The following is a 72,089-nucleotide window of genomic DNA, read 5'->3' on the forward strand; positions in this document are numbered from 1 at the left end:
GAAGTAAGTGGATACTTATCACTATCATTTTCTGCACTTAAGAATTGTGATGGTTTCTCCTGGTCATGGGATGATCACATGTTGAGTGATGTCATGTTTTTCTCCATACTCAGGCTTTATCTGCAGTTCTCACATTAATTTGCTCCAGTTTGATGGAGAGCTCCACACAAATCTTTTCCTACTATGATGGCTCTTGGCCTTTGACTGTTGTTGGTTCATGCAAAAATGTTCAAGTGTTTGCAATCCACTTCCTTTCTTCCTAGGGTTTTCTCTCCTCCAGTAAATTCAGCAAAGTAATCCAAATTATACTGTTTGAAAGAACCTGATGTTTTATGGTAGCTACTCCCATGTTTTCTTTGAGAAGAAAGAGAAGGAAATGTTTTTAAAGAGGAAGAAGGGAAATCAAAAACACAAGGAAGCAGAATTGGGCAGAAGCTCTGACTCACCACAGGTGGATCTGAAAGGCATGGCCACCCCCAGGTCTACTATATAGACATCACAGAGTGCGTCCCAATAGTCTCCCTGTTTCAGTAAGTTCTCAAGGTGATTCTGAGGGTTGAAGAAACAAGGAAACAAATTAACTTCCTCTTCAAACGTTAGAGTCTCCATGAGGTAAGACTTCCTGTTCCAGAATAAATGAATTCCACAATATACTCTACAACTGAAGATGTAAATTTCCAGCCCAAGGGAGACAAGGTGCACTGGAATTTTTTTACATTACAGGATTACTAGGTTTCACCAAAACAGTGGGGAAGAAACTGGAAGGATTCTCCGTACTCATGATACCTCAGGGGAACTCCCACACTCACTCATCCCGCTCCTCCCCAGGTCTCACAACTTGGGGCAGAGTCTGGGAGGGCCTGTGGAGCTGCAGAGCAGTGAGGAGCCAACAGGGGCAGTGGCATGAACACACTTTGCTCCTCTGCAGCTTGGCCCTGGGAGTCATGCACATAAAGCTCCACATCCTCATATTCTGCACCAAAGAAGGAAGTGGGGTGGGGCCTGTTCTCATTCCCCATGCCTCATGACCCATATTCCTGTACAGGACATGGTTCCTGCCTCTGTCCTCTCATGAGAAACCTGTGCTCACAGTGCTGAGGCTCCTGACTTTGCCTGCAGATCAGTGTGAAAGTACTCATTATGGCTGATGTGTGGATCTCTGTGAACTTCAGGTTTCACTCTGGAGGAGCTGGCCTGAGAGGTTCCACAAGAAAGAGCCCTTGGGACCACACCCAACCCCCTTAGGTGCATTCACTGTGGTCTTGCAGGCAAGGACAAATCCATCCTCTGCCAAGGGCACCCTCAAGTGCCTGAGGGTGGTATTGACCCTGACTGAAAGGAAGGGAGACCTGGGCATTAAGAGGAGCTCCAAGTCAAGAGTTGGTGAACTGAAACATCCAAGAATAATGTAAGGGATCTCCGTGGGAACACCAGATGGCTCTGCAGGAATAAAATGTGAGTGAAAAAAGTTCCAAAGACTATTTAGATAGGAATTCCCTCTGAGCAATGGGATTGCAGTTGGTTTTCTTTTCTCCTTTATAAATACTTAGATTTATTTGCCTTAAGGATACTATTGAATAATGAGAACAGCCCAGTTTCACATTGACTGCCATGCCAATGTGTATCATTTTAATCAAGTAAACAAGCCTATCATGCAATAGACAACTCATGAAAGGCAAGTAAGCAAAGAATATACTATTCAGATAATACATAAACATATGTTCTAGCTATGAATGATAGAAATTATAATCAGAGATTTCATTGGCACATTAAGTCAGGGCTTGGTTTTTGCATGCAAAAATAAAAATTTCAGTTCCAGTGATCTTGCCTTTGCACACACACATACACACACAATTGTTTTAAAATGCAAGGACTCAGTTACCAATTGACATGGATATTAGAAGATGCATATGCTATTGGCTATTAACACACATTTGAGTATGACTCAGGAAGTGTTTCTATGTTCTGAGACAACCACATATAGTTATGATATCTCCCATGTAATCCCTTCTCAGACTGTAGAAGCTGAAGACACTGTTGGAGTGTTTGGGGAGAAATAAGTAATTCTATGAGGAACTTACTACTGTGTTTGAGATGATGGGGACATTTAAGATGGCTCAATTAGGGAAATGGCTCTCCAAAGGTGGTTAGAATCAGCATGATCTGGTTCTTCTCTTCTTACCTTTTAAGAATAATGGAAATTGGAGCAGGGATGTGGTGTAGTATGTGAACTTTCCACCTTGAGTGCTGGCATCCCACATGTCGACGGCTCCGAGCCCTGGCTGCTCCACATCTGATCCAGTTCCCTCTAAGACCAAAAAGAACTCAACAACAACAAAATAAACATCCAGTGAAGAAGTGGGAAATGACTTCAACACGATTTTTCAAAAAGAAATTGAAATGGCCAACGGCACTTGAAAAATGTTCAAGATCACTAGCCTTCAGGGTAATGAAACCAAAACCACAATCAGGTTTCACCTCACCTGTCAGAATGGCTCTCATATAGAAATCAACTAACAGCTTGTTGTGGAGAGGATTTGGGGAAAAAGTACCCTAAGCCACAGGTGGTCGGAATGTAAACTGATGTAGTCAATGTGGAAGACAATATGGAAACCTTGAGAACTGAACATAAATCTTCCATATGTCCCGCAAACTGACTTCTTAGAATTTACCCAAACAAAATGAAATCAGCATGAAGAAGGGTCATCTGTATCCCCACGTTTATTGCAGCTCAATTCAAAATGGCTAAGATATGGAGTCAATCCAGATATCAACTAATGACTGCATAAAGAAACCATGGTATACATACTCTAATAATATTAATCAGCAGTAAAAAAAAAAAAAAGAAATCCTGTCTTTTGCAACAAAGTGTAATGAATTGGAGTGAAATTGATAATTTGCAAGTCCATGTTTACTTATAGCCTTTGTATCCATTTTTTGTGGAATAGTGTTGGTTTCTTCACACCATATGTAGAACATGTTACATACGGTAGGGTTAATCTCATGAGTATAAAGTAAACTAGAAAATAGTTCCTTGCAGGGCCAGCACCATGGCTCACTTGGTTAATCCTCTGCCTGCAGCAATGGCATCCCATATGGGTGCAAGGTTCTAGTCCCAGTTGCTCCTCTTCCAGTCTAGCTCTCTGCTGTGGCCCGGGAGTGCAGTGGAGGATGGCCCAAGTGCTTGGGCCTCTGCAACTGCATGGGAGACCAGGAAGAAGCACCTGGCCCCTGGCTGTGGATCGATGCAGTGCCAGCCATAGCAGTTATTTGGGGAGTGAGCCAATGGAAGGAAGATCTTTCTCTCTCTCTCTCTCACTGTCTATAACTCTACCTGTCAAACAAAAAAAAAAGAAAATAGTTCCTTGCAAAATTTAAGAGTGGGAAAAGAGAGGGGGGAGGAAGAAGCAAGAGATTGTGGACACAAGGGAGTGTTATGTGGGAGGCATCACTATGTTCCTACATCTGTACATATGTAATTCATGAGACTTGTACACCTCAACTAAAATTTGAAATATAAACATATTGAGTAACTTACAAACAATAAAATGTATTTTAAAATGCAAATGAACCAACAAAATATAAGTAATTTATGAACAATGCAGATAGGGTGAGGGGCATTTCTGCACAGATAAATATATGACCATAGGGCATTACAAAGAATGCTAATCAGCAATAAGCATGGACAAACTATTCCACACCAGAAGGAGCCACCACTTCACATTTACTCCATGGCTCAAATAAATTTCAAAATTTTCAAAGTGATAGAGAAGCCATAGGGAATTTGGAACCTTCAAACCATGATAGTGAGAAATTTACAACACATACGGTACGGAAGACAGTTGTCACCTCCTTAGCAAATTCAACATAAAATTCATTTATGACCAAAATGTTCCACACCTAGTAGTACATTCAAAAATTATAAAATACATAAAAATCTTTGTACATCAGTGCTTGTCTCCACACAGCCAAGGTTGGAAACAACATGCAAGTGAGTATATGGTTAATTGAAAACACAAAACACAATGAATTACTACAAGGAATTATCAGTTTGTCATGAAAAATGTAGATACCTGCAATAATGTGGATTCCCCTTGAAAACGCCATGCAAAATGAAAGGTCACCTAAAACCACAGAATCCAATACTTAATTTATAAAAAACCCACAGTACCATAAATCTATGGAAACAGAAATGGATTGGTGATTGGGTGAATGGCAAGAGAAGGAACTGAGAGTAACCGTAAATGGATAAGGAATTTGATTTGTAGTGACCAACATATTTTAAAATATGACATAGATGATTGTCGCACAAAAGAGTGAAATGTCTAAATGAAATTAGTTTAGTTTAAAACTGCTACTTTGTTGAATTCTTTTCTCCTCAAGATTAATAACTGTTTTCTTATGTTTGGTATTGGCAAAAGGAAATTTAAAGCCAAAATTAATAAGAAAAAGAAACGAACAGGTGAAAAGAAGTTTGCAGAATCCTTCTACCAACATATAATTAAAACTTGGTGTGTGATTATCACATCATTTTAAATCAATATGAAATGATATATAATTAAAATGATTTAACATGTCTAATGGTTGCACTGAAAATATGCATTCTATATTATGAAGCCCACTTTAATATAGACTCTAATGAAGGAAAACAGTAAACAAACATGTAACTCATTTTATTAAAATAAGAATATTACAGTGTTGACTAGCTGACAATGCAAATGTAGAAATAAAATTTTCAAGGAGAGCCTATGTCTGAGATAGGTTTGTGTTTGTGAACATAAAACCCAGGCTAAGAAATTTGTACACAGTGTTACTTTGAAGAAGAGAGGAGGAATGGGGCCAGCATGGGGGTGTAGTGGATATAACCATCACCTGTAACCCTGACATCCCATGTGGGTGCCAGTTCATGTCCTGGCAGCTCCACTTGCAATCCAGCTCCCTGTTGATGATCAAGATAAAGCAGTGTAAGATGGCCTACATCTTTCCAGCCCTGACACTCACATGGACACCTGAATTAAACTCCTTGCTTTGGCATGAACTATCACTAGGCCACTGTAGATACCTTTAGAATCTATCACCAGATGGAAGGTTTCTCCCACTCTCCCTTTCTTTTCTGTGAATTGGTCCTTCAGAACAAAAACATTTTAAGAGAAGTATAAATTGCTCATAAGGAGGTTATATTCTGCAAGTTATTTTATAACATCAGAATGCAAGATTGGTTTCATAAATCTTGGTTACTAACCATTGAAAACTGCGAGAGCCTTAAGAGCCACTCTTCAGAACATCTGTTTCCTTGGAAACTATTCTATCCCTGAATCCTTTCAAAGCATTCTTCTCAGGTCTGAAGAGAATAATGTAGCACTTGGGAACAAAGATGCAGCCCAGGAGTGCCACACTGGAGGCCAAGATAGAGAAGACCTCCACAGCCACCATGACCTTCCCCTTGGTGCTGTAGTAGACAGGCAGGAAGGTCACCCAGACATTGCAGAACACCAGCATGCTGAATGTCAGGAACTTGGCTTCATTGAAGGTGTCAGGCAGATTCCTGGCTAGGAAAGCCACAGTGAAGCTCAGCAGGGCCAAGGAACTCAGGTAGCCAAGGACACAGTAGAAAGCAGTGACCGAACCCTTGTTGCACACCAGGATGATGTGGCCATGCTCTGAGTGTGCATCTGTGTCAATAAAGGGAGGAGAAGTCCCAAGCCAGATGGCACAGAGAGCAAGTTGGATCAGGGAGCAGATGGGGATAATGGAGTTAGGTACCCCTGATAGCAGCCAGTGTCTCATCCTTCTCCCTGGGGCAGTGACCTTGAAGGCCAGAAGCACAGTGATAGTTTTGGCCAGGACAGTGGAAATAGCCACAGTGAATACCACTCCAAATGTGGTCTGCTGGAGGACACAGGTGGCTGTGTTGGGACGACCAATGAACAGTAAGGAGCAGAGGAAGCAGAAGACGAGGGCGATGAGCAGGATGTAGCTGAGGCAATGATTGTTGGCCTTGACTATGGGAGTGTCTTGGTGCTTCATGAAGACCCCAAGAACCACAGTGGTGAGGACAGAGAAGCACAGAGCTGTGAAGACCAGGGTCATTCCTAATGGTTCATCATAAGCCAGGAAGGCCACAGCTTTGTTTAGGCAGCGGTCTTGCTCTGTGCTGGCATATTGATGATCAAGACACTTCACACACTGGTGCATATCTGGTGAAAAATGTAGAATAATGTTATCCAAAGTTCAGCTATTTCTAATTTACAAGGTCCTTCTTGAACACCTGACTAGCTTGTTTATTTTTATTTTATTTTATTTTTTCGACTTTTGTTTAATATAAATTTCCAAAGTACAACTTTTGGATTATAGTGGCTTTTCCCCCATAACCTCCCTCCCACCCACAACGATCACATCTCCCACTCCCTCAGCCATCATATCCTTCTTTATTCATTTTCAAAGATCTTTATATACAGAAGACCAATGTAGTATAGTTTAGGCAGATAGTCCTTATTTGATTTTGAAGACAGCACACAAAAATGACATCTAGGACATTATTGGTCATCATTCATGCCCATCTCCCTCATGTTATCCAGAGTTATTACTTCACCTCCATAAGTCCTTTCCATACTGATGAGTACATGCTGTTTTTCTCCTTACAAAGTCCTAAGGCCTAGTCCCTGAGTCTACTCATGGTGATTTAAAAACATACCTTAACTTGTGTCTTGTTAGCACCAAAAAATTCCTTCTTCATGGTTTCTTCAGATTAGGAAGTGGTGATCAAGGTGCCAGAGGATTCCATGGTGTTGAGGGCTACTCTGCCCTTATACATGGTGCATACTTGCTGCATCCTTACTTTGAACAAGAGCAAGTAGCAGCCCTTGTTTTTTTAATTTTTTATTTAACAAATGCATTTTTTCATAGAAAGAACTTTAGGAACATAGTGGTTCTTTCCCCTAAGCCCACTCTCCCACCCCAACTCCCATCCCACCTTCCTCTCCCTCTCACAATCCTTGTCATTATGGTTCATTGTTAGTTTGATTTTATATGCAGAGGACCAACTCCATATTAAGCCAAGATTTCAACAATTTGTATCAATGCAGACACACAACATATACAGTTTGGGGGAAAATTTGCAGTCGATTCTCATAGTACACCTCATTAGGGATGGAGGTCCTACATGGGGAGTAAGTGCACAGTGACTTCTGTTGTTCCTTTAGCAATTAACACTCTTATGTATGACATCACTGATCACCTGAGGGTCTTGCCATGCATTGTAAAAGCTATGGAAGCCTTTTGTAAACATAGACTAAGTCAACATTTTGACATGGACATAAGCAAAGTGGATGCTCTCTCTGCCCTTCAGAGAAGAGAATATTTTTCTTAGATGACTGTTTCTTTCCATTAAGGACTCATAGAGATCCTCAGTGTGGGCTATTTTTTGCCAGATTCTTGGTTTTCCATGCCTGTAATGAGCCCTTGTTTTGATGGTGCTATTCACTCTGTACTCTCATGGCCTCATCAACCACCCAAGGGCTCAAGTCTGTTTTCAATAAGTATTTGTTTATTTATTTATTTATTTGTAATTTACTTGAAAGACTTAGTTCCAAAATAGGAGAAGTGGGAGGGAGGGAGAGGGAGAAGGACAGAGGACAGGTATAGAGAGGGAGAAAGGAAGAGATGGAAAAAGAGAAAGGGAGAGATCTACTACCTGGTGATTTAGACCCCAGATGGCAACAATAGCTGGAACTGAGCCACTCTGAAGCCAGAAACTGGGAACTTCTTCTGGGTCTCCTATGTGGGTGTGGGCTCAGAAACCTGGGCCATCTTATGCTGCTTTCCCAAGCATCAGCAGAGAGCTGGACTGGAAGTGAAGCAGCTGGGACTGGAAGTGGTGCCCAGTTGGGATGCTGGTATCACAGCCAGAGGCTTAACCTACTGTGCCACAGTGCCAGCCCCAGGTTCCTATTCTTAGTAACATGGACTGGGAGATTTACTTTGTGAATTTTGGGTGCACAGAAAGCACACAACCATCTCACTAAAGCACATCTCTCTTAGATAGCGTCTGTATTAAGTCATTCTAGATGCAAGCACTGATTGAGAGAACACCATCAGAAGGCAGGGTTTCAAGTTCCAGAGAAACACGGAAGAGATGTACACTTGATACCAGCTGGATTAGTTGCCACCCTTGAGCATGTTTCCATCAAGGAACACACTAGGATGCTGCCTGTAATCAAAGTCAGTCTGTAGTTCTCCTTGAACCCTACTGGCATATTTCTACTTTCTTGCCATTTTATCCTTGAACATGAATTTTCCCTCTAGGTCTGTCAGTATTCTCTTCTTTTCTATATATTAACCCATTGTTGTCTGATGTCTCAACTTGCAGATATCTGCCAATATTTAGTTAGTCATAACCTTTGGATATTTCATACTTTTGAGACATTACATGTGCCGTCTTTCATAGCTTCATTTTCCATAACTGGTCAGCAAAAATAACTGTTCTGTGTGTTTAATCTTGTATTCCAGCTCTACTTAACTCAATTATTGATTCACTAACCTCATTACAGCATCCCAGTATCAGCTGAAAACAATGCCACTTGTATATCTTCCTTTTTAGTAAGTTGCATGTCTTTCTTTTTCGATAATATGCACAGAGCAGTCTCCTGGTAATTTCCTGCAGAAGTTATTCTTTTTTCAACTTTGTATCCAATCTTCAGCCATAAGTTCCATGTTTTTTAGCATTCTAAAACACTCTTTAGGATTGAAAATTGATCCTACTTTTTGGTGTTTTTGAGTTTTTTCTTCTTTGTTTACAATTCTTAGATCCCTTAGATTTTATTAAATACCTTTCTTCAGTTATGCTAATTCTTCTTACTATTTTCTCAGGGATTATAAACTGAATTACATTGCATGCAATGCTTGGGGCATGATGTAACCTATTTAAAAATACTTTTGGATTTTCCATGTTCGATATTTCAAATGTGTGAATTTATTTCAACAACAGTGTCTTACAATTTCATTTTGCAAAACTATCTGGCAATATTTGATCAAACAAGTTAAGATGTTGCTGTAGAAGAAACAGAATTTTTGCACTTACCTGTTCTCTGCAGGAATTCAGACAAGATTTCCTTTCCTATGTGAATGTTTGGTAAAAGTCGTCTGATAATTTTTTATCACAATAAAAGTATTGGGAATTATTTTAATAACTGTGAGGATATTTGGATTTTTCAAATATTTCTCAATATATTTCATAATATTTTTACCTGGAAATTTCTGAATTCCTTTGATATTCTTCAATGTATCACCATTAAATAATTAATATGTTCTAATATTAGTATTTTTTATATCTGAAGAGACTGCCTCAGCTAATCTTGTTTTTTGTACCATTCCCTCTTACTGAGGTTAATAAAATTTGCTTGTTTCTGATTACCAACTTTAAATTCTTCCAATTTTTATTTACTTCAGTTTCCTATAATGTCCACATCCTATCTTCAAGGACTTGTGTTGAATTTGCTGTCACTGACCTTTCTTGCTATGCATACTTTTTACCATTGATGTCAGCCTGCGTTCTTTTGAAATAGATTTTATACATGTGTATATGTCTGTAAATATATGAATGTTGTTGAAGTTTCATATTTTGAGCAACAGTGATTTTTCTCAAAGGCTAAGGTTAGCCCCATTTATGATATTTTATGAGTATTATCCCTTGATGAAATAATGTCTGATTTGTAAGATTGTTTTTCATATAACACATATGCATTAGAGTTGTACTTTCTCACTCCAAGCATGCGACACTTCAATTTGGTGAAAGCACTTTTATCTATACATGAACAAGGAACACAGACATGAATTTACCTATACTGAATTAGTATATACACCACAGTACTCCCTCGGATTGTATTCTGTTGACAGAATCTGTTATTATCACCAATAAGTTTTAAAAAATTAGAATGATACTAAAAATATGGTGAAAATAACTACACATACAACATGAGCATAAATTGAAAATCTTCACAATACATGTGATGATAGCCTATTGCTGCTTCATGGAACAAATCTTAGAAATCCTACACTGCTTTATGGAGTGAATATTCTCCAATATTGGTTTCATTCATTTTTTACCACACATATAATCCTGAACTCCAACACAGTCTGCCTTCCAGTGACACTAAGTCTTTCATATGATTTCACAAACACTACATGAAGCAGAGTGTAGTGTGGGAATTTTTTTTTCTTTTGAGGATTATTACTGATTAAAGGGATTAATTTCTACTGAAGGATGGAAGAATTTTCTGAGCAGTCATGTTCCACATTTTATCTTTCCATGGAGAATTGGAAATTCTAAGAAACAGGTGTTAACTTCTCCATGAGGCTGGCACTGACTTACCTGTCTGATTGGAAATCTCATTCCCAGGACAAGGTGTGCAATCAAAACAGCAGGTAGGCTTTCCCTCCAGAGGGGCTTTCCTGAATCCAGGGCTGCAACTCACACTGCATACTGAGTGTGGAGTCTGAGCAAAATCAGATGAGCATTGGTCAGAGTTGGGATTATTACTTAAGTTCCAAGTAGAGGGTTTTCAAGTCCTGCAAACCTATTCACTGAAATGGTAAACACCTATTTCTGACATAATGACAGCATGCAATTTGATTTTCTAAAATAAATGGAATCAAAATGTGTGGAGGAATGAGGGTGTGTACTGTCCATCCTCAGACACTAAAAACATAACAAAGTATTTAGATTGGAAGAGGAGTTGTTAATGTCATTAAATGTCCTATTAATTAGCCATGTTGCACAAATTCCCATACCAGTTTGGGGGTAACAGTGTGCAGTGTGATCCTTATGAAGATTCCAACTTACCTCTGTAATTCCTGTGGCCCACTCTATCAAATTCTCAGAGAGAGACAACTGTTGGGCATGCGGAACATATGGGGAAAACTTTCCTACTTTAACCTTATGTCCAACACCATACGGAAAATTCCAAAAGTTGAGAATGTCGTATTCAGCTTCCAAATTTCTTTTGTGATTCAAATTCACTAGGGCACCAGCAGGATTGGTAAATTGGAGGTTCTTGAGAAATGGGTGCAACTGAAAAAATGCATCATATTCACATGAAGACTGCCCAAATGATAACACACCAAACCCAGGTTAGAGAAAGTCTCTTTTTCTCTGTGATCACAAATAAACAAAGGAATCTTTTTAGAGCCACCAAACCAAATACAATAAAAAAAAAACTGATGAGAACTACATCAAAGTAAGTACAACTTCACTCATTTTCATCCAAATACAATGGCAATCAAAAATATCTAGCTGTGATATTCAGAGCATTTCCAACTGTGGAGTCCAAGCTACCAACACTCACTTATTTTCTCAGTGTACCTAGGACAATCATCTGTAATGCAGCTACCAGAATAAACAAGTGTGTGCAAATTATATGAGATCTGTTCTATTCATTGTAGATGAACATCCTGAGCAACAATTGACAGTAAATATAATTATTATACTGCTGAGATTGAAAACAGAATGAAACAGTCTAAGTATTGCAAATCCAAAATTAAATTGACAGGATGAGTGAGTACTCTTTAAGACACAGCATTAATGCTTAGCCAAGTTACTTTCCCACTTGTCAGTGGAACCCTTTCTTTAATGACATATTAAAGGCACAGGCTCATTTATATCTTGTGACTGGAGAAAATATGCTACTCTACTTGGTTTGAACACCTGCAGAAGCTCTTAAGGGGATCACTTCAGGAGTACCTGTCAACAATGGAAACCAAGTTACCTGCCAGGGAGAAAATGCCACCTTTGACCGCTTGTTCCCTGGCTGCATTTCTAACTCTTGTAGAAGCATCTCATGTATGCTGTGGGCCACAGCATACACAGCATTGTATATGTTGTAACTCCCATCACTCATGCTCATATCAAAATGATGTGGAGGCAAGGATTCCAAGGAGGCATTCAGTGGACACTTCTGCAAGGTGTTGCAGGATGTCCCAGTGAATAAGCAACCAAAAGCCAGTGACCAGAATGTAGAGAGGTAAATGTCTTCTGGGTATTTGGAAGGGTTAGCTGTCCGAAGAAAGTTTTTGAAACCAGAGATCTCAGCATGGTGGTGTGAAAAAATGAGGGTCCCATGGAATGAGTGGAGCAGGAAAGGTTTCTCAGAACTGGCAAAATCCCACTGTGAGGTTGTGACCCAAACTTTCCATGTCATTACACATCTCCATGTTGCAAAGCTGACACCTATGAGTGAATCAGTGTCACAGAAAAGAATCACCACATTTGCTGATGATTTTATGATTTGGATGTGGTATGGCCAGTGGACTGAAGAATGTGAGTTCTCAGTGGCTGGGATCAGTTCCACGAAGTCCACACAGACGCCATTCTTCTGCAACTCTACTTTCAAATCAGTCATAAACTGAATACCTTTTGGGAGGTCTGAGATGGCCAAACCCACCCAGGTCCAGCTGAAATGAAGCAGCAAGGAGACCATGCCATGGGCCAGAGAAGTGTCTTTGGGTGCCATCTGATAGAGGGAAGGAAACTGACCACTGTCACTCAGAAGCGGTTCAAAAGACCCAAGAGTCAGCTAAGGGAAAATGCAAGAAATATGTGTAGGGTTATTGCCATAGTGTACAATCTTATTCCTGAAGAAATTAAGCAAATGATGGAAGTGTCAGAAGATTTTAGAATATTTCCTTTTTCTCATCTCCCACTACATGAGATTCCTAGTTCATGAGTCATTAGCCTCACAAGTTGATGAAAACATTTCTCATTTTCACTCACCCACATTTTTGCTTCAGAATAATTGTGGCTAATCCATCAATCCTCTGAATGCCTTCTCTTTAGATCACACACTGTGGCAAATGTAGAAGGTCTCTGTTGCTTAAATTTTTAGGTCTAAATAAGCCACCTAAGTTGATGTGCTTTTTCTCTTTCTTTCCCTTGCACACTCACCTGTGGAATTTTGTAGAGTTCCAGCAGTGTCCCCATTTGGATAGCAACACTTGTGCCTGATATTACAGCTACAGACTTGCTGTGTTTCCTACATGTGTAATTAGGAATGTCCTCTTCCAGTCCCGCAAGCCAGATGAAGGGATTCTCTATCACCATCATGTCACTGTGCATGACATTATAGAGATCAAATCCCAAGGTCACGTTGGGTAAAAGATAGGGGTTCTTGTTGATCTCCTCAATAGCGAAAACCAAGGCCAGAACATACTGGTAGTTTTTGGACTGAAACCTGCATGGAAGTCACAAGGATCTTTAAGGGAAAAGCTTCCAATCCATATTATCATCTATGCTACTGTAATTACTGTGACAGATGGATGACCAGGCCAAAAATTCATATGCTCTAACCCTTCTCTGCACATTTGCTAAGGACAGAGTGTGAAGACTGCCATATTTGCAGGACCCATGTCCTCACCAGAACCAAAGCTGCTACTACCTAGATCCTGGTCTCCCAGATTAAATGATTCTGAAATATAAGATCTGTTTTTACACCATAATCTTGGGCATGTTATCACATGGCTGCCCATGCATTTTGATTTAAATCATCTCTGGCAACAGCTATCTCTTTTAAGTTCTTTATTTGATTTCTAGTGTAAATTATAAATAGGCTCTGGAATGCCTTCTCTAAAGATCATGGACACCTATGAAGAACATTGCAGTTGTCAAAGAAAACATAAGGAAAGGCACATCATCTGGAGCATTGCTTCTATAAATATTTCCTATAATCACAAACTGCAATGATTCTTCATCTTATCACATCATTAAACACTTCTTGAAATAGGAGTCATATGACCATAAGGCTGCAAGTTGTAATGTGCAAAGAGAGTATCTCAACTGAAGGCTATGTGATCCGCAAGAGGATGATATCAGAGCACTGGATGGTAGATGGAAGTCTGGAATTAATCCTGAAAAATATCTTCCCCATCAAACTTACCCATCAACCACTATCACAAGCCAGGAGAATGAAACCAAATTCAGAGCTTGAAAGATGGAAAGCAGTGAAAAGGGAGGAGCACTTTAGAGAAGCCTGAAACACTCAGTAGGTGGACTTGAAACACTGGGCTGTGAGACCTGTGACTCTTTACAACTAAGACAGTTATGGATTTATTTAGAACACTAAGCATATGTTAAAGTAAATCATGACCAGTGGTATCAGTGTTTACTCCAAACAGGCCTTCTTCTCTCAATTTTTCCCTACAGAATTGAACATAAATAGCCTTCCATGCAATGAACATGATGCATTTCTCGTTTCTGGGATCTGACATTTGACAAAGAATGCAAATGTTCAGCCCTTTGTTTTTATTTCAGATGTCCTTTGTGTTGAGTCTTGATGAATAGACAAGGTCACGTACAATGCTTGTTAAGGGTCATTTTGTGCTCCAGAGGAAGTGACAGTTTTTTATTTCTTGGTTCATGGTGAAACATAATATGTATGTATGCATATTATACACCTATTCTCTCTCTCTATTTATATACAGGTGTTCTATAATCATGTTGCTTTATATATATTGTTTTATATATATATAGTTCCTATAAATATGTGCTATCAAATACTTCATTCATACTTTGTAGAATGAGGAAATTTGAAAGACCTTGCTAAATGAATCAAATAATATTCAGTTTTGTGTTTCATGTATGTCTGTTCCTCTCCTCATTCTTCTACACTTCCATCAATTCCTCATGCTCTCATTTTATTCACCAGCTCCTGCCAGCACCAAAATATCTAGAATGCTCTTAGACGCACTGGGCTTTTTGAGAGTTGCCCTTTTGATCTGTTTAATGCTCTGTTTCTTGTCTCTAAGAACAGTTTATCAGTAGTTATTTTATGTTCTAAAGTTCATGAATCTAACATTGCAGGGTATAGTGTCTATTGATAGTTCAGTATTGCTTTTTTTTCCAAGTATCATCAATACAGGTACTTTCTCCCGGGTTTGCTAAGATTTAATTTTGATCTCCCATTTGCATGGCATACATCTTGGAGGAACCTGGGCTCTATTCATAGTATCTTTTCCTGCTACTGGAAATTCACTACCTCCTGGTCTCTACCATTTCAGAGAACATTTAAATGATGTGCTGTATGCAAAAACATGGAGAATACTACTGCTAATATTGTATAAATATTTATAAATGAGATACAATGTGCAAATATCATATTAGGTGAATTCATAAATATCAATGTGAAGTGAATATTATAACAAGCTAGTATCCAAATTAAATATTTTCAGGAGAGATCTTTGGACAAATGCCTAAAATACTTCATCAGTTGCTTCACTTTGGTGGCACAAACTATACTTCTCAAATCCATTGGCTTTAATGATACTGCAGTGATCTATGTCCTGATATCTACTTTCTATCAATGATCTATGCAGTGTCAACATAATTCCTGTAGCATTAAAGTAGAAATCAATTAGAAAATTAGAAAAATATTTGTGAAGAAATAAGTACGCTGTCCTAAAAGATAGTATATTGTGTAGGAATGAAATTTAATATATATATATATATATATATACATTAGTATATATATAATGAAACATTTATATTTAGCTAAAAAAGAAAGTATCTGAAAGAGGATCAGAAGCAGATAAAACCCCATCTGAAATGTATTTTCCTGATAAAATGATAGACTCATGGACACATCGTCAATGTTGTGGATTACAATCATTAAAATTTTTGCAGGTATATTCCTCATTAAAATTTAATTATTATTTTATTTGTGCAAAGGTGTTGCCCTGAGATTACTTTTACCTAATAAAAAACTTACTTTCTTGAATATCTTTTCTCCTTTATGACTGCAGAAAAAATGAAGTGTTCTTATGATCCCAAATCTAGCACATATTAGAAAACATTGTGAGCACATGTGGAAGAGCTCATCTAACTCAGGTTTGTTCATTTCAATGCGTGGGTTCTCTAATAATCTGCTACTGAGGCACAATAGGCCCCTGAGCTGATGAACATGCATAGGGAATGACAGGAACATACCAACCAGACTCTCCTTCCTCTTATCAGGTAACATTTCCTGAATTATTCAAGGTGCCAGGCAAGAAGAACTGTCTTTCTCTTGACCCCACACTAACTATCAGCAATTTTTTAGGAGGGACAGAGGATGGACAGGGCAGGAACACAGAATGCATTTATCAATCATTAGCAGACCAAATAACAAGGAGCTATTATGCAAATCAAGGGAAAAGGATTATGGCAAAGAGAACTTACCCTCTGAATATTATATTATTTTTGAAATTATTCATGATTCTATCAACGAGGTATCTGTAAATGGGGAAAAAGGCAGCAATCTCAACATCTCCATCCTTGAAAAAACTCCGTTTCATCTGGAAAAAGCAGTTGTGATCATCATGACATGTCACAAGGAGATACAGCTGCAGAAAGAGCAACAGAAAAATCAAAGGAAACATCTTTGAAATCTGTGAAAAACTGTAAGACACAATTGCAGTGGAACATGCAGCGTTATGCAGGTGCATAACTAGAAAGTGTGTGTGTGTGTGTGTGTGTGTGTGTGTGATTGCTTGAGTCAGGCCACATTAATACTGCTCCATCTGACTTCTTTCCACCAGTTGTCCACCCGTCCATGGGGGAATCTGAAACCCTTTCTGCCCCAAGGCTTTGCAGCTCAGGTCTTCTGTCTTGGTGAAAAACACAACAAGAAAAACATGTTTGTGAATCATCCTCTTCACCCAGGTGCCAGGATTTCCTCCAAGTCCATGGATACAAAGACTCAAGGGAGAAACTCCTGCTAGCTACATTTGGTCCAAGGGCATTGTCAATAAACCACCCCATAAACAATTATGTACCTGGATTGCATCAGAGGGCATGAAGGGAGGCATCAGGTGAGGTTCTCATTAGTGTTTCAGACCAGAAATCTCTAGTGTCAAAGAATTCAAAGACCCAAATAGCAATGGGCAACCACACATTTTCTTGATGCCACACAGACCCCAAACCAATCCTGTTTACAGAGATACCCACTAGGACGTGTGGTTTTCAATAACTGTGGAACCAGTAATCACCCTGAATGCAGAAGTTCCCATTCAGGATGTCAAATCACTTCATCTTTATTTGTAAAACATGAAACCCTTCCAGGTTGCTGTTAACCACAGTAATCCCATGCTGATCTGTTTTTGCACTTACAACCTTGGTTGATGCACTCATGAGAACTTGGGACTTTTTGAGTACTTCTCACTTTTTACTATAAATCTGCAAATACCAGCCAGAATGTAGACTTCAGAATATTCATGGACAATGTGTGTTATGAACCAAACATGCATGAATTTCATCAATATATATTCATTAATTTTTTGCTTAACTATTTCCCTCATAGTCATCACTTTTTATCTTCTGCATTTTTTTTGGCAGGCAGAGTAAGACAGTGAGAGAAAGAGACAGAGAGAAAGGTCTTCCTTCTGTTTTTCACCCCCCCCCCCAGATGTCCACTACAGTCGGTGCACTGTGTAGATCTGAAGCTACGTGCCAGGTGCTTCCTCCTGGTCTCCCACGTGGGTGCAGGTGCCCAACCACTTGAGCCATCCTCCACTGCCTTCCCAGGCCACAGCAGAGAGCTGGACTGGAAGAGGAGCAACTGGGACAAAACTGGTCCCCCAACTGGGAGTAGAACCCCGAGTGCCAGGGCTGCAGGTGGAGGCTTAGCCTAGTGACTCACAGCACAGGCCTATCTTCTGAATTCTTAATGCTGAATTTGATGTTTTTTATAGATTGGGATGAATGCTTCAAATGCAGAATTTCAGTCTTATATGGAAATATATATGCTAACTGCATAAAAGTATAAAAATCTGAGATTGTACATTTCTGTCTAAATTTAATTTTAACAACACTACCTTAAAAGTTGGTAATATTTTTTCTATTTGAGATGTTTTATAATTTCTATTGAAGTCTAATAACGTTTAGCTCACTATACAGCAATTTACAAAAATGAAAGCAAGTGGACATTTGAGTTGGTAAGTACAGAGTTCTCTGTGTGTATAGGGAACACCCACGTGAACTTACACTCAGTCTGCATCGGGAACACTGTCTCCAATGGACTTTATCCTGAACTATCTTCTCAGGCTCAACACACTTCAAATCGAAAGTAGAAATCACTATAAGCCCACTGCAAGAATAATGTCATAGCAAGCAGAAAAAGAAATAAAGCAAATCCACAACACAGAAGTGCTCTAGCACATCAGCATTCACTGTGTCAGTTCTCAGTAGCTCCAAATTAGTTATGCTTGTATGTAAAGCCTACAATGGTGCATTTTTGTTAAATGTTCTGCATTATGTCCCAGCCAAGAATCCACACATAATGCATCTTCCAGCCCTACTTAATCTGATGCAACTCTTCTGAATATAACAATACCTAGTACTTTGCTAGTTTTGCCACATATGGTAATCTACCAAGAATCTGTTTCTACTATTATCCATCTTACCTAGGATTAACACTGTTGATTACTGGGGGAAGTCCAAGATGGCTGAAGAGGGAAGGGCATACTGTTCTAGGCTAGGAGTAGACAGTCAAAGTAAGAGTGGAAGAAATGCAGTTGGAATTCTATGGAAGGAAGAAGAATGTTGTGGATCAGTGTGGAAGGTGCAGATCTGTAGTACGATCAAGAACACACACATAATCCCAGCAGCTGAGAGCCGGAGAAAGCAACAGCTTAGGGAAGGTGGGGACATCAGACTGCAGTCAGTGGCCTGGGCCATGTTTACATAACTGGAGGGAGAGCTTTCAAGAGTCAAACACTTGATAGAAATTGGGAGAATATAGCCACACCTTCTTTCAGAAACATGTTTGCAACTTATATTTTAAAAAGCAGAAGGAACAACAACAATATCATCAACAATGGGTATAGCAATTGAACAGACATTCTGCAGAGATAAATGAGCAAAAGGCCTTATCAAGGATGCTAATCATCAGTAAACTTAGAAAACTTTTCAAAACCACAAAGAGTGACCACCTCACTATGTTCCATTGGCTACAACTATCAGAAATTTGTTGTCAAAGAAAAGAATAACCACGGTTGCTGATGATGTCCTGATCAGTATTTGATATGGCCAGGCTGTTGCTTAATGTCTCTTCTCAGTGACTGAGATTAATCCTACAGCACTTCACAGATGCTATCCTGTCTATCTCTAACTCTCAAACCTGACATAAATCAAATACCTTTCAGGTGATCAGAAATGGCCAGTCACACATGGGCTGAGCTGAAATGTAGCATCTAGGTGCAAGGGTCAGAGATGTGTTCTTTGAGAGAATGAAAAGTGACTATGGTCACAGAGGCTCAAAAGAACAAAAGGTCAGCTAAGGGGGGAGAAAAAATAGCATGCTACATAAGAGGACAGCCATAATATACAATCTCAACCCTGAAATTTGTCAACAATGATTGCAAGTGGTGGAAGACTAGAATATTCTAATTTTCCTGACAATCTACCATGGTTTGAGAGCTTTGTCAATCACAACTCTTCTGACACAGTCATCCATTAAAGTCCCTTTCTCCTTTTCCATTTCCTCTTCTCTACTTCAAACACCACAAATATGGCTACCCAATCTCTGAGTACTTCCTCTTTAAATCATACCTATGAACAAAGAAAATCTCCATTTTTCAGCTTTCGTGCACCTGAGAAGTTCACCCAAATGAATGTGGGTTTTCACAGTTTTCCTCTCTTGGAAGCCCCCCTCCATGCCACTCTGGCTGGAGGTCCTTGATTCTAATAAATACTTTTAAATTTCTTTGCCGTCCACTTGGAAATTCTTCTTCCACATGAGGCAAAGAACCAAAGTAACAATAATTTTTGTGCCACCATTTCCCATAATATTTTGGTGCCATTACTTGGAGAGCAACTCCAATGTGACTCAGATTGCAACTCCTATGTGGTGTGCATCCAAAGTTGTTTAATCTCACTGGACTGGTGAGCATGCAGACTGCTGTCACTTTTTTTCAGAGTGTCTCTTTCATAGTCACTCTCACTTTCCCTAAAACACTGGGTCCCTGTCAGCCATTTAAAAGTGATTAGTGCTGGCTGACTAAGGCCAGATCAATCCCCTGGAGCTGGGATTCTATCCTTTCAGCCTCCCTCCCTCCCTCTTGTGTGGATCAGCCCTTCATGTGGGGCTGGAAGAAGTCTTAGAGATGACTGATGGATTCTGGCTGGGGCTACACGCCAGTGTTTTCAGAAGGTCTCCTGGCCAGGTACCAGGCTCTGAATGCCAGAATAATGTTGATCCAAGAAATGCTGTTTCCAGTGGGCAGCCAATCTCCTGCCCCTTTGGACTCCTCACAAGCTAGAAAACAAGACACTCCACACTTCTTGCTTCTTGTCTCAGCTCTGGGAATGTTGGTTTGTCCCAACACATTTTCTTTTCATGAGGATTTGCCCAACATGTGACACTGGGAGAAAAGTTTGAAATAACCTTGAAATTCAGGCCAGGGACACTCTCTGGTGTTTTTCAAGGACTCCCTGACTGGACACCAGATCACAATGGCCCATTCAGATGTTGGCTGAAAATTGCATTCTGTTCTTCCTTCCTGGAGATTATCCATCAGTGAGACTGGGCACATCCTGAAGTGAGGCCATGGGCTCCCAGCTCCATGCCTCTATCAGTGTTTCTTTTACCCCAGATCTGAACAGATTTCTGTCTCTCTCTCTCTCTCTCTCTCTCTATCTATCTATATATATGTATATATCCTTCTCTAAATGTTTTCTATACCTCTTCAATCTCCACAATTTCTACAAACTCTTACCTTATTTAAAAATGTTATCTTAATTTAGATTTTAACAGGTTATTTTATTTTATTTTATTTTTTATACTTTTTTAAAATTTTTATTTAATGAATATAAATTTCCAAAGTACAGCTTATGGATTACAATGGCTTCCCCACCCCATAACTTCCCTCCCACCCACAACCCTCCCATTTCCCGCTCCCTCTCCCCTTCCATTCACATCAATATTCATTTTCAATTCTCTTTATATACAGAAGACCAGTTTAGTATATATTAAGTATAGATTTCAACACACACATATAGATTTGCACCCACATAGAAACACAAAATGAAAAATACTGTTTGAGTACTAGTTATAGCATTAAATCACAATGTACAGCACGTTAAGGACAGAGATCCTACATGAGGAGTAAGTGCACAGTGACTCCTGTTGCTGACTTTAAAAATTGACACTCTTGTTTATGGTATCAGTAATCATCCTAGGCTCTTGTCATGAGTCGCAAAGGCTATGGAAGCCTTTTTTTAACTTTTATTTAATGAATATAGATTTCCAAACTACAGCTTATGGATTACATTGGCTTACCCCACCCCAAGGAAGTCCCTCTCACCCACAACCCTCCCCTTTCCTGCTTCCTCTCCCATTCCATTAATATCACGATTCATTTTCAATTTTCTATATATACAGAAGACCAGTTTAGTATATATTCAGCAAAGATTTCAACAGTTTGCACCCACATAGAAACACAAAGTGAAAAATACTGTTTGAGTACTCGTTATAGCATTAAATCTCAATGTACAGCACATTAAGGACAGAGATCCTACATGAGGAGTAAGTGCACAGTGACTCCTGTTGTTGACTTTACAAATTGACATTCCTGTTTATGGCATCAGTAATCTCCCTATGCTCCAGTCGTGAGTTTCCAAGGCTATGGAAGCCTTTTGAGTTCTCCAACTCTTATCTTATTTAGACAAGGTCAAGTCAAAGTGGAAGTTCTCTCCTCCCTTCAGAGAAAGGTACCTCCTTCTTTGAAGACCTGTTCTTTTCACTGGGATCTCACTCACTGAGATCTTTCATTTATGTCCTTTTGTTTTTTTTTTGTTTGTTTGTTTGTTTTGTTTTGTTTCATTTCATTTTTCCAGAGTGTCTTGGCTTTCCATGCATGAAATACTCTCACGGGCTTTTCAGCCGCATTTGCATGCCTTTAGGGCTGATTCTGAGGCCAGAGTGCTGTTTAGGACATCTGCCATTCTATGAGGCTGCTGTGTATCTCGCTTCACATGTTCGATCGTTCTCCCCTTTATTTATTCTATCGGTTACTATTAGCATGCAGTAGTCTTGTTTATGTGATCCCTTTGACTCTTAGTCCTTTCATTATGATAAATTGTGAACAGAAATTGATCACTTGGAATAGTGAGATGGCATTGGTACATGCCACTCTGATGGGATTGAATTGGAGTCCCCTGGTATGTTTCTAACTCTACCATTTGGGGCAATTCAGCTTGAGCATGTTCCAAATTGTACATCTCTTCCCTCTCTTATTCCCACTCTTATATTTAACAGGGATCACATTTCAGTTAAATTTCAGCACTTAAGAATCACTGTGTATTAATTACCAAATTCAACCAGCAATATTAAGTAGAACAAACAAAACACTAAGAAGGATAACATATTAAGTTGTTCATTAACAGTCAGGGCTATGCTGATCAAGTCACCGTTTCTCATAGTGTCCATTTCACTTCAACAGGTTTCTTTTTGGTGTTCAGTCAGTTGTCACTGATCAGGGAGAACATATGATATTTGTCCCTTTAGGAATGGCTTATTTCACTCAGCATGATGTGTTCCAGATTCCTCCATTTTGTTGCAAATGACCGGGTTTCATTGTTTCCTACTGTGGTATAGTATTCTGAAGAGTGCATATTCCATAATTTCTTTATCCAGTCTACAGTTGATGGGTGTTTAGGTTGGTTCCAGGTCTTAGCTATTGTGAATTGAGCTGCAATAAACATTAGGCTGCAGACCGCTTTTTTGTTTGCCAATTTAAATTCCTTTGGGTAAATTCCAAGGAGTGGGATGGCTGGGTTGAACGGTAGGGTTATATTCAGGTTTCTGAGGAATCTCCAGACTGACTTCCATAGTGGCTTGACCAGTTTGCATTCCCACCAACATTGGGTTAGTGTCCCTTTTTCCCCACATCCTCACCAGCATCTGTTTTGGTAGATTTCTGATTGTGAGCCATTCTAACTGGGGTGAGGTGAAACCTCATTGTGCTTTTGATTTGCATTTCCCTGATTGCTAGTGATCTTGAACATTTTTTCATGTGCCTGTTGGCCATTTGGATTTCCTCTTTTGAAAAATGTCTATTGAGGTCCTTGGCCCATCTCTTAAGTGGTTGTTGATTTTGTTTTTGTGGAGTTTCTTGATCTCTTTGTAGATTCTGGTTATTAACCCTTTATCTGTTGCATAGTTTGCAAATATTTTTTCCCATTCTGTTGGTTGTCTCTTCACGTTCCTGACTGTTTCTTTGGCAGTACAGAAACTTCTCAATTTGATGCAATCCCAATAGTTAATATTGCCACTGAATGCCTGTGCTTCTGGGGTATTTTGCCGGTACCTATATCTTGCAGGGTTTTTCCAATGCTCTCTAGTAATTTGATGGAGTCAGGTCGTAGATTCATGTCTTTAATCCATGTTGAGTGGATTTTTGTGTAAGGTGTAAGTTAGGGGTCTTGCTTCATGATTCTGCATGTGGAAATCCAGTTTTCCAAGCACCATTTATTGAATAGGCTGTTCTTGCTCCAGAAATTGGTTTTAGATCCTTGATCAAATATAAGTTGGCTGTAGATGTTTGGGTTGATTTCTGGTGTTTCAATTCTGTTCCATTGGTCTATCCATCTGTTTCTGTACCAGTACCATGCTGTTTTGAATATAACAGCCCTGTAGTATGTCTTGAAATCTGGTATTGTGATGATTCCAGCTTTTGTTGTTGTTGTTGTTGTTGTACAGGATTGCTTTACCTATTCAAGGTCTCTTGTGCCTTCATATGAATTTCCACATCATTTTTTCTAGATCTGAGAAGAAGGTCTTTGGTATCTTGATTGGGATTGCATTGAATCTATAAATTGCTTTTGGGAGAATGGACATTTTGATGATGTTGATTCTTCCAATCCATGAACATGGAAGATTTTTCCATTTCTTGGTATCCTCTTCTATTTCTTTCTTTAAGATTTTGGAATTCTCATCGTAGAGATTTTTTAACAAATTGGTTAAGTTTATTCCAAGGTATTTGATTGTTTTTGTAGCTATTGTGAATGGGATTGATCTTAGCTGTTCTTTCTCAGCCGTGGCATTGCTTGTGTATACAAAGGCTGTTGATTTTTGTGCATTGATTTTATATCCTGCCACGTTGCCAAACTCCTCTATGAGTTCCAATAGTCTCTTAGTAGAGTTCTTTGGATCCTCTAAGTAAAAAATCGTATCATCTGCAAAGAGGGATAGTTTGACTTCTTCCTTCTCAATTTGTATTCCTTTAATTTCTTTTTCTTGTTTGATGGCTCTGGCTAAAACTTCCAGAACTATGTTAAATAGCAGTGGTGAGAGTGGGCATCCCTGTCTGGTGCCAGATATCAGTGGAAATGCTTCCAACTTTTCCCCATTCAGTAGGATGCTGGTTGTCGGTTTTTATAAATTGCTTTGATTATATTGAGGAATGTTCCTTCCATACCCAGTTTGTTTAGAGTTTTCACCATGAAAGGATGTTGAATTTTATCGAATGCTTTCTCTGCATCTATTTGGATAATCATATGGTTTTTCTTCTGCAGTCTGTTAATGTGGTGAATCACATTGATTGATTTGCGAATGCTGAACCATCCCTGCATACCAGGGATAAATCCCACTTGGTCTGGGTGGATGATTTTTCTGATGTGTTGCTATATTCTATTGGCGAGAATTTTTTGAGGATTTTTGCATCTATGTTCATCAGGGATATTGGTCTATAATTTTCTTTCAGTGCTGCGTCTTTCTCTGGCTTAGGGATTAAGGTGATGCTGGCTTCATAGAAAAAATTTGGGAGGATTCCCTCTTTTTCGATTGTTCTGAATAGTTTGAGAAGAATTGCCGTTAGTTCTTCTTTAAATGTCTGGTAGAATTCAGCAGTGAATCCATCTGGTCCTGGGCTTTTCTTTGTTGGGAGGGCCTTTATTACTGTTTCAATTTCTTTTTCAGTTATGGGTCTATTTAGGTTTTCAATGTCTACCTGGTTCAATTTAGGTAGGTTGCATGTGTCCAGGAATCTATCCATTTCTGATAGGTTTTCCTGTTTGCTGGCATACAAGTCCTTGTAGTAATTTCTGATGATTCTTTTTATTTTTGTGGTATCTATTGTTATGTTTCCTTTTTCATCTCTGATTTTATTGATTTGGGTCTTTTCTCTTCTTTTTTTTAGTTGGGCCGATGGGGTGTCAATTTTTTTTTTTAAACATGCTCTTTGCTTGGCTGATTTTTTGTAATGTTTTTTTGGATTCAATCCTGTTGATTTCTTCTCTGATTTTAATTATTTCTCTTCTCCTACTAGATTTGGGTCTGATTTGTTGCAGATTTTCTAGGTCCTACAGATGTGCTGAAAGCTCATTTATTTGGTACCTTTCTAATTTCTTGATATAGGCACCTATTGCTATAAACTTGCCTCTCAATACTGCTTTTGCCGTATCCCATAAGTTTTGATATGTTGTGTTGTTATCCTCATTTACTTCCAGAAATTTTTGATTTCTTGAATGACTCAGTGTTCATTCAGGAGCATGTTGTTCAATCTCCATGTGTTTGCATACTTTCTAGGGTTACCTGAGTTGCTTATTTCCACCTTCATTCTGCTGTGGTCTGAGAAGCTGCATGGTATGATTCTAATTCTTTTAAATTTGCTAAGACTTGCTTTATGGCCTAGTATGTGATCAATCCTAGAGAAGGTTCCATGCACTGCTGAGAGGAATGTAAAGTCTTTATATGTAGGATTGAAAGTTCTGTAGATATCTGTTAGATCCATTTGGGCTATAGTGTCATTTAAATCTACTGTGTCGATTAAATCTGCTGTTTCCTTGTTGATCTTCTGTCTGGATCATCTGTCTATTTCTGAGAGTGGAGTATTGAAGTCCCCCAGTACTATTGTATTGGAGTCTAAGTCTCCCTTTAAGTCCCTTAACATATCTTTTAAATAGACCAGTGGCCTGCAATTAGGTGCATATACATTTATAATAGTTACATCTTCCTGTTGAATTGAACCCTTAATCATTATATAGTGCCCCTCTTTGTCTCTCTTAACAGTTTTTGTATTAAAGTTTATTTTGTCTGATATTAATATGGCTACACCTGCTTTTTTTGGGTTTCTGTTGGCATGGAGTATCTTTTTCCAACCTTTCACTTTCAGATGCATGTATCTTTGTTAGAGAGATGTGTTTCTTGTAGGCAACAAATAGTTGGGTTTTGTTCCTTAATCCATGCAGCCAGTCTTTACCTTTTAAATGAATAGCTAAGTCAATTATTATTTAATGTGACTCTTGATACATAGTGACTTTGTCCTGCCTTTTTCCCAGAGATATTTTCTAGTATATGCTTTGAGCTTCCTATGCTCTTTTACTGGTAGGTTTTCTTCCTTTACCTTCTGTCACATTGATGGCCATGTTTCTGTGTTTCTGAGTGTAGCACATCTTTAAGTATCTTTTGCAGGGCTGGACAAATGTCGGCAAACTCTTTCAATTTCTATTTGCTATGAAAGGTATTTATTTCACCTTCATTCACAAATGAGAGCTCAGCAGGATATAATATTCTGGGCTGGCAGTTTTTCTCTCTTAGTACCTGGGCTATGTCTTGCCATTCTCTTCTAGCTTGTAGTGTTTCTGATGAGAAGTCTGCTGTGAGTCTAATTGGAGATCCTCTGAAAGTAATCTGACGTTTCTCTCTTGCACATTTTAGGATCTTTTCTTTATGTTTCACTGTGGTGAGATTAATTACAACATGTTGTGGTGAGGATCTCTTTTGGTCATGTTTACTAGGGGTTCTATGAGCTTCCTGTACTAGGATGTCTCTGTCCTTCTCCAAACCTGGAAATCTCTTTTCTAGTATCCCACTAAAAAGGCCTTCTAATCCTTTCTCTCTCTCCATGCCTTCAGGAACTCCTAGAACCCAAATGTTGGTTTTTTAAATAGTATCATGTAGATTCTCAACAATATATTTTAGAGTTCTAATTTCCTCTTCTTTTCTTTGGTTTGACTGTGTGTTTTCCTGTGCTCTGTCTTCTAAGTCCGATATTCTCTCCTCTGTTTTGCTGACTCCGTTTTTTAGACTTTCTAATGTGTTTGTCATTTGATCTATTGAGCTCTTCATTTCATTTTGATTTCTCTTCACTATCACACTTTCCTGTTCTACTAGTTTTTGAATTTCATTTTGATTCTTCCTTAAAATTTCATTTTCACGAGAGAGATTTTCAATCCTGTCCTATAAGGATTTCTGTAGTTCAAGGATTTGCTTTTGAAAACTTCTAAATGTTCTTATCATAAATTTTTTGAAATCTGTATCTTGCATTTCTTCTATCTCATCATCTTCATAATCTTGGCTTGGGGTGTTTTGTTTATTTGGAGGCGTCATAGTGTCATCATTGATCTTGTTCCCTCGATTTTTGTGTTTGCTGCTTGGCATTGTTAATTCCTCTTCCCTCACTGCGAGGTTTCTTTTTTACTATGTCTGTGTTAAGTGGACTGCCTGCTGTTGGAGGAGTCTTGGAGGCTTGAGATGGGTGTGGCCTGAGAGCTCTGCTTGGTTCTTCCAGGTTACAGGTGTGCAAAGGTGATACCCTCAGGTTATGAGTGGTAAACCTCTCTCTTATTTAATTATTTATTTACTTATTTCATTTTTTTTTATTCAGGAGGTAAGTAATACAGCATGGCTGAGCAGAATTGATGGTATTTAGCTTCTGATCTCTTGCTTCTACCCAAAGAGTCTGTGCAGGCTCAGTTTCTCTTGCGGACTCCCACTGGGTTGCCTAGGCTACTGAATTGTAGTGCCTCAGTTCCTTAGCTCTCCCCTTTTGTTATGTATATCCAGAGTGGGGCCTGCTCTTTGTCTCTTGCTCGCCTTTGCAAGGTTGGTGGAGAGAGAAACTCCTCTGTACCAGTACCCCCCCCACCTTTTTTTTTTCCTTCTCTCCTGTAGTCAGTCTGGTGAACTTTCCCGCCTCAAAGCCCGCTTCCCTTTAGATTCTGTCCACCGTTTCCCCACCAATGTCTCGGGTTACTGAGCTCACCTCCCCTTCCAGCGCTTATGTGTGGATTCAGAACCATGGGCGTCCCTGCTCTCCCCACTGGTCGTCTGTGTCACATCCACTCCCCTTCCAGCACTGGTGCGCAACCCTGCAGCTCCCGTGGCTCAGCTTCCACGCGGTGGGCAACCTTGCTCTCCCCGTAGGTCCTCCAAGTCACAGCCACTAGATCCGGAAGAGTTTCCTCTGCAATTTTTTCCTGATCCTTTTTCTGAGGCTACCGTAACTCCACTTTTATTAAACTAAATTTTCCCAGGACTATCAGTACGCACCCTCACTATTCCGCTATCTTGGCTCTGCCCCCAATAATGTCTTTAGGTCTGGAAGCCTTTTGAGTTCACCGACTCTGATCATATTTAGACAAGGTTGTAGTCAGAGTGGAAGTTCTCTCCTCCCTTCAGAGAAAGGTACCTCCTTCTTTGATGACCTAACAGGTGATTTTAAAAATGGAAATCAAGGAAATTGGAAATGGAAACATCACAAGTATAGAAATGTGTGCCTGGTAAGAAAGGTTAAGTAGGAATGACCTTTGTTATGAGAAAAAAAGAATGTATCCATCAGTATGTAATGTACTTAGGGAGGTGTAGTAATAACTTTGGCTAACATGAGGAAGTTGGGCATGAATAACAGCCAATAATTTCCTAGATGCCATTTTATATGCTGTCTTCAACATCAATTAAGAATATTCCTGAAATAGCTCAGTTGGGTATTCCAGAAGTACCTTGTGAATCAGAAATAACTGAAATTGGGATGATGTTATTGTACATTTCTCACTACATATGGACCATTGTATGAAGTGTCCAGAACATCAGATGCCAGCATGGAGCAAGACCAGTGCTTCTGTAAAAAAGTGACCTTTCTGTCTTTTGAAGATCCCCTGGGGATGACCCTGGTCTGCACAGCTCTGTGCTTCTCTGTCCTCACTGCTGTTGTTCTTGGGGTCTTTGTGAAGCACCAAGACACTCCCATAGTCATAGCTGTTTGTGGATGCCAGTTTTGATCAGCTGCAAAATGACCATCTTTATCCAATGTGAAAAAATTGAAAATGAATAAAGCATGTGAGAGCCATTTGTTAGGAGAATGGGCAGGAACCACAAACTCCCCCCCCCCTTTTTTTAAATATTGCTTTAAAGTATTATGTGTACATTTAACAATGCCTTAACCCTTAGGATTATAAGGAATGTCAGTAACATGAGATATAAAAAAGTTACACAAAAATTTTTAAAAGAGGCAGAAATATAAGCAGCTCCATTATCCATTTTAATCTGCTTTGGAGTTCCTAGGGAAGCAAAATCTTGTAACAACGGGCAATAACATGTCTTGTAGCTTCACCTGTATGTAAGGAAGCAAAAATACATCCAGAACAAGTATCAATAGACACATGTATATATTTTTGTTTACCCAATTCCATGAAGTGGGTGATATCCATTTGCCATAGTTGATTGGGGAATAAACCGCGAGGATGAATTTGAAAGTGAGGTACTGGTAACTGGATGGAGTAAGTTGAACAGAATTTTACAATTTGTCAAGCTTGTTTTCAAGTAATATTATGTTTTAAGCATAACGTATGAGCATTTAAATGATGTAAAATGTGATCTTTTGTTGCTGTATCAATAGAATATATGCATAGAGCAGAATCTGCCAAATGTTTGCCCTCTACCAAAGGTCCAGGAACATTGGAATGTGCTCTAATATGACCTGTAAAGAAAGGGCAGGTATGCTGTCGAATGACAGTGCAAATGCAAGAAAACAAAGGAGAAGCAGCAGAGGATTCAGGAAGGAATGAACAAGTTTCCAATTGAGTCACTGACAGGAACACATATTTGCTATCAGTGTATGTTAACCGCTACATCCAAAGTAGACTGCTATGCAAGTGCAACAGCAGCTAATTCAACTAGCTGTAGAGATGAAATAGGGTTTTAATAACTGTACGGTGATCATCACAAATTACTGAAGCTTGATCAATGTTGGAACCCTCTATAAATATCAAGCCAGCATTCTCTAAGGGTTCTCTTTTTACATGCTAGTCTCCCTTTAGCTATAATCTCAGCTATTGCATTATAATATGGTACAACATTCTTTTTAAGGGTAGCCTGTAAATATATCCAAAGTAAAGGGGCCTCTTGCCACAACAGAGCAGTGGATAAATAATCTGTAATCAAAATAATAAGAATTAAAGGTTGATTATAATCAATGCAAGAAACAAAGCTCTGAAATAAGGCTTGTTGTACCTTTTCCAAGGCTAGGCATGCTGCACGAGTAAGCACTCATTGGGAGGTAGGGGAACTATCTCCCTTTAGGATATCGAATAAAGGTTTAAGGTCTCCTGTTGTGAGGTGGAAATGTGGATGAAGCCAATTATTATCCCCTAGAAGTTTCTGAAAATCATTTCAAGTCTGTAAAGAATCCAATTGTAAGGTGACTTTCAGTGGAAGTATTTTTCATGGGTACAACTGGAAGCCTAGATATTGATAAGGATATTGAAGTTGCATTTTCTCAGAGGCTATGATAAGACTAAAAGCAGATAATTGCTCTTTCATTACTGTCAGACATTGCATCACCAAAAATTCCTCGGGTCCAGCTATCAAAATATCATCCATATAGTGTATAATATATAAATATAAATTGCCATATATTTTGGAAATTTTTTGAAGAGCAGCATCAATGAATTGTTGGCACAAAGTAGGGCTATTAGTCATACGTTGAGGTAAGATCCTCCATTGGATTCTTTGCATAGGTTCTTTAAAATTTACTGATGGGAGAGATCACATAATCAAGACTAGTGTCTGAAAATACTAACCTATAGAACAAAAAAGGGAGAGAACAATCCAACATGGGAAGTGGGATGCACAGCACACTCATAGAATGGTGGATGTCCTAAACAGCACTCTGGCCTCAGAATCCACCCTAAAGGCATTTGGATCTGGCTGAAAAGCCCATGAGAGTATTTCAGGTGTGGAAAGCCAAGACACTCTGGAAAAAAAATGACCTAAATGAAAGATCTCCGTGAGTGAGATCCCAGTGGAAAGAACAGGTCATCAAAGAAGGAGGTACATTTCTCTGAAGGGAGGAGAGAACTTCCACTTTGACTATGACCTTGTCTAAATAAGATAAGAGTCAGTGAACTCAAAAGGCTTCCATAGCCTTGGAAACTCATGACGGGAGCATAGGGAGATTACTGATGCCATAAACAAGAGTGTCAATTTGTAAAGTCAACAACAGGAGTCACTGTGCACTTACTCCTCATGTAGGACCTCTGTCCTTAACGTGCTGTACATTGTGATTTAATGATATAACTAGTACTCAAACAGTATTTTTGACTTTGTTTCTATGTGGGTGCAAACTGTTGAAATCTTTACTTAATATATACTAATCAGATTTTCTGTATATAAAGAGAATAGAAAATGAATCCTGATGTGAATGGAAGGGGAGAGGGAGTGGGAAAGGGGAGGGTTGTGGGTGGGAGGGAAGTTATGGGGAGGGCCATTGTAATCTATAAGCTGTACTTTGGACATTTATATTCATTAAATAAAAGTTAAAAATTTACTCATGGAACACTGAAAGCAAATCGGGGACAATCTTCTGGATGTAAAGGTATAATATAAAAATAATCTTTTAAATCTATTATTGCAGTATAATAGTCCTTTGGAATTGCAGTAGGCAATGGTTGTTAAGCCCCCATAATTTCCACAGTAGCATTAACAGCCCTAAGGCCTTGAAGCAATTGCTATCTCCCAGATTTCTTTCTGATAACAAAAATAGGACTATTCCAACGAGAATCAGAAGGAACTATATGTCCTGTTGTTAATTGTTCTTCCACCAATATCTGTGCAGCATTTATCTTTTCCTGCAGTAAAGGCCACCGATCCAACCCACACGCGATTATCTGATTTTTATTTTATTTTGTTTTATTTTATTTTATTTTATTTTATTTTATTTTATTTTGCATGGGGCACAGGCTGACCAGTAGCCATCAAGGGAAACCCAAGCCTCTCTGGTCATGATTGACAGTTAAAGTAACTGGAGATGTGATGCTTTGTTGTTGTTTGCCTAAACCCTTACCTGGCAAATGACCTTATTGAAGCATGTTAATGGTAACAATCTTATTTGGACTACGCATTAAGGCCCCCATTTGAGTTAGAATATCATGTCTCCATAGATGAACAAGTAATGCAGCCAAAATATAGGAGCGACAGGCTCCAGTATTACCTGCTTCATCCTCCCATTGCAGCAATTTGGAACTTTGTGCTAATCTCTGACTTTGACAAATACTTCGCAATTGAGTCATGGTAATTTCCTTTCTCCAATTTGTGGGCCAGCTTGCTACTGAAATAACAGAGACATCAGCTCCAGTATCTAAAAGACCACTGAATAACTTTTTATTTAATTTTAAGAAAAAATTGGGTCAGTCCTTAGTTATGGGTTGTATGCAATAAGCATCAGAAGATCCAAAACCTTTATTTCCTCTTTTATTTAAAAAAGACTTACCAATTGAAGAGAAGGGGAGCAGAATCAGTTGAGCAATGCGTTGTGCTGGTGTTAAAGTTACATTATTGGCTTGAGCCATAATTTTTATTTCACCAGTAAAGTCAGCGTCTGTAACTCCAGGAAAAACCTGTAACCCTTTCATAGTTGTACTACTTCTGCTCAGTAGGAGACCAAAAAACCCAGTTGGCAAAGGACCAAAAATCCCAGTAGGGAGGGCTTATTTGCTCATCTCAATGGTCAATACAGTATAGGAAATGGCACTGAGGTGCAGTCCTGCACTACCCTCTGAGGCTCTGTGGAGGGAATTGATGGATTTAGGGTATTCCGCTGAGGAACAAATGTCATGGCCCCAAAAAATTTGTTGGTTTTGTTGGGTTGGGGTCTAGGACCAGCCCTGCTTCTATTTTTTTGAACTTTATTCTTGTAATGAATTACCTTTTTTTTTTATATCAGTTTTGGAGTGACATTCATTGGCCAAATGCCTTCCTCTTTTGCACCGGGGGCAAATCCCAGGAGGAGTTTTATTTTGATCTTTAACTTTTGGACAATTTTTTTGCACAGGTCCTTGCTGCCCCCATTTGTAGCACCCTCATTTATCGGGCATAGCCCTCCTTGTTGATTCTTTTAATGACATACCAAGCAGAGTGGCAGGTCCTGAATATCTTGTTTTTAAATTGATCCATTTTGTTAATCACTCATCAAAGAGGCTGTCACAGAACACCTCAGCCACAATAGCCAATAGATCCATATCTGCATTGTACTTATGTTTTGTAGAATTTACAGTACTGTGGGCATTACTAGGCAGTTATCACACAGCACCAGAAAGGGATCCATACTGAGAATCAAACATCAACAGTAATCATTACGGGCATGTTTAAAGTTCAGCTTGACTGTGTGTTCCCCTGGGATGAAATAGCAGCAGCAGAGGCTTGCTCCAGCTCCCTCTTGAAGTGCCTAAAGACAAGGGTGGCTCATTGCCAAGATTTTAGGTGAGCAGTGCGTCCCATCCTGGATCTTGACCAGAGAGCCGAGACACAAAGCATGCCTACCTGTTTATCAAAAACATTCCTTTATCCTCCTCCCTGGGAACTGGCCAGGCTCCCAAGGAGCAGGAGAAGGTCATCTGGCAGACAAGTTACTTGTTTATCAGAGCCAAACCTAGATACAAGCCTCTCCATCCCAAAAATCTGTCCCTACATTTGGCCCTAGAGTTGCACCAAGGTATAGGAATAAGTAACATATCGTAAGAATACAATACAAATTTCTCATACAAGTATACATTCAGCAATCAAACACAATAATATTCAATGTGTTTTAAGGATAAATTGAAACATATCTGAGGGGGAATTAGCCTCTTATTATCTGTAATTGTTATATTTTTGCAGGTTTGTGGAATCTTAACTATTTGTGGCATATTTTGATTTACATTTTTTTGTGAAGCAAACCAAGCATAATCTGTCCAAGCATTCCTATCGATAATAGGGATAGAGTTAATACATAATACAAAAACAGAATGGGTAGTCTGGACACTTTGTCACCACAATTCCTCTTTTCACATAGTAATATTAACTTCACAACAGGTAACATTTACTTCAAATGAAATATTTAAATGCAGGGTGAGGGCTGTCCAGTGTACACTGATCTATATTTTTTACTCCCAGTGTTTCTTATCCACAACACCCTCTTCAGCTAACCAAGGACTAATTTTTTCAACAGCACTGATAAATCGCTCTACAGTTTGTTTCTTTAACCCTATTCTCTACATCTGCAATAAAGCTTTCACAGCCTTTGTCACAGCTTGCTTTGCTTCTTTAAATGCACATTTAAATCTTTTCCAAGCAAATCCCAATGTTGTTCATTCACAACTCCTTCTGCAAACCAAGGACTGACTATTCCTGTAGTATTAATGAACTGTTCTATGGCTCACCTTTTTAAACCCTTGCTCCTTGTGCCTTGAGTGAGGCTTTTAGCCCTTCTAAAACATTTCTTGCTTAGTGAGTGTTTGTCCCATAATTGTGTCGCTCTTCTTACCTTGTGGCCTGTGTCGTGGACGGGTCAGGACATGGTGGCCACTATGCAAGTCTTCACTTGCCTTCTTTGGGCCCGTATCACAGACGAATTGTCCATGGTGGCTGTTATGAGACAAGGCTGTGACCTAAATGAAATGGCCGGCTCTTCCAGCAACCTTCAGCTCAATTCCCATTCCTTGAGCCCCATGTTGGGTGCCACTTGCCTTGGCCCACAGGGTAATCAACTAGGACATGAGGAGGGCAGACCTGAATGGAGAGACAAACCAGACACAAGAAGGGAGACCAAGACAATATTCTGATCAAGGTCTCACTTTATTGGAGAAGGAGGTAGCTTATATAGTACAAGGCAAGGATTTTAACAGTCGAGGGTAAGCAGGGTCATCTTACAACATAGTTCAAAGGAATAATTTCACTGGAATCAGTATCAATTTGACAAAGGGAGTTACAGCAAGGTTTTACAGCTACCAGACATGCTTATCAAGGTACAAGAAAGAGAGCACTGAAGCTAGGTGGCCAAGCACTAACCATGTCAGTGAGCTATACAAATGGAATTTTCTAGTGAATCCTTATGGGAACACAGTTGAAGGTTAATCTAAACAAAGGCCTATACAGGGAAACAAGCACAGTGGCTCCCAACAGTATACCATGGCTGTTTCCACTGTCCTGGCCAAAACTATCACTGTGCTTCTGGCTTTCAAGGTCACTGCCCCAGGGAGAAGGATGAGACACTGGCTGCTATCAGGGGTACTTAACTCCATTATTCCCATCTGCTCCCTGATCCAACTGGCTCTCTGTTCTATCTGGGTTGGGTCTTCTCCTCCCTTTATTGACACAGATGCACACTCTGAGCATGGCCACACCATCCTGGTATGCAACAAGGGCTGAGTCACTGCTTTCTACTGTGTCCTGGGCTACCTGGGCTCCTTGGCCCTGCTGAGCTTCACTGTGGCTTTCCTAGCCAGGAACCTGCCTGACAGGTTCAATGAAGCCAAGTTCCTGATTTTCAGCATGCTGGTGTTCTGCAGTGTCCGGGTGACTTTCCTGCCTGTCTACCACAGCACCAAAGGGAAGGTCATAGTGGCCGTGCAGGTCTTCTCCATCTTGGCCTCTGGTGCAGGGTTCCTGGGCTGCATCTTTGCCCCCAAGTGCTACATTATTCTTTTCAGACCTGAGAAGAATGCTTTGAAAGGATTAAGGGATAGGATAGTTTCCAAGGAAACAGATGTTCTCAGTTGTAAGTCTTAAGTCAATCTCAGTTTTCAATGGTTAAAAACTAAGATTGAAAACTGATTTTGCACAACCACCAATCTGTTTATGTTTCTGTGGATTTCATGGTCCTGAGTGTTTTGTATAAATTAAATATTGGACTCTGTGGATTTAGGTGACCTTTCATTTTGCATGGTGTTTTCAAGGGGCATCCACACTATTGCCAGTATCTACATTTTTTATGACAAACTGATAATTCCTTGCTGTAATTTTTTGAGTTTTGTGTCTCCAATTAACTATAGACTGATTTGTGTGCTATTTGCAACTTTGGCTGTTTGGATACAAACACTGATTGGAAGAGATTTTTGCATATTTTCTAATTTTTGAGTGTACTCTCAGGTGTGGAATGTTTTGGTCATGAATTAATTTTGTGCTGAATTTGCTAAGGAGATGGCAACTGCCTTCCATACCATATGTGCTGTTGCTTTCTATCACATTTGAAGACTCCAAATTCCCTATGTTATCTACATCACTTGAAAAATTTCTCAATTTATTGTACCCATGTAGTGGATGTGAGGTGGAGGCTCCTTCTGGTGTAGAATGGTTTCTCCATACTTATTGTTGATTAGGATCCTTTGTAATGCCCTCTGGTCATATATTTAACTGTGCAGAAATATCCATCGTATCCTATTCTCATTGTGCATGAATTACTTGTATTTTGTTGTAACTTCTGCCTTTAAAATTTTTTTTATTGTTTGTAAGTTACTCGATGTGTTTATATTTCAAATTTTAGTTCAGGTATACAAGTTTCATGAATTTCATATATACAGATTAGGAATGTAGTGATACTTCCCACCTAATCCTCCCTCCTGTCAACAATCTTATGCTTCTTCCCCTCCCTCTCCTATTCCCATTCTTTATTTTTGCAAAGAACCCTTTTCTAGTTTACTTTATACCCATGAGATTAACCCTAAAATATGTAAAGTGTTCTATAATGGTAGGAAGAAACCAACAGTATTCATGGGATCTCCAATTGTCAATTTCACTCCAATACATTACTTTTTAGGCACTTGTTATGACAGATAGAACACATATAGTACATGTCTTTTCTGATACTGGCTTATTTCTCTAAGTATCTTGGTTTCCAGTTGTGTCAATGTTATTGCAAAAGACAGTATTCCTTTTTTTTATTGCTGATCAATATTCTTAGAGTATAAACCATAGTTTCTTTATCCAGTTATCAGTTGATGGGTATCTGGGTTGATTCCATACTTAGCTATTTTAAATTGAGCTTCAATGAACAAGGGGGTACAGATAACCCCTTTTCATGCTGATTTCATTTTGCTTGGGTAAATTCTTAGGAGTCAGTTGATGACTGGGTCATAGCGCAGATTTATTTTCTTTCTCAGACATTTCTATATTGTATTCCACAGTGCTGCATCATTTGACATTCCCACCAACTGTGGATTAGGGTACTTTTTTCCCAAGGGCTCTCCAGCAGAGCTTGTAAAGTGTATGCAATCAAGGTGAAAACTTAACATACTGCACCACTGCCCAGCTCTAGTTTCCATTATTCTCAAAGTGGTGAAGCACCAGATCATGCAGATTCCAACTACCTTTTGAGGGCCTTTTCCCTAACTGAGGTATCTTAAATTAAATGTCCCCATCATCTCCAGCAGAGTCATCAGTTCTTCATACAATTACTTCTTTCTCCCCAAACCCTCTAACAGTGTCTTCAGCAGCTATAGCCTGAGAAGCATTTGGGTGGGAGGTATCATAACTTTATGTGGTTGTCTCAGAACATAGCAACACTTCCTGAATCATACTCAATTGTGTATGAATAGCCATTAGCATGTGTGTCTTCTAATATCCAAGTCAATTGGTATCTGAGTCCTTGAGTTTCAAAACAATTTTGTTGTGTATGTATGTGTGTTTGTAAAGGCAAGATCACTGGAACTGAAATTCTATATTTTTGCATGCAAAAACTAAGTCCTGAGTTAATGTGCCAATAATATAACTGATTATAATTTCTATCATTCATACTTAGATCATATGTTTATGTATAATCTGAATAGTGTATTCTATGCTGACTTACTTTTCATGAGTTGTCTGTTTTATTATAGGCTTGTTTATTTCATTAAAAAGGAGACACATGGGCATTCATTTTTAAATTCAATGTGAAATTGGCCAGTTATCATTTATTGTTCAATAGTATCCTTATGCAAATGAATCTAAGTATTTATAAAGAGAAAAGAAAACCAACTACAAGCCCATTGCTCACAGGCAGCTCCTATATAAATAGTCTTTCAGACTTCCTGTACACATACATGTTTATTTCTTCACAGCCATCTGATATTCCCATGGAGATCCTTTCCATTATACTTGGATGTTTCAGTTGACCCAGTCTTGATTTGGAGCTGTCTGCTGCTCTTACGCCCATGTCTCCCTTCCTTTCAGTCAGGGTCAATACCGCCCTCAGGCACTAGAGGGTGCCTGAGGCAGAGCATGGATTTGACCTTGCCTGCAAGACTGCAGTAAATGCACCTGAAGGGGTAGGGGATGGTTGTTTTTTTTTTTTTTTTTTTTTTTTTTTTTTGCTTGTGCTTTGGTTTTTCAGTTTTTTTTTTAAACTTTTATTTAATGCATATAAATTTCCAAAGTACGACTTATGGATTACAATGGCTTCCCCCCCATACCGTCCCTCCCACCCACAACCCTCCCCTTTCCCACTCCCTCTCCCCTTCCATTCACATCAAGATTCATTTTTGATTATCTTAATATACAGAAGATCAGCTTAGTATACATTAAGTATGGATTTCAACAGTTTGCTCCCACACAGAAACATAAAGTGAAAAATAATAGATGATTTTTTTAAATGATGATGAAATCAGAGCAGACCTATTGTCATGTTTAATCCCAGTGAGAGTCAAGTTGGGAATTGATAATTTTTTTTTTACAGAGGATCAGTTTATTATGCATTAAGTAAGGATTTCAACAGTTTGCACCCCCATAGAAACACAAAGTGAAATATATTGTTTGAGTACTCGTTATAGCATTAAATCTCAATGTACAGCACATTAAGGATAGAGATCCTACATGAGGAGTAAGTGCACAGTGACTCCTGATGTTGACTTTACCAATTGACACTCCTGTCTATGGCATCAGTAATCTCCCTATGCTCCAGTCATGAGTTTCCAAGGCTATGGAAGCCCTCTGAGTTCTCCGACTCTTATCTTGTTTAGACAAGGTCATAGTCAAAGTGGAGGTTCTCTCCTCCCTTCAGAGAAGGGTACCTCCTTCTTTGATGACCTGTTCTTTCCACTGGGATCTTACTCGCAGAGATCTTTTGCCAGAGTGTCTTGGCTTTCCATGCCTGAAATACTCTCATGAGCTTTTCAGCCAGCTCCGAATGCCTTTAGGGCTGATTCTGAGGCCAGAGTGCTATTTAGGACATCTGCCATTCTATGAGTCTGCTGAGTATCTCACTTCCCATGTTGGATCACTCTCCCCTTTATTTACTCCATCAGTTAGCGTTAGCAGGTACTAGACTTGTCTATGTGCTCCCTTTGACTCCCAGTCCCTTCACCATGACCAACTGTGAACTGAAACTGATCACCTGGAACAGTGAGATGGCATTGGTACATGCCACCTCAATGGGATTGAATTGGAATCCCCTGGTATGCTTCCAACTCCACCACTTGGGGCAAGTCAGCCTGAGCATGTCCCAAATTATACATCTCTTCCCTCTCCCATTCCCACCACCATGTTCAACAGGGATCACATTTCAGTTAATTTTCAACACTTAAGAATAACTGCATCAATTACAGATCTAAACCAGTCATATTAAGTAGAACAGATAAAAAAAACTACTAAGAGGGATAATGTATTTAGTTGTTCATTAACAGTCAGGGCTATGCTGATCAAGCTACCATTTCCCATAGTGTCCACCTCACTCCAACAGGTTTCCCTCTTGGTGTTCAGTCAGTCGTCACCGATCAGGGAGAACATATGGTATTTGTCCCTTTGGGACTGGCTTATTTCACTCAGCATGATGTGTTCCAGATTCCTCCATTTTGTTGCAAATGACTGGATTTCGTTGTTTCTTACTGCGGTATAGTATTCTAAAGAGTACATATCCCATAATTTCTTTATCCAGTCTATCGTTGATGGGCATTTAGGTTGGTTCCAGGTCTTAGCTATTGTGAATTGAGCTGCAATAAACATTAGGGTGCAGACCTCTTTTTTGTTTGCCAATTTAAATTCCTTTGGGTAAATTCCAAGGAGTGGGATGGCTGGGTCGAACGGTAGGGTTATCTTCAGGTTTCTGAGGAATCTCCAGACTGACTTCCATATTGGCTTGACCAGTTTGATGGGGATGGTTTTAAGGGCTCCTTCTTGTGGAACCTCTCACGTCAGCTCCTCAAGAGCGACACCTGAAGTTTGCAGAGATCCACACATCTGCCATAATGAATGCCCCCAAATTGATCTTCAGCCAAAGTCTGGATCCTCAGCTCTGTGCACACAGTTTTCTCATCAGAAGACAGGCAGGAATCCTGTGGTGAGTGGGAGCCTCTGCCCAATTCTACTTCCTTGTGATTTTGGATTTCCTTTCTTCATTTAACAGAAATCAAGGTCTTTCAAAGAATATGATTTGGATTATTTCCCTAAATTTGCTAGATGAGAAAACCCCAGGAAGAAAGAAATGGATTGCAAACAGTTGAATGCTTTTGCAGACAAAACAACACACAAAGGCTAAGAGCCACCCTAAAAGGAAAAAATTTATGTGTATTTCACTATGAATCTGGGGCAAATTAATGTGGGAATCCCAGATAAATTCTGAGACATGAGATGAAAATGAAATCACTCAACATGGGATTATTCCATGACCAGGAGAAACTCTCATGGTTCTTAAGTGGAGGAAAAGATTGTGATAAGGACACAGGTAACTCACAAGTGAAAAATCATGCAAGAAGTGCCTTATAAAGCAATCTCATTAGACACATGAAGGAAAAATAGACATTTGTTGATGACAGCAGAATAGAAGAATATTAAATTTAAAATAACTGCTTGAGCCACTAAATCCCCAACTGTTAGATTTCCCAGTGTCAGAATCTCTTCTTACCACTGATGACCTGTTAGAAAGGATAAAGGATGGAATGACAGATCGTATCCACTTGCAAACTCTCAGCAAAAGCCTGTTTGGCAGAGATCATATACAGCTTTATAGAGAAGAGGAGGAGGAGGAGGAGATGAAGAGAACAGAGCAATCAGAGGAAAACTGGATGAATGAAAAGAAGAGAAGAGAAAGACTAAATACAGATCAGAAAATATATTTTTGCTTAGAATGGAATTTTCCACTTATCTCGCCCAGAAAGCAACATAGATAATAAAGAGATACTTGAAAACACAAGTTTACAATTTGTCATGTTGGAAACATATAAAATCCTGTGCCCAACAATTTTAAGATACCTCTTCTGGTCAGAACATACGAGGGTGTATAAGCTGTCAACATGAAATCGACTGTTCATCATGACTGAATACTCAGGACACTTGAAACACAAAGGGCACCTGTGTTCTAACCTTGGGGAAGCTTTGTGTCAGTCCCTGTAGAAATGCACGATGTGTTTCTTGACCTGCAAGTCAATCTGCATGCAAGTCTTGAGTTAAGATTCAGAGAATAAGACCTATTTGGAGTTAGAACTGCTACCAATAGTCATTATTTATATGAACATACTTTTCAGATTTCCATAGAAAACTAGATGGCAGCCATTCAGCTTCAGTAGGTGCAGTGCCTTTTTAGCTTTTCTTTTTTTTTTTTTTTTTTTTTTTTTTTTTTTGACAGGCAGAGTGGACAGTGAGAGAGAGAGACAGAGAGAAAGGTCTTCCTTTGCCGTTGGTTCACCCTCCAATGGCCGCCGCTGCAGCCGGCGCACCGCGCTGATCCTGGCATGAGCCAGGAGCCAGGTGCTTTTCCTGGTCTCCCATGGGGTGCAGGGCCCAAGCACCTGGGCCATCCTCCACTGCACTCCCTGGCCATAGCAGAGAGCTGGCCTGGAAGAGGGGCAACCGGGACAGAATCCGGCGCCCCAACCGGGACTAGAACCCGGTGTGCCGGCGCCGCAAGGTGGAGGATTAGCCTATTGAGCCACGGCGCCGGCTCATGCAGTGCCTTTTGATCTACAGTACTTGAAGTCCCCCCAGTGATTCTGGCATCTTCTAAATGTTCTGCATTTAAGATTCTCCTTAATTCAGGCTTTGAATTTGAAATAGTTTCCTGATCTGGGGTGGAAGCTGATGCCCAGTTTTGAAAAGGAGGAGGCTTAACAGTTATAAATGCCAAGCCTTGTACTCCACCATGCTCCACACTTAGATATCCTGCCTCTGCTAGCCACATAGCCCTCAGATGAGTTATTCTTTCCCAAGACCTTGCACAAAGTCATGTTCATGATGATGCTGTTCGATGAGTCATTTAATGATGTGCTAATATAAATAACCATTTTGGTCCATGATGGAACATGCGCAAAATTCAGCAAGACTGATTTGTATTTAATTCATTTTGCTTTCCTTTGAAAATCCGTTTCTCTTCCTTGTGGTACATGTAATTTAGACAGAACATTCCAGAGCCTGTTCTGCATTTGCTACAAATACAAAATCCAAGGACTTGGGAGAGCTGTCTGTTGACACAAATGAGAGTAACTAGTGTTCATCCCAATTTACTCGTTGTGTTAATCATCTAGTTTCCATTTAACAACATGCCATGACTTTATGACTTAACAACAGGAATTTATTTTTCAGAATTTCTGAGGCTGGTAAGACCAGGATCAATATACATGAGGTTGGTGTTTGCCCAAGACACGTTTCCTGCTTCCAGTAAAGATAGTTTTCCTTTCCTCTTCTCACAGTCTTCACCTGTTAGAGAGATGTAACAAACTCTCTCCACAGTCTCATATTGAAAATTCCAAGAAAGCAACTAGGTGAGCCATAAAAAATTGCTATTAGCACCCAAAGACCTCATCAACTATGATCATGCTACAGAGCAGTATTTCAACCTCCACATATTTGCACAAAACATTCAGTCTCTAGTAGTTCTAGGTTTGGAGTTGATAATAATCATGGTTGAAGACATTTACCAAAGATCCCTAAGGATCCATGTGCCCTTCATGGCCAGGAAAAGCAGTGGAAGATGGCCCAAGTCTTTGGTCCTTTGCAGCTATTTGGGAGACCTGAAGAAGCCCATGGCTCCTGTCTCTGGATCAGCTCAGCTCCAGCTGTTGTGACCATTTGGAGAGTGAACCATGGGATGGAAGATACTTTCTCTTTCTCTCTCTCTCTCTCTCCCTCTCTCTTTCTGACTGTATCACTCACATTCACTCTCTCAATCTTCCATTCAAACAAAATCTTTAAAAACAAAAATCATTGTAGCCAATTGAGCAGATGTGAGGTGATATCTCAGTGTGATTTTGACTAGTATTCCAGGTTTACTAATGTTTAGCACCCTTGGTAAGGCCTTTGGCTCTTCTATTTGTGCAGGAATGTCTGTTCAATTCCTCTATGCAGTTTTGATGATATTTGTATTGTCCCTTCTGTTTTTTTTTATTTTAATTTGTATGTTGGAAACATGTATCTGGAAGGACAGGTAGCAATATTCTCCCATTTTCTCTCAGGTGGTTGACTCTTGAAATCTCTCCCTCTAATTACATAACCAGTGGCTCAGGCACTGCAGTCTGATCTCCCCTCCCTCTCCAACACTGTTGCTTTCTCTGGCTCTTGGCTGCTGGGATTTTCTGTTGTGTCTTGAACATATTGCATGTCTGCAACTTCCACACTGATCCACAGCATTTTTCTTCCTTCCATAGAATTCTCACTGTGGTTTTCTCTCTTACTATACATGAGAATGTATTTCTTCCACTTTTACTTTTATATCTCCTCCTAGATTATAACAGTATGTCCTTCTCATTCAGCCATCTTGGTCTCTCTTCAGTAATCAGCAGTATTATTCCTAGGTTAGATGGATAATGGTAGAAACAGAATCCTGATAGATTACCAGAAATGGCAACACTAGCAAAGTGTCATGTTCTGTTATATTCAGAGGAGCTGCATCAGATTAAGTATTGCTGGAAGATGGAGGAATTGGGGATTTTTGGCTGGGACATAATTAAAAATGGTTAAAAATGCAGTGTTGTAGACTTTACATACCAGCATAGATAATTTGGAGTTACTGAGAATTGAAACAGTGAGTGCTGACATGCCAGCTCACCTCTGCATTGTAGATTTTCTTAGTTTCCTTTACTGCTTGCTATGACATTAAGTTACAATGACTTATAGTGATTTCTACTTTTGATTTGAAGTGTATTGAGCCTGAGAAGATAGTCCAGGATAGTCCATTGGAGACAGTGTTCTCGATGTAGAATGAGTGTAAGTTCATGTGTGTGTTCCCTATACACACAGAGAACTCTGTACCTACTCACTCAAATGTCCACATATTTTTGTTTCTGGAAATTGCTTTGCAGTAACCTACATGATATTGGACTTCGATATAAATTATTAAAAATCTCAAAGAGAAAAAATATTATCAACCTTTATGATGTTGTTGCTAAAGTTCAATTTGACATAAATGTATGATCTCAGATTCCATATAAGTTTATGCAATTAGAATATATATTTCCCTGAAATAAGTTTAAAGTTCTAGAATTGAAGCATTCATCACAAACTATAAAAAATGTCAAATGCAGCATTAAGAGTATAGAAGATAAGAAGGTTAAATATGAAAGAAACACGCAAAAATTATTGAACATATCTGGGTGCCAATTTTTTAAAATTCATCCATAACTGTTACATAACACACATTTTCCATGGATTTCCTGAAGCCTCTTCATTGCATGGAGTTCATTCTCTCCATTCCCAATCTTTTTTTCAGTGAATGGAGTGCATTCAGACTGACTCTATTTTTAGTTCCTACACATTAGAGAGAACATTGGATGCTTGCTCTCTGATTTAGATTTATTTTTCTTGTTTAAATGAATAGACAACAAGCTTTATCATTGTATCAGTAATAAGTTTAACTCATCAGGAAATTATATTTTCATTTTTAGGCGAGTCACTGAATTCTGTTGTGTATTTTGCTCCTATACTGCATCTCACTTTGCATGTGTCCCTAATCAAAATCTCACTAATGGCATCAGAGCAGTGGCTAAGCAATGAAAAATGTGTTTGCCTTAAAATATTAGGCACTACATTTACAGTAATTTGAGTTTAGAAAACTTTTGAGTGGAAAAATAGAGTTCTCATATATGCCCTCTCTACCCTCCTTATTAGATTTACTCCATTGGCAATACCTCACACAGGTATAGAAGCACAAATGATTAGTCAGTGTTGATCCTCATTATTGCCTATAGGACATGGTATCCATTTTGTTCACTCTTGTGTTGTGCAGTCTGTGGTTTGGCAAAGGATTAATAGTACCTAGCTGCACTGATGGTGTCGTGTCCTACATAAGCATCCTGAAAGTCACTTGCATTCAAGAAGTACAGGTGTCTGCAGGCATGATCCTGACCTTGTTTTTTGTGGTGGTGGGAATAAAGAGGTGACTTCCAGCTGGTATTCTCTGCCTAGAGTAAAAAGCTATAAATAAGTACTCAAATAGTGCCAGGTTCTCATGTGAGCACCAACCAAGGTTGTAGGTGCAAAAGCAGATCATCATGGGATTACCAGGGTTAACAGCAATGTGGAAGTTTTTTATGTTTTACAACTAAAGATGAAGTGATTAGAAATGCAGAATGGACATATCTGAATTCAGGCTGATTACTGGTTGCACAGTGATTGAAAACCACATGTCCTAGTGGGTATCTCTGTAAACAGGATTGGTTTGGGGTCTGTGTGCTATCAAAGTGATTTGTGGCTGCCCAGAACACTGGTTGAGGGAGGCTGCCCTGTAGCACTTTGAGTCATTGTAGTGTGTGACACTGGAGATTTCTGGTCTGAAAGCTTACTGAAAGCCTCACGTGATGCCTCCCTTCATGCCCTCTGATGCAATCCTGGTACATAATTTTCAAAAGTTCATGGATTGGTTTATTGACAAAGCCCTTGGACCAAATGTAACTAGCAGGAGTCTCTCCCTTGAGTCTTTGTATCCATGGACTTGGAGGAAATCCTGGCACCTAGGTGAAGAGGATGATTCACAAACATGTTTTTCTACTTGTGTTTTTCACCAGGACAGAAGACCTGAACTACAGAGCCTCAGGGCAGAAAAGTATCAGATTCCCCCATGGATGAGTGGACAGCTGGTGGAAAGAGGTCAGATGGAGCAGTATTAAAGTGACTTGTTTCAAGCAATCACACACACACACACACACACACACTATGTATCCACCTGCATGACCCTGCATGTTCCAGTGCTCTTGTCTCATAGGGTTTTTCACAGATGTTTTCTTTGATTTTTCTCTTGCTGTTTCTGCAGCTGTATCTCCTTGTGACATGTCAGGATGGTCGCGACTGCTATTCCCAGATGGAGCAGAGTTTTTACAAGGATGGAGATATTGAGATTGCTGCTTTTTTGCACATTTACACATATGAGGTTCCCAGAATCGAGAGAAGTTTCATCAAATATCGCAGATTCAGATGGTAAGTTCTCCTTGCCATAACCATTTTCCATTTATTTACATATTAGCTACTTGTTATTGGGTCTGCAAATGGATAGGCAAATATGTTCTGTATCCCTGCCATGTCCATCTTCTGTCCCTCCTAAAAACTGCTGGTAATTGATTTGGGGCATGAGGAAGACATTTCTTTCTGCCTGGCACCGTGGATGGCTCAGGGAAATGTTGTCTCATCAGAGGGGGAACCAGAGTCTGGTCAGTATCGTCCTATCCTTCCCTGTCCACTTTCATCAGCTCAGGGGCCTATTATGCCTCAGTAGCAGATTCTTACAGAATCCATGCACTGAAATGAATGAACTGAGTTACATGAGCTCTTCCACATGTGCTCACACTCTTTTCTGCTACGTACTAGACTTGGAGCCATGAGAACACTTCATTTCTTCTACAGTTGTAAAGGAGTAAAGATTCAAAATTTTTTTCTATGTAAAAGTAATCTCAGGGCAACACCTTTGCACAAATATAATAATTATATTTTACTGATGAATATACTCATAAGAATTTCAATGGTTGTAATCTACTACATTTACAGTGTTTCCCTGATTCTGCCTTTTCTGGGAAAATAGATTTCTTAAGGGGGATTATTCTGTTTTTGCCCCTCTTGAAGATCCTTTATTTGTAACTAAATATAAATATTTCATATACATATATAGCATATATAAATTTCATGCATGCAGAATATAGTATCTTGTAGGACAGCGGAATTGTTTTCTTCAAACCTGTTTATGAGGGTGACAATTTTCTAATTGTTTTCTACTGTAAGGCTACAGGAAGTAGGTTGCCTCTGCATAGAACTTTGGTAGAAGGTAGGTATTAGGACATAGATCATTTCAGTATCATTAAAGCCAATGGATTTGAGAAGTATAGTTGTTGCCACCAAGGTGATGCAACTGATTAAGTATTTTAGGCATTTGTCCAAATATCTCTGCTGAAAAAAATCTAATGGATACTAGCTTGGTGTAGCAATATTACTCACTTCACATTGATTTTTATAAATTTACCTAACTTAATATGTGTACATGGGGTCCAATTCATGAAATATTTATTCATTAGTAGTAGTATTCCCCCTGGTTATGCATGCAGCACATCATTTAAGTGTACCCTTAATGATGGAGACGAGGAAATAGTGACTTTCCAGTAGTAGGAAAAGAGGCTATGAATAGAGCCCAAGTTCCTCCAAGATGTATGCCATGCAAACTGGAGATCATAATCAAATCTTAATAAACCCAGGGAAAATATCTGTGTTGATGATACTTGGAAAAACAAGAAATACTTAACTGTCAATAGATTTAGGTGCTATACCTTCCAATGTTAGCTTCACTAACTTTAGAATATACAACAGTTACTGATAAACTGTTTTTAGAGATAAAGAACACAGCATAAAAGAGATAAACTCTTACAAATTCCAGTGTGTCCAAGAGCCATCTAGACATTTTGGTACAAGGCAGCAGCTGGAGAAAGAAATTAGAGGATGTGGAATAATGGAAGTGTCATAGTAATGAGCAGAGAAACAGATATATGAAATACAAAACTGAATTTTATTTGATTCATAGCAATGATTTTCAAATTTCCTCATTCTACAAAGTATGAATGACATTTGGATAGCAAATATGTATACAAATTATATATACATAAAAAACTATATATATAGCTACTGTGTGCATGGTTATAGTATACCTATGTATAGATATATAGAGAGAATACATATATAATATGCGTACATATATCCATATTATGTTACAGCAAGGACCAAGAACTGAAAAACTGTCACTTCCTCTGGAGCACACAGTGACCCTTAACAAGCAGTGTTCGTGACCTGGTCTATTCATGAGGAATTAACACACAGGACATCAGAAATAAATACAAGGGGCTCCTCATTTGCATTTTTTGTGAAATGTCAGATCCTAGAAAGTAGAAATGCATCATTTTCTTTGCATGGAAGGCTATTTATATTCAATATTGTACGAAAATTTGAGTGAAGAAGGCCTGTTTGGAGTAAATACTGATATCACTCATAATGAAAAGTAGAAATGCATCATTTCCTTCACATGGAAGGCTATTTATATTCAACATTGTAGGAAAACGTGAGTGAAGAAGGCCTGTTTGGAGTAAATACTGATACTACTCATAATGATTTACTTTCACATATGTTTAGTGTTCTAAATGCATGACTGGCTTAATTGTAAAGCATCAGGTGCCTCGTAGCCCAGTGATTCATGTTCAGCCAGGGAGTGTTTCCAGCTTCTCTAAAGTGCTCCTCCCTTTTCACTATTTCCCTTCTTTCAATCTCTGAATTCGATTTTATTTTCTTGGCTTGTGATGCTTGTTGATGTGTAAGTGTGATGGGGAAGAGATTTTTCAGGATCAATTACAGACTCCCATCTACCATTCTCAGTACTGTGACATCATCCCTCTTTTTGAACACATAGCCTTCAATTGAGTTACTCTCTTTTCCCTTTACAACCTGCAGCCTTATGATCGTATGACTGCTATTTCAAGAAGCACTTAATGATGTGGTAAGATGAAGAATCATTGTAGTTTGTGGATGTAGGAAACATTTAGAGGCAGTGCTAAAGATGATACGCGTTTCCTTGTCATGCTTTCTTTGACAACTGGAGTGTACTCCTAGGTGTGCATGAACTTTAGAGAGGGCATTCCAGAGCCTGTTGTAGTATTTACTGTAGATATCAAATACAAACACTTAGAAGAGGTAGCTGTTGCCAGAGGTGATTTAAATTGATGAGGTGTGCATCCAAAAATAAGATCACGTTCTTTGTCTGCATGGACAACCATGGGATAACATGCCCAAGACATTATGATGTAAAAGCAGATCTAATTTTTCAGAATCATTTAGGCTTGGAAACCAGTAAAAGTTGGTAGCAGCTTTGGTTCTGGTGAGGACATGTGTCCTGCAAATACAACAGTTCACACTCTGTACTCAGCAAATCTACACATACGGATTAGAACATATGAATTTTGGCCATGACCAATCCATCTGCCACAGTAATCACAGAATTGATGATAATCTGGATTGGAGGCTTTTCCCTTAAAGATCCTTGTGCCTTTCATGCAGGTTTCAGTCCAAAAACTACCAGTATGTTCTGGCCTTGGTTTTCACTATTGAGGAGATCAACAAAAACCCCTATCTATTACCCAACAAGACCTTGGGATTTGGTCTCTACAATGTCATGCACAGTCATATGACTGTGATGGAGAACCCCTTCATTTGGCTTGCGGGACTGGAAAAGCACATTCCTAATTACACATGTAGGAAACAGAGCAAGTCTGTTGCTGTAATATCAGAAAGCAGCACTGCTGTCCAAATGGGGACCTTGCTGGAACTCTACAAAATTCCACAGGTGAGTGTGTAGTGAAAAAGTGGGATAAAGTACATCATCTTAGGTGCCTTACTTAGAACCAAAAATTAAAGGGAAAGAGACCTTATACATTTGACACAGTATGTGATCTAAAGAGAATGTGTGCAGAGATTTTGTGGATTAGCTACATTTCTTCTGAAGCAGCAGTGTGGGTGAGTGAAAAGGAGAAATGTTTTTCTCAACCTGTGAGTCTAATGATTCATGAACTAGGAAGATCTCATGTAGTGGGAGATGAGAAAAATGAAATATTCTAAAATCTGACATTTCCATTATCTGCTTAAATTTTTTCAGGAACAATATTTTACACTATGACAATAACCTTACACAGATTTCTTGCCTTTTCCCTTAGCTGACTCTTGGGCCTTTTGAACCTCTTCTGAGTGACAGTGGTCAGTTTCCTTCCCTCTATCAGATGGCCCCCAAAGACACTTCTCTGGCCCGTGGCATGGTCTCCTTGATGCTCCACTTTGGGTGGACATGGGTGGGTTTGGCCATCTCAGACCTCCCAAAAGGTATTAAGTTTATGACTGATTTGAAAGTAGAGTTGCAGAAGAATGGGATCTGTGTAGACTTTGTGGAATTGATCCCAGCCACTGTAGAGGCACTTTCTTCATTCCAAAGTATGTTTCATATACAGATCCTAAAATCATCAGCAAATGTGGTGATTCTTTTCTGTGTCACTGAGTCACTCATAGGCACCAGCTTTCATTCATGGAGGGAGTTAATGATGTGGAAAGTCTGGGTCACCACTTCACAATGGGATTTTGCCAGTTCTGAGGAACCTTTCCTGTTCCACTCATTCCATGGGACCCTCATTTTTTCAGACCACCATAGTGAGATCTCTGGTTTCAAAAACTTTCTTCGGACAGCTAACCCTTCCAAGTATCCAGAAGACTCTTACCTCTCCAGATTCTGGTCGCTGGCTTTTAATTGCTCAGTTACTGGGACATCCTGTAAAACTTTGCAGAACTGTCCACTGAATGCTTCCTTGGAATCATTGCCTCCGCATCATTTTGATATGACCATGAGCGATGGGAGTTACAACATATACAATGCTGTGTATGCTGTGGCCCACAGCATACATGAGATGCTTCTACAAGAGGTAGAAATGCAGCCAGTGAACAATGGGGCAAAGGTGGCATTTTCTCCCTGGCAGGTAACTTGGTTTCCATTGTTGACATGTACTCCTGAAGTGATCCCCTTAAGAGCTTCTGCAGGTGTTCAATCCAAGTAGCTTGGGAACCTTTCTGCAAAACACAAGAAAAAATGAGCCTCTGCCTGTAATTTGTCATTAGCAAAAGGGCTCCAAGGAAAAGTGGGAAGGTAATTGGGATAAGCATCAATGCTGTGACTTAAAAATACTCTCCAATTTTGTCAATTTAATTTTGACATGTGAAATACCTAGACTGTGTTATTCCATTTTCAACTTCAGCAGTACAGTAATTATTTTCAGGTTCAAATGTCACTGAGGATGTTCATCTACAATGAACATAAGGAATCTCATATAATTTGCACAGTTCTTTATTCTAGTAACTTTATTACAGATAGTTCTCCTAGGTACACTGAGAAAATGAGTATTGGCAGCTTGGAATGTACTATTGGAAATGGTCTGAATCTGGCCAGCGCTGCAGCTCAGTAGGCTAATCTTCCACCTTGTGGTGCTGGCACACCAGGTTCTAGTCCCAGTCAGGGCACCGGATTCTGTCCCGATTGCCCTTCTTCCAGGCCAGCTCTCTGCTGTGGCCAGGGAGTGCAGTGGAGGATGGCCCAAGTGCTTGGGCACTGCACCCCATGGGAGACCAGGACAAGTACCTGGCTCCTGCCTTCAGATCAGCACAGTGCACCAGCAGCAGCGTGCCAGCCACGGCGGCCATTGGATGGTGAACCATCGGCAAAGGAAGACCTTTCTCTCTGTCTCTTTCTCTCTCACTGTCCACTCTGCCTGTCAAAAAAAAAAAAAAGGAAATAGTCTGAAACTCACAGCTAGATATTTTTGATTCCCCTTGTTTTTGTAGAAAAATGAGTGAAATCATACTTACCTTGATGTAGTTCTCATCAGGTTTTTTTTTTTTTTTTACTTCCATTCATTGGGTGGTCCTAAACAGGTTCTATTGTTTATTTGTGATTACAGACAAAGAGAGGTTTTCTCTAACCTGGGTTTCATGTGTTATTACTTGGGCAGTCGTCATGAGAATATGATGCATTTTTTCAGTTGCACCCATTTCTGAAGAATCTCCAATTTACCAATCCAGCTGGTGACCTAGTGAATTTGAATCACAAGAGAAATTTGGAAGCTGAATATGACATTCTCAACTTTTGGAATTTTCCATATGGTTTTGGACGTAAGGTTAAAGTAGGACGGTTTTCCCCATATGTTTCACAGAGTGAACAGTTGTCTCTCTCTGAGAATTTGATAGAGTGGGCCACAGGAATTACAGAGGTAAGTAGGACTGATCATAAGGTTCACATGACACATTGTTACCCCCCAACTGCTAAGGGAGTATGTGCAGTATGGCTTATTCAAAAGACACTTAGAGACATTAAACCACTCCACTTCCAATCCAAATACTTTCTTATGTTTTTAGTGTCTGAGGATGGACAGTACACACATTTGTTCGTGCAAGTCTTTTGAATCTATTTAAGAAAATCAAATAGAATGTTGTCATTGTGTCAGAAACAGGTGTTTACAGTTTCAGTGAACAGGTTTGCAGGACTTGAAAACCCTCTACTTGGAACTTAAGTAATAGTCTGAATTACGACCAACACTCATCTGATTTTTGCTCAGATTCCACACTCGGTATGCAGTGTGAGTTGCAGCCCTGGATTCAGGAAAACCCCTCTTGAGGGAAAGCCTGCCTGTTGTTTTGATTGCACACCTTGTCCTGAGAATGAGATTTCCAATCAGACAGGTAAGTCAGTGCCTGCCTCTTGGAGAAGTTACCACCTGTTTCTTAAATTATCAACTTATCCATGGAAAGAAAATCTGTGGAATATGACTGCTGAGAACAGTCTTCCCCCCTTCAGGTAGAAATTAATCCTTATAATAAATTATAATCCACAAAAGGATAAAACTTTCCACAATACACTCTCTGTATTATTTATGAAAGCATACAGAAGACTGAATGTCTCTGGAATGCTGACCATGTTGGAGTTCAGGCTGATATACATATGGTAAAAAATGAATAGAAACCAAGATTGGAGAATATTCACCCCATAAAACAGTGTGGCATTTCTAAGATTTAGCCATGAGTCAGAGCTATGCTATCCCATGTATCATAAAGATTTTCCAGTTTTTGCTTGTGTTGCATGAGTAGTTATTTGCACCATGTATTTAGTATCATTCAAATGTTTTGAAACTTATTGTTGATAATGAAAGGTTCTGGCAACAGAGTACAGTCCATGGGAGTAGTGTGATGTATGTGCTAATTCAGTATAGGAAAACTCATGTCTGAGTTCCTTGTGCTTGTATAGGTAAAAGTGCTTTCAACAAAATTCAAGTGTAGCATGCTTGGAGTGAGAAAGTGCAACTCTACACAAACTGTGTGTTATGTGAAAAACTATCTTAGAAATCATGCAGTATATCATCCTGAGGATGATACTCATCAAATATCACAAATGGGGCTAATCTTAGCCTTTGACAAAAGTCATTGCTGCTCAAAATATAAATCTTCAAGAACCTTCTTATGCTTACATATGTACACACATTTATAAAATTCATATCAAAAGACCACAAGCTGACATACATGGTAATAAGTATGCATAGTGGGCCTGGCACTGTGGTACAGTGAGTTTAAGCCGTGGCCTGAAGCACCAGCAATCCATATGGGCACCAGTTCTAGTCCCAGCTGCTCCTCTTCTGATCCAGCTCTCTGCTGTGGCCTGGGGTAGCAGTAGAAGATGGCCCAAGTCCTTGGGCCAATGCACACACATGAGAGACTCCGAAGAATCTCCTGTCTTCAGATCAGCACAGCTCTGGCTGCTGCAGCCATCTGGGGAGTGAACCAGCAGATGGAAGACCTCATTCTGTCTCTACCTCCCTCTGTAACTCTGTCTTTAAAAAAATAAGTATGCATACCAAGGTAGGTCAATGACTGCAAATTCAGCACAAGACCTTGAAGGTAAAATGTGGACATTATAAGGAAATTGAAGTAAGTAAAAATTGGAAGAATTTAAAGTTGGTGATCCTAAACAAGAAAGATTATGAACCTCAGCAAGATGGAACAGTGCGAACAATATGATTACTCTGTGTGTGTGTATACACAAAGAGAGCTGAAGAGGTCTATTTAGATATAAAAATACTAATATTAGAGCTTATTAATCATTTAATTCTGATACATTGAAAAATATAGAAGAAATTCAGATATTCTCAGATAGAAATATTATGAAATATGTTCAGCAATATTTGAAAAATCCAAATATCCTCACAGTTATTAAAATAATTCCCAATACTTGAATTGTGATGAACAATTTTCAGATGAACTCCTTTCTCAACTCCTATAGAGAACAGGAAAAATGGAAAAATTCTGTTTCTTCTATGGGAACATCTCAGGTTGATGGATCAAATACTGCCAGATATTTCAGCAAAATGCAATTGTAAGACACTGTTGTTGAAATAAATTCATACATTTGAAATCTCAATGTAAATCCAACAGTGTTTTTAAATAGGCTACATCATGCCTAAAGAGTTTCATAAAATCTGATTCAGTTTATAATACATGAAAAAGTAATAATAATTAGCATAACTGAGGAAAAATAGGTAAAAAAATCTAAGTGATCTACGAATTGTAAACAAAGAACAAAACCACTCAAACATGACAAAAAGAAGGATTAGCTTTCAATCCTAAAGAGTATTTTAGAATGCTACAAAACATGGAAATTACAGCTGAAGATTGGATACAAAGTTGACGAAAGAATGCAACTTCTACAAAAAATTACACAGGAGATTCGGCTCCATGCATATTGTTAAAAAAGAATGACATTTGGCTGGCACCACGGCTCAATAGGCTAATCCTCCACCTAGCAGTGCCGGCACACTGGGTTCTAGTCCCGGTCGGGGCACCGGTTTCTGTCCTGGTTGCCCCTCTTCCAGACCAGCTCTCTACTGTGGCCAGGGAGTGCAGTGGAGGATGGCCCAAGTGCTTGGGCCCTGCACTCCATGGGAGACCAGGATAAGCACCTGGCTCCTGCATTTGGATGAGCGCAGTGCACCGGCTGCAGCGCGCCAGCGGCAGCGGCCATTGGAGGGTGAACAAACGGTAAAGGAAGACCTTTCTCTCTGTGTCTCTCTCTCTCACTGTCCACTCTGTCAAAAAAAAGTGATATTGGGATGGTGTAATGAAATAAGTGAATTGATAATTGAAATAAGTAGTACTGGTATACAAAACTGTACAAAGCAGTAACTTTTCCTTACCGAATCTAGAAAACAAAGCTATGAAAGTTGGCACTTGTAATGTCTCAAAAGTATGAAATATCCAAAGGTAAGACTAACTAAATATTGAAAGAAATCTGCAAGTTGAGACATCAGTCATCGATGGAGCAATATATTGAAAATAAGAGGATACAGACAGGGCTGGAGAGAAATTTCATGTTGAAGGATAAAAAGACAGGAAAGTGGAAATATGCCAGTAAGTTTCAAGCTGATCTACAGACTGACTTTGATTACAGGCAGCATCCTAGTGTGTTCCGTGATGAAAATGTTCAATGCTGGCAAATAATCCAGCTGTTATCAAGTACAGCTGTTCTGTGTTTCTCTAGAACTTGACCATTTGCCTTCTAATGGTGGTTTGTCAATCAGTGTATTCCCCTATCATGACATAATCCAGATTCTACCTTAAAGAGATATGTTTTAGTGAGATACCTGGTGATTTCTGTGCAACCCAAATTCACAAAGTATATCTCCCAGCCCATGATATTAAGAGTGGGAACCCGGGGCCAGTGCTGTGGTATAGTAGGTTAAGCCTCTGCCTGGGATGCTAGCATCCCAGTTGGTCAGCAGTTTCAGTCCCAGCTGCTTCACTTCCAATGCAGCTCTCTCCTGATGCTTGGGAAAGCAGCTGAAGATGGCCCAAGTTTCGGAGCACACACTAATACAGGAAGCCCAGAAGAAGCACCCAGTTACTGGCTTCAAAACAGCCTAGTTCCAGCTACTAATGTCTTTTGGGGTGTGAATCACTGGGGGAAGATCTGCCCCTCCTCTTTTCCCTCTTTCCCTTTCTCCTTGTCCTCCTCTCCTTCTTTCTCTCTCTCTCTCTCTCCATTCTGCTTCTCCTCCTCTTTCTGAAACTCTGACATTCATGTAAATTATAAATAAATGAATACTCATTAAAACAAAGACTGCAACCATTGGGTGGTTGAATAGGCCATGGGAGTACAGAGGGAATAGCACTATTACAAAAAGGGCTCATTTCAGGCATGGAAAGCCACGACTCAGCAGCAAAAAATAGACTACATGGTGGATCTCTGTGAGACCTCTGTTGAAAGAAAGGGTCATGAAACAGGGATGCACTCTTGTCTGAAGAGAGGAGAGAGCAACCACTTTGTGTATGACCCTGTCCAAATACCGATGGAGTCTCTGGTCACAAAAGGCTTCCATAGCCTTGGCAGACCATGACAAGAGATTCAGGTGATCACTGACATCATACATACATAAACATGTTAATTGTTAAAGTAACAACAGAGGTCACTGTGTACTTAGTCCCCATGTAAGACCGCTGTCCCTAATGAGTTGTACTATGAGACTGGACTGCAAATTTTGTTCCTAAACTGTGCTCTATATGTGGTCTGTGTGTGTGGATACCAACTGTTGAAATCTATGCTTAACATGGAGTTGGTCCTCTGTATTTGAAATCAAACTAAAAATGAACCATAATGAAGAAGTAGATGGTAGAGGAAGAGGAAGAAGGAGGTGTGATGGGATTGGGAGGGGGAGGGTGGGTATAGGGAAAAGAACCCCTATATTCCTAAAGGTGAATGTATGAAAAATGCAATCATTAAATAAAAACTTAAAAATCAAAGGCTGCTGCTTGCTCTTGTTCCAAGTGAGCATGCAGCAAAATGTGCCCTGTATAAGGGCAGAGTAGCCCTCACCACACATGCAACCCTCTGGCATCTTGATCATCAGTTCCCAATCTGAAGAAACAATGAAGAAGGAATTTGTGGTGTTAAAATAACACAGGTTAAGGTATGTTTTTAAAGCACCATGAATAGTTTCAGAGAGTAGCCCTTATGGCTTTGTTAGGAGAAAAAGAGAATGTACTCATCATTATGTAAGGTACTTAGGAAGATGAACTATTAACACTGGCTAACATGAGGAAGATGGACATAAATAATTGCCAATAATTTTATATGTCATTTAATATGCTGCCTTTCACATCAAATAAGGACTATTTGCCTAAACTAGCTACATTGGGTATTCTAGAAGGTACTTGTGAATCAAGAATAACTGAACTTGGGATGATGCTTATTACATTTCTCACCAGATATGGACCAATGTGTGAACTGTCCAGATCTTCAGTATGCCAACACAGAGCGAGACCAGTGCTTCCACAAAAAAGTGACCTTTCTGTCATTTGAAGATCCCCTGGGGATGACCCTGGTCTGCACAGCTCTGTGCTTTTCTATCCTCACAGTTGTTTTTCTTGGTATCTTTGTGAAGCACCGAGACACTCCCATAGTCAAGGCCAATAATCGTTGTCTCAGCTATATCCTGCTCATTGCCCTCACCTTTTGCTTCCTCTGCTCCTTACTGTTCATTGGTCATCCCAACACAACCACCTGTGTCCTCCAGCAGACCATGTTTGGAGTGGCATTCACCACAGCTGTTTCCACCATCCTGGCCAAAACTATCACTGTGCTTCTGGCCTTCAAGGTCACTGCCCCAGGGAGAAGGATGAGACATTGGCTGCTATCAGGGGTACCTAACTCCATTATTCCCATCTGCTCCCTGATCCAACTGGCTCTCTGTGCCATCTGGCTTGGGACTTCTCCTCCTTTTATTGACACAGATGCACACTCTGAGCATGGCCACATCATCCTGGTGTGCAACAAGGGCTCAGTCACTGCCTTCTACTCTGTCCTGGGCTACCTGGGTTCCTTGGCCCTGGTGAGCTTTACTGTGGCTTTCCTAGCCAGGAATCTGCCTGACACCTTCAATGAAGCCAAATTCCTGACATTCAGCATGCTGGTGTTTTGCAGTGTCTGGGTGACCTTCCTGCCTGTCTACCACAGCACCAAGGGGAAGGTCATGGTGGCTGTGGAGGTCTTCTCCATCTTGTGCTCCAGTGCGGGGCTCCTGGGCTGCATCTTTGTTCCCAAGTGCTACATTATTCTCTTCAGACCTGAGAAGAATGCTTTGAAAGGATTAAGGGATAGAATAGTTTCCAAGGAAACAGATGTTCTGAAGAATAGCTCTTAAGGCTCTCTCTGTTTTCAATGGTTAGAAACTAAGATTTATAAAACCGATTTTGCATTGTGATGTTGTAAAAAAAATTACACAGTGTAACCATATTATGAATGTTTTATGTTTCTCTTAAAATGTATTTGTTCTGAAGCACCAACTCATAGAAAAGAAAGGGAGAGTAGGAAAAACTTTCCATCTGGTGATAGACGTTGAAGATATCTGCTGTGGCCCAGTGCTGGTTCTTGCCAAACCAAGATTATTTCAGTTGTCCATTTGAGTGTCATTATCTTATGCCATCTTCTACTGCTTTTTTTTGGATCATTAATGGGGAGTAGGATTCCAAGTGGGACAGCCAGGATATAAACTGGCACCCACATGGGATGTCATAGTTACAAGTGGTGGTTATATCCACTACACACTCACACTGGTCCCAATCCTCCTCTCTTCAAAAATAATACTGTGTATAAATTTCTTAGCCTGGGTTTCATGTTCACAAACACAAACTGATCTCAGATAAAGGCTCTCCTTGAAACTTTTCATTGCTTTTCATTTCTGTGTTTTCATTGTCACCTGGTGGACATGGTAATATACTTATTTTAATAAAATGAGTTACATGTTTGCTGTTTTCTAAGATTTATTCATTTATTTGAGGGAGGAGAGGCAGAGGGAGAGAGGTCTTCCATCTGTTCAGTTCACTTCCTATTAGCCGCATTGGATAGAGCTGCACTGATCTGAAGAAAGGAGCCAGGGGTTCCTGGTGCAGGGTCCCAGAGACTTGGGCCATTTTCTGCTGCTTTCCCAGTCCATAGCAGAGAGCTGGATGAGAAATGGAGCAGCAGTTCTCAAACTGGCCCCCATATGGAATGGCGGGGCTTCAGGCAAGGGCGCTAACCTGCTGTACCACTGCGTCTGCCCCTGTTTGCTGCTTTTATTCATTCATTAGTGTATTTATTCATTCATATTCATTTACTATTAATGTCAGCTTTATAATAGAGTTGCAATATTTCAGTGTAAATATTAGACATGTTAAATCATTTTCATGTGTATAATGCATTGTCCTGAAACTCTTGTAGTACAACACATTAAGGACAGAGGTCCAGCATGGGGAGCAAGTGCACAGTGACTCCTGTTGTTGATTTAACAACTGACCTCTTAGCTATGAGGTCAGTGATCACCTGAGGCTCTTGACATGAGTTGCCAAGGTTACAGAAGCCTTTTGAGTTCACAAACTCCATCAGTTTTTTGTACAGGGGTATATGCGAAGTGGAAGTTCTATGCTCCCTTCAGCATAAAGTACATCCTTCTTTGATGGCTTTTTCTTTCCACTGGGGTCTCACTCACAGAGATCCTTCATGCAGAACCATTTTTGCCACTATGTCTTAGCTTTCCATGCCTGAAATTCTCTCATCACGTTTTCAGTCAGGCCTCAGGGGCTGATTCTTAGGTCAGAGTGCTGTTTAGGGTGTTTGCATTCTCTGAGTCTGCTGTGTGGACTGTTTCCCATGTTGGAACTTTCCCTTCTTTGAAATTCAGTCTATTGTTATTATCAGGCACTTGTTCTTATTTATGTGATCCCTTTGTCTGATGTTCCTATGTATATGATCAAGTCTATACTTAATATGATCACTTTTACACATAAGATGGGATCAGGGCCACCCAGCTAAATGGGATTTGGAGTCCATGGAACATTTTTAGCATCACCATTAGGGGTAGGTCTGTGTGAATGTGTGCTGATCTGTACAGCTCTTCCCTCTTCCATTCCCATTCTTATTTTGAACTGGAATCTATATTCAATTGATAATACATTTATGATTAATTCTAGGTTAAGTAAGGAGTTTAGCTAATGGTATTAAGTAGAGAAGAAAAAAAGAATGAAGAACTAGATAAAGTGAAATAATAAAGTGTTCCTTGACAGTCAAGCCAAGGGCTGTTCAAGTAATTGCTTCTCATAGTGTCTATTTCACTTCTACAGGTTTCCTTTTAGGTGCTCTGTTAGTTGTCACAGATCAGGGAGAATATAGTGATATTTGTCCCTTTGGGACTGGCTTCTTTCACTAAGTATGATATTTTCCAGATTCATCCATTTAGTTGTAAATGACCAAATTTCATTCTTTTAAACTGCCAATAGTTTTCCATATAGTACATATCCCATAGTTTCTTCCCTTTTTTTGACAGGCAGAGTGGACAATGAGAGAGACAGAGAAAGGTCTTCCTTTTCCATTGGTTCACCCCCCAATGGCTGCTGCAGCCGGAGCGGTGCGGCTGACACATGGTGCTGTTCTGAAGACAGGAACCTGGTGCTTCTCCTGGTCTCCCATGTGGTTGCAGGGCCCAAGCACTTAGGCCATCCTGCAGTGTACTCCGGGGCCAACAGCAGAGAGCTGGACTGGAAGAGGAGCAACCAGGACAGAATCCAGTGCCCCAACTGGGACTAGAACCCAAGGTGTTGGCACTGCAGGCAGAGGATTAGCCTAGAGAGCTGTGGCACTGGCTCCAGGCTCCATAGTTTCTTTATCAAGTCTTCAGTTAATGGGCATTTAGGTTAATTCCATATCTTGGCTATTGTGAATTGAGCTACAATAAACATACAGGTGCAGATGTCTCTTTTATTTGCTGACTTCATTTCCTTTGGATACATTCCAAGGAGTGGGATGGATGTGTCCTAGGGTAGGGCTATATTCAGATTTCTGAAGTATCTCAAAACTGTTTTCCATGGTGGCTTTACCAGTTTGCATTCCCAGCAGCAGTGAATTAGGGTACCTTATTCCCCACATCCTCACTGGCATTTTTGTTTGTTGATTTCAGTATGAGAGCCATTCTAACTGGAGTGGGGTGAAACCTCATTGTGGTTTTCATTTGCATGTCCCTGATGGCTAGTGATCCTGAGCATTTTTTCTTGTGTCTGTAGGCCACTTGGATTTCGTTTTTTGAGAAATGTCTACATCCTTTGCCCACTTCTTGACTAGGTTGTTTGCTTGGCTATTGTTGAGTTTTTTGATCACTTCATATATTCTGGTTATTAATCCTTTATCAGTTGTGTAGTTTGCAGATAATGTCTCCCATTCTACTTGTTGCTTCTTTACTTTCCTGTTTGTTTGCCATACAGGAGCTTTGCAATTTGATGTAATCCCACTTGTTAATCTGGGTTTTTATTGCCTGTGCCTCTGGGGTCTTTTCAAGGAACACTGTGCCTAGGCTGATGTCTTGCAGGGTTTCCCCAATGCTCTCTAGTACTTTGATGGTATTGGGTCATAGATTTAGGTCTTTAATCCATTTTGAATGGATTTTTGTATAAGGTGTAAGGTAGGGGCCTTGCTTCACATTTCTGCATGTGGAAATCCCTGTCCTTGCTCTAGGGAGTGGTTTTAGCTACTTGAATGAATATAAGTTAGCTGTTATAGATTGTTGGATTGATTTCTGCATTTCTATTCTGTTCCATTGGTTTATGCATCTGTTTTTGTACCAATACCATGCAGTTTTGATTATAACTGCTTTGTAGTATGCTTTAAATCTGGTATTGTGATGCCTCTGGCTGTATTTTTGTTGTGTAAGATTGCTTTAGCTATCCTAGACCTCTTAGGTTTCCAAATGAATTTCAGCATCATCTTTTCTACATCTGAGAAGAATGTATTTGGTATTTTGAATGGTATTGCATAGAATCTGTAATTATTTTCAGAAGAATGGACATTTTGATGATGATGATTATTCAGATCTATGAACATGGAAGTTTTTTCCATTTTTAAATGTCATCTTTTATTTCTCTTTTTAGAGTTTTGTAATTCTCATCATAGAGATCTTTTATCTCCTTGGTAAAATTTTTCAAGGTATTTACTTTTTTGTAGCTATTGTGAATGGGATTGATCTTAGAAATTCTTTCTCAGCCTTGGCATTGTCTGTGTATACAAGGGCTGTAGTTTTTTTGTGTATTGATTTTATATCCTGATATTTTACCAAACTTTTGTGAGTTCCAGTAGTCTCCTTGTGGAGTCTTTCAGTTCCCCTATATATATAATCATGCCATCTGCAAATAAGGATGTTTTGACTTCATCCTTACCAATCTGAATCCCTCTCATTTCTTTTTCTTGCCTGATGGCTCTGGCTAAACTTCCAGTACTATATTGAATAGCAATGGAGACAGTGGGCATCCTTTTCTGGTTCCATATCTCAATGGGAATGCTTCCACTTTTTCCCCATTCAATAGGTTGCTGGCCGTGGGTTTGTCATAAGTTCCCTTAATTATGTTGAGGAATGATCCTTCTAGACTAAATTTGCTTAGAGTTTTCATCATGAAAGAGTGTTGTATTTTATCAAATGCTTTCTCTACATCTATTGAGATAATCATATGGTTTTTGTTCTTTGATTTGTTAATGTGATGTATCACATAGATTGATTTGTGAATGTTGAACCATCCTTGCATACCGGGGATAAATCTCACTTAGTCTGGGTGAATGATCTTCCTGTTGTGGTGTTGAAATCGACTGGCCAGGATTTTGTTGAGGGATTTTGCATCGATGTTTATCAGGGAAATTGGTCTATAATTTTCTTTCTCTATTGTATCTTTTCCAGATACAGGGATTAAGGTGTTGCTGGCTTCATAGAAGGAATTTGGGAGGATTCCATGCCTTTCAATTGTTTTAAATAGCTTGAGAAGAATTGGAGTTAGTTTCTCTTTCAATATTTGGTAGAATTGTGCAGTGAATTCATCTGGTCCTGGGCTTTACTTTGTTGGGAAGGTCTTTATTACTGACTGAATTTCCATCTCAGTTATGGGTCTTTTTAGGTTTTCTGTCTTCAAAGCTCAGTTTAGCTAAGTTGTATGTGTCCAGGAACCTATTCATTTCTTCTAGCTTTCCCAGTTTGTTGGCATACAGCTCTTTGTAGTAATTTCTGAGGATTCTTTTTATTTTTCTTGTGTCTGTTGTTACATTTACTTTTTCACTTTAATTTTGTTGATTTGGGTCTTCTCTCTCCTTTTCTTGGTTATCTGCTGTGGCCTAGTGCTGGTTCATGCCAAAGCAAGGACAACAATTCAGTTGTCCATTTGAGTGTCAGCATCTTAGGCCCCCTTATACTGCTTTTTTTGGATCACTAACAGGGAGCTGGATTCCAAGTGAAGTAGCCAGGATATGAACTGGCACCCACATGGGATGTCATAGTTACAAGTGGTGGTTATATCCACTACACCCACACACTGGCCCCAATCCTCCTCTCTTCAAAAATAATACTGTGTATAAATTTCTTAGCCTGGGTTTCATGTTCACAAACACAAACTGATCTCAGATAAAGGCTCTCCTTGGAACTTTTCATTTCTGTGTTTTCATTGTTACCTGGTGGACATTGTAATATTCATATTTTAATAAAATGAGTTACATGTTTGCTGTTTTCTAAGATTTCTTTATTTATTTGAAAGAGTTTACACAGAGGGAGGAGAGGCAGAGGGAGGGAGGTCTTCCATCTGTTCATTCACTTCCCTATTAGCCACATTCAACAGAGCTGCACTGACCTGAAGCCAGGAACTAGGGTTTCCTGGTGCAGGGTCCCAGAGACTTGGGCCATTTTCTGCTGCTTTGCCAGGCTGTAGCAGAAAGCTGGATGAGAAATGGAGCACCGGATCTTGAACCAGCCCCCATATGAAATGGCAGAGCTTCAGGCCAGGGCGCTAACCTGCTGTACCACAGCGTCTGCCCCTGTTTGCTGTTTTTATTCATTCATTAGTGTATTTATTCATTCATTATTCATTTAATATTAAAGTCGGCTTTATAATAGAGTTGGAATATTTCAGTGCAAATATTAGACATGTTAAATAATTTTAATGTGTATAATGCATTGTCCTGAAACTCCTTAATTTTATACCATTTCATATAGATTTGAATTGATGTGATAATCACATGACAAGTGTTCATTATACATAGAAGTGATTATGCAGACTTCTTTTCCATCTGCTCATTTCTGTTTATTATGGATTGGCTTTAGATTTACTTTTGCCAATTCCAGACAAAAGAGAGTGATTTTACATCTCAACCTGAAAGTAATTCAAAAGAAAGAACAATTTTAAAGTGATCTAATGACCTTTAGACCTTTCACTCTATTGTGCAACTATTATCTCTGTCAGATTTTAAAATATTTTAATCACTACAATCAGGTTCCTTATGCATTAATGCTCTCTCTCAGTTTCTTGTCTTGCTGGTAACACAACCACCAATCTGTTTCTATTTCTGTGGATTTAATGGTCCTGAGTGTTTCATATAAATGAAGTATTGGATTCAGTGGATTTAGGTGACCTTTCATTTTGCATGGTGTTTTCAAGGAGCCTCCACATTATTGCAGGTATTTACATTTTTATGACAATATGATAATTCCTTGTAGCAATTCATTGTTACAAAAGACATGATTTCTTCTTTTTACTGCTAATTAATATTCTTCAAATATATATACCATGGTTTCTTTATCCACTCATCAGTTGATGGATATCTGGGTTGATTCCATACTTAGCTATATTGAATTGAGGTGCAAAGAACATGGCGTGCAGATGACCCCTTTTCATGCTGATTTATTTTCTTTGGGTTGATTCCTAGGAGACAGTTGGCTGGGTCATATGGCAGATCTCTTTTCAGCTCTCAGAGATTTCCATACTGTCTTTCACCATGCTGCATCAGTTTACATTCCCACCACCTGTGGATTAGGGTGCCTTTCATACAAATCCTCTCCAGCACAGGTTGGTTGTTGATTTTTGTATGAAAGCCATTCTGATGTGTGAGGTGAAACCTGATTGTGGTTTTGATTTCATTTCTCTGATGGCTAGTGGTCCTGAGCATTTTTTCAAGTGCTTTTGGCCATTTCAGTTTCTTCTTTTTGAAAAATGCATGTTGAAGTCATTTCCCATTTCTTAACTGGATGTTTACTTTGTTGCTGTTCTGTTCCTATTGCTTTTACAGGGAACTGGATCAGATGTGGAGCAGCCAGGATTAAAGCCATTGACATATAGGATGCCAGCATTGCTTGTGGAAGCTTAATATACTACACCAGAGCCCACCTCCAGTTTCCATTATTTTTTATTTTTAGTTTATTTTTAAGGCTGTTTTCATTTTAAAACAAAGTTATTGATTATCTGTGGGGTGTTATGGGTCAGGAATACGGTACAGCTTAGCTGCATGCCTCTGGTTCAAGTCTTCTTTTTTTAACCTTTATTTAATGCATATAAATTTCCAAAGTACAGCGTATGGATTACAATGGCTTTCTCCCCCATAACTTCCCTCAAACCTGCAACCCTCCCCTTTCCCGCTCCCTCTCCCCTTCCATTCACATCAAGATTCATTTTCAATTCTCTTTATATACAGAAGATAAGTTTAGTATATATTAAGCAAAGATTTCAACAGTTTGCACCAACAGAGAAACACAAAGTGAAAAACAATGTTTGAGTACAAGTTATAGCATTAAATCATAATGTACAGCACATTAAGCACAGAGATCCCAGATGAGGAGTAAGTGCACAGTGATTCCTGTTGCTGATTTAACAAATTGACACACTTGTTTATGGCCTCAGTAATCACCCTAGGCTCTTGTCATGAGTCGCCAAGGCTATGGAAACCTTTTGAGTTCACCAATTCTGATCATATTTAGACAAGGTCATAGTCAGAGTGGAAGTTCTCTCCTCCCTTCAGAGAAAGATCCCTCCTTGTTTGATGACCTGTTCTTTCCACTGGGATCACACTCACAGAGATTTTCATTTACGTCATTTTTTTCCCAGAGTGTCTTGGCTTCCCATGCCTGAAATACTCTCATGGGCTTTTCAGCCAGATCTGAATGCCTTAAGGGCTGATTCTGAGGCCAGAGTGCTGTTCAGGACATCTGCCATTCTGTGAGTCTGCTGTGTATCTCGCTTCCCATGTTGGATCACTATTCTTGTTTATGTGCTCCCTTTGACTCTTAGTCCAATCATTATGATAAATTGTGAACAGGAATTGATCACCAGGACTAGTGAGATGGCATTGGTACATACCACCTTGATGGGATTGAATTGGTATCCCCTGGTATGTTTTTAACTCTACCATTTGGGGCAACTCAGCTTCAGCATGTCCCAAAATTTACATCTATTCCTTCTGATATTCCCACTCTAATTTTTTTTAACTTTTATTTAATGAATATAAATTTCCAAAGTACAGCTTATGGATTACAATGCCTTCCCCCCCATAACTTCCCTCCACCCACAATCCTCCCCTTTCCCTCTCCCTCCCCCTTCCATTCATATCAAGATTCATTTTCAATGCTCTTTATATACAGAAGTTCAGTTTAGCATCTATTAAGTAAAGATTTCAACCGTTTGCACCCACATAGAAACGCAAAGTGAATAATACTGTTTGAGTACAAGTTATAGCATTAAATCACAATGTACAGCACATTAAGGACAGAGATCCTACATGAGGAGTAAGTGCACCGTGACTCCTTTTGTTGACTTAACAAATTGACACTCTTGTTTATGGCTTCAGTAATCACCCTAGGCTTTTGTCATGAGTCGCCAAGGCTATGGAAGCCTTTTGAGTTCACCAACTCTGATCCTATTAAGACAAGGTTGTAGTCAAAGTGGAAGTTCTCTCCTCCCTTCAGAGAAATGTACCTCCTTCTTTGATGACCTGTTCTTTCCACTGGGATCACACTCGTGGAGATCTTTCATGTAGGTTTTTTTTTTTTTTTGCCAGAGTGTTTTGGCTTTCCATGCCTGTAATACTCTCATTGGCTTTTCAGCCAGATCTGAATGCCTTAAGGGCTGATTCTGAGGCCAGAGTGCTGTTTAGGACATCTTCCATTCTATGGGTCTGCTGTGTATCTCACTTCCCATTGTTGGATCATTCTCTCCCTTTTTTATTCTATCAGCTAGTATTTGCAGACACTATTCTTGTTTATGTGCTCCCTTTGACTCTTAGTCCGATCATTATGATCAATTGTGAACAGAAATTGATCACTGGGACTAGTGAGATGGCATTGGTACATGCCACCTTGATGGGATTGAATTGGAATCCCCTGGTATGTTTCTAACTCTACTGTTTGAGGTAAGTCAGCTTGAGCATGTCCCAAATTGCACATCTCTTTCCTCTTACTCCCACTCTTATATTTAACTGTGATCACTTTTTAGTTAAGTTTCAACACTTGAGAATAACTGTGTACTGATTGCAGTATTCAACCAAAACTATTAAGTAGAACAAATAAACAAAAAATACTAAGAGGGATAACGTATTAAATTGTTCATCAACAGTTATGGCAAGGGCTGATCAAGTCACCGTTTCTCATAGTGTTCATTTCACTTTATCAGGTTTCCTTTTTGGTGCTCAGTTTGTTGTCACCAATCGGGGAGAACATATGGTATTTGTCCCTTTGGGACTGGCTTATTTCACTCAGCATAATGCTTTACAGATTCCTAACAGGGATCACTTTTCAATTAAAATTTAAACACCTAAGAATAATTGTGTGTTAATTACAGAATTCAACCAATAGTACTAGAACAAAAAAATACTAAAATGGATAAAATATTAGATTGTACATCAACAGTCAGGACAAGAGCTGCTCAGGTCACTGTTTCTCATAGTGTCAATTTCACTTCAACAGGTTTCCCCTTTGGTGCTCAGTTAGTTGTCACCGATCAGGGAGAACATATTATATTTGTCCCTTTGGGACTGGCTTAATTCACTCAGCATGATGTTATCCAAATTCCTCCACCTTTTTGCAAATGAACGGATTTCATTGCTTTTGACTGCTGTATCGTATTCTATGGAGTACATGCCACATAATTTCTTTATCTAGTCTACTGTTGATGGGCTTTTTGGTTGTTCCCAGGTCTTAGCTATTGTGAATTGAGCTGCAATAAACATTAAGGTGAAGACGTTTTTGTTTGCCAATTTCATTTCCTTTGGGTAAATTCCAAGGAGTGGGATGGCTGGGTTGAATGGTAGGGTTATATTCAGGTTTCTGAGGAATCTCCAGACTGACTTCCATAGTGGCTTGACCAGTTTGCATTCCCACCAACAGTGGGTTAGTGTCCCTTTTTCCCCACATCCTCTCCAGCATCTATTGTTGGTAGATTTCTGAATGTGAGCCATTCTAACCGGGGTGAGGTGAAACCTCATTGTGGTTTTGATTTGCATTTCCCTGATTGCTAGTGACCTTGAACATTTTTTCATGTGCCTATGGCCATTTGGATTTCCTCTTTTGAAAAATGTCTATTGAGGTCCTTGGGCCCTCTCTTAAGTGGGTTGTTTGTTTTGATGTTGTGGAGTTTCTTGATTTCTTTGTAGATTCTGGTGATCAACCCTTTATCTGTTGCATAGTTTGCAAATATTTTTTCCCATTCTGTCAGTTGCCTCTTCATTTTCCTGACTGGTTCTTTTGCAGTGCAGAAACTTCTCAATTTGATGCAATCCCAAATGCTAATTTTGGCTTTGACTGCCTGTACTTCTGGGATGTTTTCCAAGAAGTCATTGCCGTTACCTATATCTTGCAGGATTTTTCCAATGCTCTCTAATAATTTGATGGTGTCAGATCATAGATTTAAGTCTTTAATCCATGTTGAGTGAATTTTTGTGTAAGGTGAAAGGTAGGGGTCTGGCTTCATGATTCCGCATGTGGAAATCCAATTTTCCCAGCACCATTTATTGAATACACTGTCCTTACTCCAGGGATTGGTTTTGTATCCTTCATCAAATGTAAGTTGACTGTAGATGTTTGGATTGATTTCTGGTGTTTCTATTCTGTTCCATTGGTCTATCGATCTGTTTCTGTACCAGTACCATGCTGTTTTGATAACAACTTCCCTGTAGTATGTCCTGAAATCTGGTTTTGTGATGCCTCTGGCTTTGCTTTTGTTGTACAAGATTGATTTAGCTATCTGAGATCTCCTGTGTCTCCATATGAATTTCAGCATCATTTTTTCCAGATCTGAGAAGAAGGTCTTCGGTATCTTGATTGGTATTGCATTGAATCTATAAATTGCTTTTGGGAGAATGGACATTTTGGTGATATTGATTCTTCCAATCCATGAGCATGGAAGATTTTTCCATTTCTTGGTATCCTCTTCTATTTCTTTCTTTAAGGTTTTGTAATTCTCAGCGTAGAGATCTTTAACATCCTTTGTTAAGTTTATTCCAAGTATTTGATTGTTTTTGTAGCTATTGTGAATGGGATTGATCTTAGCTGTTCTTTCTCAGCCATGGTATTCCCTGTGTATACAAAGCCTGTTGATTTTTGTGCATTGATTTTATATCCTGCTACTTTGCCAAACTCTTCTATGAGTTCCAATAGTCTCTTAGTAGAGTTCTTTGGGTCCGCTAAATAATCATATCATCTGCAAACAGGGATATTTTGAGTTCTTCCTTCCCAATTTGTATCCCTTTAATTTCTTTTTCTTGCCTAATAGCTTTGGCTAGAACTTCCAGTACTATATTGCATAGCAGTGTTGAGAGTGGGCTTCCTTGTCTGGTACCAGATCTCAGTGGAAATGCTTCCTACTTTTCCCCATTCAATATGATGTTGGCTGTGGGTTTTTCATAAATTGCTTTGATTGTATTGAGGAATGTTCCTTCCATACCCAATTTGCCTAGAGTTTTCATCATGAAAGGGTGTTGTATTTTATCAAATGCTTTCTTGCTGTCTGTTGAGATAATCATATGGTTTTTCTTCTGCAGTCTGTTAATGTGGTGTATCACATTGATTGATTTGCGAACGTTGAACCTTCCCTGCATACCAGGAATAAATCCCACTTGGTCTAGGTGGATGATCTTTCTGATCTGTTGTTGCATTCTATTGGCGAGAATTTTTTGAGATTTTTTGCGTTTATGTTCATCAGGGATATTGGTCTATAATTTTCTTTCAGTGCTGCATCTTTCTCTGGCTTAGGGATTAAGGTGATGCTGGCTTCATAGAAAAAATTTGGGAGGATTCCCTCTTTTTCGATTGTTCTGAATAGTTTGAGAAGAATTGCCGTTAGTTCTTCTTTAAATGTCTGGTAGAATTCAGCAGTGAATCCATCTGGTCCTGGGCTTTTCTTTGTTGGGAGGGCCTTTATTACGGTTTCAATTTCTGTCTCAGTTATCGGTCTGTTTAGATTTTCTATGTCTTCCAGGTTCAGTTTTGGTAGGTTGTATGTGTCCAGGAATCTATCCATTTCTGATAGGTTTCCCTGTTTGCTGGCATACAAGTCCTTGTAGTAATTTCTGATGATTCTTTTTATTTCTGTGGTATCTTTTGTTACATTTCCTTTTTCATCTCTGATTTTATTGATTTGGGTCTTTTCTTTTTTTAGTTAGTTGGGCCAGTGGGGTGTCAATTTTGTTTATTTTTTCAAAAAATGAGCTCCTCATTTGGCTGATGTTTTGTCATTTTTTTGGATTCAATCCTGTTGATTTCTTCTCTGATTTAATTATTTATCTTCTCCTACTAGATTTGGGTCTGGTTTGCTGTAGGTTTTCTAGATCCTTGAGATGTAGTGAAAGCTCATCTATTTGGTGCCTTTCCAATTTCTTGATGTAGGTACCTATTGCTATAAACTTTCCTCTTAACAGTGCTTTTGCTGTATCCCATAAGTTTTGGTATGTTGTGCTGTTATCCTCATTTACTTCCAGAAAATTTTTGATTTATCTTCCTCATAATTTCTTCTATGACCTATTGTTCTTTTAGGAGCATGTTTTTCAATCTCCATGCATTTGCATATGCCCTAGGGATTTTTGAGTTGCTAATTTCCAACTTCATTCCTTTATGGTCTGAGAAGCTGCATGATATGATTCTAATTCTTTTAAATTTGCTGAGACTTGCTTTATGACCTAGTATGTGATCAATCCTAGAGAAGGTTCCATGCACTGCTGAGAAGAATGTAAAGTTTTTAGATGTAGGATTGAAAGTTCTGTAGATATCTGTTGGATCTTCACTTCATTATGATTTCTCATCACTATCACAGTTTCATGTTCTACTAGTTGTTTCATTTCATTTTGATTCCTCCTTAAGATTTCATTTTTACGAGAGAGATTTTCTATCTTGTCCATTAAGGATTTCTGTAGTTTGAGAATTTGTTTTTGAGAATTTCTTAATGTTCTTATCAATTTTTTGAGATCTGCTCTTGCATTTCTTCTATCTCATCATCTTCATAATCTTGAATTGGGGTGTCTATTTCATTTGGGGGCGCCATAGTGTCTTCCTTGTTCTTGTTACCTCGGCTTTTGCATTTGTTTGTCATATTGGAGATATTCTTTGTTTTTTTTTTCTCATTATACTGTGACTCTAGATTAAGAGGACTGTCTGCTTTTGATGGATCCTTTGAGGCTGTGATGGGTGTGGCCAGAGAGCTCTGGTTCTACACGGTTAAGTGTGTGCCAAAGGTGATTCACCCTGATTGTTCTCTTGCTCGCTCTCTCTCTCTCTTTTTCTTTTTTTTTGACTCAGTTGGGAAGTAATTCCAAAGAGCTGAGTGGAATTGAGAGTAGTTGATGTATGAAATCTGGCCCCTGTGGGTATTAGTTTGTTTACCAGAGTCAGGTTTTTCTGCTTGGCTAATGAGAGACACCTGCTTTAAATATGCAAAATGGTGCACACCGCTTTACTTACATAAAATGGCCTGCCCTTTGTCTTGCTCGGCTTTGTAAGGTGAGTGGAGAGAGAGGCTAAATGTCCTTGCAGGTTCCCCTTATTTATTCAATTTTTTCTCTCCTCCAGCCAGCCTGCTGAACTTTCCCCAATGGGGTTTCAGGCCTCATTCTCTGCAGGCTTTTTTTGCCTTTCCCCATCAATGTATCAGGTTACCAAGAGGTTTTTAGCTCACCTTCCCTCCCAGCGCTGGCATGCACTCTGCAGCTCTGGTGGGTCCAGCGGGTCTGGTGGGTCCGGCTGCTCTGGTGGGTCCGGCAGGTCCAGCGGGTCCAGTGGGTCTGGTGGCCCTGGC

General features: G+C 39.4%; 2 protein-coding genes across 2 annotated transcripts; one reads left to right on the forward strand and one right to left on the reverse strand.

Annotated features, from left to right (window-relative positions):
• Positions 1-5,262: 5,262 nt before the first annotated feature.
• Positions 5,263-41,272, reverse strand: LOC127490096 (vomeronasal type-2 receptor 116-like). Its single transcript, XM_089316340.1, has 7 exons — positions 41,234-41,272; positions 16,202-16,365; positions 12,938-13,223; positions 11,763-12,569; positions 10,841-11,068; positions 10,370-10,493; positions 5,263-6,197 (listed from the first exon to the last, which is right to left on the reverse strand). Exons 1-7 carry the CDS (start codon positions 41,270-41,272, stop codon positions 5,263-5,265), a joined length of 2,583 nt encoding a protein of 860 aa, XP_089172466.1.
• Positions 41,273-41,356: 84 nt separating this feature from the next.
• On the forward strand, positions 41,357-58,186 carry LOC127486803 (vomeronasal type-2 receptor 116-like). Its single transcript, XM_070067599.1, has 7 exons — positions 41,357-41,395; positions 46,201-46,364; positions 49,470-49,755; positions 50,123-50,929; positions 51,986-52,213; positions 52,559-52,682; positions 57,252-58,186. The coding sequence occupies exons 1-7, from the start codon at positions 41,357-41,359 to the stop codon at positions 58,184-58,186; spliced, it is 2,583 nt and encodes an 860-aa protein (XP_069923700.1).
• Positions 58,187-72,089: the final 13,903 nt, after the last annotated feature.

This window comes from Oryctolagus cuniculus, chromosome 16, assembly GCF_051225735.1.
Source record: "Oryctolagus cuniculus isolate XC-2025 breed Fujian yellow rabbit chromosome 16, ASM5122573v1, whole genome shotgun sequence".
Classification (NCBI taxonomy): Eukaryota; Metazoa; Chordata; class Mammalia; order Lagomorpha; family Leporidae; genus Oryctolagus; species Oryctolagus cuniculus.

Excerpts from the sequence above, each read along its gene's own strand:
- LOC127490096 (XM_089316340.1), bottom strand. The coding sequence starts at position 41,272 with ATGAACAGTCGATTTCATGTTGACAGCTTATACACCCTC. Across the intron at positions 16,366-41,233 it reads TTGACAGCTTATACACCCTC|CTGTATCTCCTTGTGACATG; the intron begins GTATGTTCTGAC and ends CTCTTTCTGCAG. Across the intron at positions 10,494-10,840 it reads GGGCCACAGGAATTACAGAG|ACTCCACACTCAGTATGCAG; the intron begins GTAAGTTGGAAT and ends GATTTTGCTCAG.
- LOC127486803 (XM_070067599.1), top strand. The coding sequence starts at position 41,357 with ATGCACGATGTGTTTCTTGACCTGCAAGTCAATCTGCAT. Across the intron at positions 50,930-51,985 it reads TGGCATTTTCTCCCTGGCAG|TTGCACCCATTTCTGAAGAA; the intron begins GTAACTTGGTTT and ends GCATTTTTTCAG. Across the intron at positions 52,683-57,251 it reads TGAGATTTCCAATCAGACAG|ATATGGACCAATGTGTGAAC; the intron begins GTAAGTCAGTGC and ends ATTTCTCACCAG.